This window comes from Eleutherodactylus coqui, chromosome 7 (genome assembly GCF_035609145.1).
Source record: "Eleutherodactylus coqui strain aEleCoq1 chromosome 7, aEleCoq1.hap1, whole genome shotgun sequence".
Classification (NCBI taxonomy): Eukaryota; Metazoa; Chordata; class Amphibia; order Anura; family Eleutherodactylidae; genus Eleutherodactylus; species Eleutherodactylus coqui.
This window is the reverse complement of record NC_089843.1, coordinates 185,051,795-185,123,883: the sequence shown is the minus strand read 5'-3', so window position 1 is coordinate 185,123,883 and position 72,089 is coordinate 185,051,795. Positions and strand designations below refer to the sequence as shown.

Here is a 72,089-nt window from a genome sequence, read left to right as displayed (position 1 = left end):
CTGGGGCATGCAGTGTGGGCCGAAGCCCACCTGAATTAAACATGACATTATTACCTCAGCTGTGATGGGCCATGCAATGGGATATATTTATGTACCGCCGGTGGCTTCCTGGCACCCACCCATGCTGTGGGTACACACGGCATTCCCATTGCGGAGTTGGGGATTCCCAGTTGTACCTGCCTGTGACTATTTATAAAAAACCGCGGTCTGACTGGGGCATGCAGACACCTTGACAGAATGAATAGTGTGTGGCACATAGGTTCCCCATTGCTATGCCCACGTGTGCAGCTCCAGATGGAGGTGGCACAGGATTGGATTTCTCATTGCTTCTGTACAGCATTGTGGGCTATCGCCCCGCCCCTTTTGAAGAGGGTCGCTGCCTAGCCGTGCCAACCCTCTGCAGTGTGTGCCTGCGGTTCCTCCTCATGGCAGACGCACTTATAAATAGACATGAGGGTGGCGTGGCATGAGGGCAGCTGAAGGCTGGGCAGGGACAGTTTGGTGTGCGCTGTGGACACTGGGTCGTGGGGGGGGTGGTTGGTCAGCATGTAACCCAGGAGAAGTGGCAGCGGAGTGTCATGCAGGCAGTGATTGTGCTTTGTTGGAGGTAGTGTGGTGCTTAGCTAAGGTATCCATTGTTAATGAGGGCTTTTCAGAAGTAAAAGTTGTTGGGGGGGGGGCCCACTCTTGCCGCTATTATGGCTTAATAGTGGGACCTGTGAACTTGAGATGTAGCCCAACATGTAGCCCCTCGCCTGCCCTATCCGTTGCTGTGTCGTTCCCATCACTTTCTTGAATTGCCCAGATTTTCACAAATGAAAACCTTAGCGAGCATCGGCGATATACAAAAATGCTCGGGTCGCCCATTGACTTCAATGGGGTTCGTTACTCGAAACGAACCCTCGAGCATCGCGAAAAGTTCGTCTCGAGTAACGAGCACCCGAGCATTTTGGTGCTCGCTCATCTCTAGTTGTTACCATGCGGCGATTGCTGGTCCTTCGGGGGCAGCGGTGTGCGGGATCCTACGGTCGGGGCGCGTCCCCATGCCTTGTTGTCCGGCTGCCAGGGGCACGAGTGCCTGGACGGCATGGGTGGAACGGTGCTGGTGGCGCGCGGCGCCGTGCGTGCGTGCACCTGTGAGTGCAGCTGCCATGCACAAGCTCCCTTTTGGCTGTTTTGTTGGGAGTTGGCTGTCTCCCTCTCTCCGCCCCATGGGCGGAGGCTTTTGTTTAAAGGTCGGGCAGAGACTTGCAATCACTGCCAGTTATTGTTTTCCCTCAGTGTGCTAGCTAGTCTGCCTCTGTTGGTCTTCTGCTTCTTTCATCTTGTCTGCTATACTTTGCTATTATCCACCAGGTTTTTCCATCTGCCTCAGTTCTGCTTAGTATTGTTCGAGTTGGTTATTTACATCTGCCTTTTCTGTCAGTATTCTACCCTTTCCATCCAGGTACGCCAGCGTCCCTTTTTCGGTCCCTAGTGAGATTAGAGACCGCCGCCCAGTTGCCTGCCTGGGGTTAGCCAGGAGTGGAGGCAAGTAGGCAGGGACAGGGGTTGTGGGTGAGATCTAGGGCACATGGGCTGGCGTATCAAGGGTAGTATACCATAACAATGGTATATTTGTAACAATAGAATATATTGTTTCGTCATTAAACTTAGGTTTTAGTTTCAAAAGTATTTATTGAATGAAATTAAGTGTAAATGCAGACAATAGCTAAGTAAAAACTATCTTCCATTGGCAAAACAAGTGACTGCATAGATGATAACATGCAGAACGTAAGCATATAGAGTTATAAAATGGTAGTTAAAGTAGTTAGAAATTAAGTAGCGCTATTGTAGTAGGACATATATGCTACATAAGTAACAATCAGCAGTTGGGGGAAAGGCGGAGAGAGAGAGAACCCCAAAGAAAAAGAAAAAAGCTCGGGACCCGGCGGCCAACATACAAAAATGCTCGAGTCTCCCATTGTAGTCAATGGGGTTCATTACTCGAGTAGAGCTCTTAAATTTTACGAAAAGCTCGACTCGAATAACGAGGACCCGAGCATTTGGGTGCTCACTCATCTCTAATACTCACCTCTCCCCTGCTGCTGTGTAAATATTTCCAGCGGGGAGTCTCCTTGTCACTGAACACTGTGACAGCACTGTCACAGTGTTCAGTGACAAGGGGACTCCCCGCGGGGAGTAAAGAATCCCCTGCCACAGCTGTGACATCTGTGGTAGAGGATCGTGATGTCGGCACCCCTACAGTAATTGTCAGCTAAGGGCTTTAAATATAAGCCCTTCCCTGAAAATCATTCCTATCTGGTATAAAAAAAATAAAAAATACTCACCTCTCCGCCACTGCTGGAGCTCAGTTGCATCAAGCAGCTTGGGTCCCTTCACTGCACTGAATCTCTTTCAGCAGGCGGGGATTTAAAATTCCCACCCGCTGAAAGGGCTGTATCTGATTGGCTGAGCACTCAGCCAATCACAGGCAGCACTCAGCCATTCATTAAATGACAGCTGAGTGCTGCCTGTGATTGGTCACAGCCTTCAGCCAATCACACGCAGTGCTTGGCCATTCATTGAATTCAATGAATGGCCAAGCACTGCCTGTGATTGGCTGAGGGCTGTGACCAATCACAGGCAGCACTCAGCTGTCATTCAGTGAATGGCTGAGTGCTGCTTGTGATTGGCTGAAAGTGATTAAGGGTTGTGACAGGACCCAAACTGCTAGACACGCCTGAGCCCCAGCAGAGAGGTGAGTATTTATTTATTTTTATTTTTAACACCAGATAGGAATGCTTTTCAGGGAAGGGCTTACATTTAACCCCTTCCCGCTCCATGGCGTAACGGTATGTCATGGAGCGGCGGGGTATGTATGAAAAGAGGTTGCGTGGCAACCTCTCTTCATACAGTGCGGGCGTCAGCTGTTTATGACAGCTGACACCCGCGGGCAATAGCCGCAATCGGCCGTTCGGCCGATCGCGGCTATTAACCATGTAAATGCTGCTGTCAATTCTGATAGCGGCATTTAAATCCCCCGGTCCCACACGGCCCCCCCGCAGTGAGATCGGGGAAGCCGTGCAGGTGTCATGGAAGCCGGGGGCCTAATGAAAGGCCCCAGGGCTGCCTTACCAGACTGCCTATCAAGCCATCCCCGTGGGGTGGCTTGATAGACTGCCTGTTAAATTCCAGTATGATAGCATTACATCATACTGCAGGAGCGATCAAAGCATCGCATGTTAAAGTCCCCCAGGGGGACTTCAAAGTAAGGTAAAAAAAAATCAATAACGTTTTTTAAATTGTAAAAAAAAAAAAAGTTATAAAAGTTTAGACCTTTTGCCATATCCATTATTAAAAAATCTAAATTATAAAATAAAAATATGTATTTGGTATCGCCGCGTCCATAGAAGTCCAATCTATCAAAGTAGTGCATTATTTGTCCCACACGGTGAACGTCGTCTGAAAAAAAAAATAAAGAACGCCAGAAATGCACTTTTTTAGTTACCCTGTCTCCCAGAAAAAACGTAATAAAAAGCGATCAAAAAGTTGTATATACTCCAAATTGATACTATCTGCAACTACAGGACATCCCGCAAAAAATGAGCTTTTGTCCAACTACATTGACAAAAAAATAAAAAAGTTATTGTGCACACAAAATGACCGCAGCAAATAATTGAAAAAAATTAAATGTCTTTGAAAAATAAAATGAGTAGTATAGTATGAAAAAACCTATACAAGTTTGGTATTGTAGTAATTGTACCAACCCATAGAATAAAGTTATCATGTCGCTTTTGTTGCCGTTTGTGCCCCATAGAAACAGGACGCACTAAAAGATGGCGAAATGTCGTTTTTTTTTTTCATTTTACTCCCCTTAGAAATTTTTCAAAGTTTTTCAGTACATTATATGGTACTTTAAATAGCACCATTGAAAAATGCAACTCGACCCGCAAAAAACAAGCCCTCATACAGCGACGTCGATGGATAAATAAAGGAGTTACGAATTTTTTGAAGGGGGGAGGAAAAAACGAAAATGGAAAAAGAAAAAGGGGCCGCGTCATTAAGGGGTTAAAGCCCTTCCCTGAAAATCACTGCAGGGGTGTCGGGATCGCGATCCTCTGCCGCAGCTGTCACAGCTGTGACAGCTGTGGCAGAGGATTCTTTACTCCCCGTGGGGATGAAGAAATCCTCTGCCACAGCTGTGGTAGGGGATTCTTTATCCCCCACTGGGAGTCCCCTTGTCACTGAACACTGTGACAGTGCTGTCACAGTGTTCAGTGACAAGGGCACTCCCCACGGGGAATGTACACAGCAGCAGGGGAGAGGTGAGTATATATATGGTTTGTTTTTTTTACACAAACCAGGGCTGATTTTCAGGGAAGGGCTTATATTTCAAGCCCTTCCCTGAAAATCACTTCAGAGGTTGCTGGCATCCTATTGCATCCAATCCGGCCACTGGCAGCAACCGCGGCCCCATTGAAAGCGATACTGCACGGACCTGCATTCACGTGTGTTTGTGCACATACGTGGGTGCCTGGTTTTGTGCACACCTATGTACGCACACACACATGCATGCGTGAATGCACCATAATACAAAGTGGAGGATTTCCATTTATGAGCAATGTGGATGCAAGTGACCACTAAAATAAATTGTCACAGTTTATACTGTGCATTTCTAAGATGTAGAGAGAAGGTAAACTGCAGGAATGGTAGGGATTTTTCGATCCCAGTACTCTGCTTATAAGTCGACTGATGTCTCGCCATAAACAACGAACTATCAGGACCACCAAATGTGCAGTGTGGCTCCTAGCATTCCACGTTGTTGAAAACAATAAGGAGAGGTCATAGGACAGAATCTATCAACTATGGTGGGCACCATGTATATCCAAAGCTCTAAGTGAGCTTTCTGTTAAACAGACTTTACAGCTGTTTTTGAAACCATCATACAAGTCTGGTACCAAGTATTATTAGGAAGGTTAATGATTAGATTACATTCTCAATTAGTCATAAAAGCTAGTTTAGGATTGGGGGGACTCATTAAGAAGACTATAGATATATGACAATATTCCTCTATTTCAGGCATTATATAAACAGTAACGTTCAAATGCCATGAGTGCCAAAATTGATTTAAGAAGCTATAGTCCTTAAACATGGTTTTATACAGTAGATGTATTATATTTCTATGTATTCTAGAATGACTACTGGCCCATATGAATTTAACAATAAACTGCTGCATATTTTTAAGTACTGTAGAGGTCCCAGGGATAGGGGAGAGGGGGAATGGAAGAGGTATAAAATATGAAGGAGAGTGACCACCTTAATAGAGCTCTTTCTCCCTAACCACGAGATATTGAAGGTGGTCCAAGTGTTAAGATTTCAGATGGGTTGTAAGAATAAGGGAGTATAATTCTATTTTACAGCTGTGTCCAATATTTTAGTTAGCTTGATTCCTAGCTATGGAAGATAATGGTCCTGATTTTAAAATTCAAAATTAAGATTTATCCATTTCTGTGTATAATGGGGCATATTCTAGTATCAGACTTCTGATTTGCTAATATTTACTTGAAGGTCTGAAAATAACCCAAATCAATCGAATAGATCCATAAGATTGGGGAAAGAGTTGAGAGATTTAATGGGGGTAAGTATAATGTCATCAACAAATAAACCAGCTTTATATTCCTTCCCACCAATATAAATCCAATAATAATAGGGTTATTCCTAATTGAAGTGGGTAATGGCGCTACAGCTAGAAAAAAAATAATGCTAGGGAGAGCAGGCAACCCTAGCATATACCAGGCATGATATTGGACATATACCATGCAAGATATTGGCGATCAGGCAGAGGAGAGTTCTATCGAAGCTGTAGGAGCAGCTAATAGGACCATAAGTAGCATAAGGAATACAAATAACAACCATATTGTATGGTAACGAATGCAAGAAGTCTGATCAGTAAAGTGGGTGAGCTTCAAGCGAGAAGACCTGAAGAAAACTACAGTAGGAATAACGGAAACATGGCTTTATGATAAGTGCTATAGGACAGTTAATTTACAGGGTTACAATCTCTTCAGAAGAGACTGTGGAAACCAGAAAGGGGGGAGGTATGTCTGTATGTTAAATCCTACCAAATGCTGAGGCCACAAGAAGATATAGGTGAAGCAGATGAATACGTGAAATCTCTGTGTGTAGAAATATAGGGAGGGAAAACTAACAAAATCCTGATAGGGGTTTTCTATGGGCCAACAAAATAACAGTAAAAAATGAAAAATTCTTACTAAGACAAATAGAAAAGGTGTAAAACCGCAATGAAGTAGTTATTATGGGTGACTTAAGTTATACTTTAATATGGGAAGATAAAACCTACAAATCTCACAAGGAAGATAAGTTCTAGAGAACAACTAAAGGTAACTACCTTACCCAACTTATACGGGAGCCAACTAGAGGGAGGGCCATTTTGGACTTATTATTGACCAACAGACGAGACAGAATCATGGGGGTGTAGGTTGAGGGACACTTGGGAAATAGTGACCACAATATAATCAATTTCCAGTTGTCATTCAATAGGAAGTCTTATCAGGGAGCAACAAGAAAACGGAACTTTACTAAGACAAATTTTGATCAGCTCAGAATTACTCTTGGCAACATTAAACGGGACAATGTCCTTAAAAACGATAGTGCAGGCGACAAATGAGAGAAGTTTAAAAACATCCTATTGCCCTCATGTGAGCAGTTCATACTCTTCAAAAATAAAAGAACTATAAGTAGAAGGAAGCCAATATGGCTCAACAAGACTGTAACGTGGCAATAAGTGAAAAAAAAAAAGTGCTTAAATTATTAAAACTAGAAGACAGTGTAGAAGTGCTAAAAACATACAGGGAAAAAAAACAAATGATGTAAGGGAAAGATCATAACTGCCAAAGAGGAGGCAAAAAAACTGATTGCCAATGACAGCAAAATAACCGTAAACTACTTTTCAATTATATAAATGGTAAAAGGATCTGCACTGAAAGTACTGGCCCTTTAACAAATAGTGAAAGAGAAACCATATAATATGATGGGGGGAAGGCAAATTTATTAAATAGTTTTTTTCTCAAGTATATTCACGAAGGAAAAAGAAATGTCACGCGAGATGCAGGGGAGTAAGGTAAACCCCCCACCAAGTATCACCTGCCTAACGCAACAGGAAGTTCAGAGTTGATTAAAAAAGATTAAAATCAACAAATTCGCTGGGCCCAGATAGAATACACCCAAGGGTTCTAAGGGAATTAAGAGACATGACAGACAGGCCGCTATTTCTAAAAGGACTCAATGACATTCGTAATTGGTAAACAGTATTAAAACATTGTCTTCAGTGAACTTAGTTGCTAACATTCGGCTTGTTGGCGAACCAATTAATATATGGTTGGCCTAAGTCTGCTAGAGGAGGAGTTCCTAGTAGCATAGTATGTTAGGCTGAAAAGAAATAGTTGTTCATCTAGTTCAGCCTATTAACCCCCAATGTTGATCCAGAGGAAGGCAAAAAAAAACAATAAGGTAGAAGCCAATTTTCCTCATTTAAGGGGAAAAAATTCCTTGATGACTCCAATCTGGCAATCAGAATAATCCCACTATAACATGTAATAATGTAACGCTCAAGAAAGGCGTCCAGGCCCCTCTTGTATTTTTTTATTGAATTCGCCATCACCATGTCCTCGGGCAAAGAGTTCCATAGTCTTACTGCTCTTACAGTAAAGAACTCCCTTCTACATTGGTGTAGAAAGCTTCTTTCTTCTAGACGTAGACGGCGGGTTACAGTCTTTGGTATAAATAGATGATGGGAAAGATCTCTGTACTGACCGCTGATATATTTATACATAGTATTTAGAGCGCCCCCATGTTACAGTACTGGGTATAAAAATATGATGGGAGAGATCTCTGTACGGACCTTTGATATATTTACGGATAGTTATTAGGTCTCTGGTTGCCCGCCCCCAGTCCCTAGTTTAAACCCTCATCCAACCTTCTAGACATCTTCTCCCCCAGTACAGCAACACCTTCCCCATTGAGATGCAACCCATCCCTATGGTACAACGTGCAGTCCACAGCAAAGTCAGCCGAGTTCTCCAGGAACCTAAACCCCCTCCTTCCTACACCAACTTTTGAGCCACTTGTTTACCTCCCTAATCTTTCTCTGCCTTTCAGGTGTGGCACGTGGTACAGGTAGTATTTCAGAAATTACTACTTTGGAGGTCCTTGTCCTAAGCTTGCATTCTAGTTCCCTGAAATCATTTTTAAGGACCTTCCACCTACTCCTAAGTTTGTCATGTGCAACATGCTGGATCTTCAGCAATGTGCAGTTTGAAGGACAGGTCAAAATTAAGGGATACCCTCAGGAGGTAGACTTGTGAGATTTGGAAGTGTGGAGTTAATTGTGATTGATTCTTTTGGTAAGAGGATTGAGTGACATGAAAGTCATGGGATTCTATGAGCCATCCCAGGCCAAAGGTCTAGTTGGAGAAAACCAGGGGGCCCAGGCTTGAGGGATATGCTATGAAAGTAAGACAGAACTTCTCCACGTATAATGCTGAGAATTGTCCACTCCTTCTATGTAATCTCTGAAAAGCTTCCCAAGTAGCGCAAAGTACATAAATTGCAATGTTGTAGATCCAACATTATTTTGACCAGTGGTGAACTGTCTCGAGATATTGCTCTTTCATTACGCTAAGACATAATATATGGTTTCTCCAAACCCAAAAAAATGTACAGGATAAATTTAACCTCACGGACCAATCTTTGTGAGGTGTTTGTGTTAACTATGCTGAAGGCAAGTAATTGTTACTGTCTGCTGCTGAGTCTTGGTCTACTGAGGGCTGAATATCTGCACACCGCTTCAGTTTATAAATCCAGTCATTTAGAGATGGTCCATCATCAGTCAGATGTCTGTCAGTTAGGACATGCATTAGACACCCTAAAGGCTCCTTCACATGGGAAAATTGGCGCACGTAAAATTTGCGTGTGTGTAATACGTAGAGAATATAAACCATAGTTTTCAATGGCTTTGCTCCCATTTCCGTATTTTGCACACACATTTTGGTCGCACAAAAAAAAAAAATGCAACATGCTCTATCTTTCTGCGCATTTGTGCACTAAAGGTCCCCATAGAAGTCAATTGGGGGTATGCATATACAAGCGCAATACACAAGATGCGTAATATGCTGTATGCTGTAACTAAACTGGAAAAAGAACACATCTGAAACTAATTAAACATTTCAAGTGGTATATCTTGTTGGCCTTGTGCAAATTAACATGCCCTGTGGGCGTAAAAGGTAGTGTGACATAGGCCAATACATGCACAACAAAGCATTGTTCTGCAAAGACACAGTCCTGAGGCTTGCGCAAATATACATATGCTGATGTGAAAGAGTTCTAATGCTGGCTTCACATGAGCATACGTGCATTTACGCGTGCATTTGCACTACAGATTTGCGTGATGGATGTTGCATTTTTGCGTTCACCTGTGCATGTTTTACTGTATTTTTTGCACACACAGGTTGTGCAAAACCATTGATTTCAATAGTAATTAATTTCAATTAGTTTAGTATGTGCTATGTCCAAGCGCAATATGCACGAAAATAGAACATGCTGCTTATTTTTTTTCCGTGAACGAAATGCACACATAAAATATGCTCATGTGAATGAAACCATTGAAATTAAACTGTTCTATTCACTGTGTATTGTGTGTACAAATTTTACATGCACAATACATTCGTATGAATAAGCCCTAAGTGTATGTTCATGTGTAGCGGACACGCTGCAGTTTTTCCTTTTGGAGTTGATGGTGGAAAGTTCACATCATATTGCCGTACCAGCAGGGTGGAGGAGATTTTTTGCTGCAGAGAAATCTTTGCGCAGAAACTGACATTTGAAGGGGATTTTAAATCTGCAGGATGTCAATGCTTTCTGCAAATTTTCACCGTGGATTTCACCATTTGCAATGCTTTGGGTGAAATCCACAGAAAATTTGCAACAAAATTTGCAAATAAAAAATGCGGATTTTGCCACAGACTTCCCTCTACATTCCACTGTGGACTTTTACAGTCCACTCTGTTACATGTGGACATAGCCTAATGCCAGCATCAGGGGTTAAACACACGGGCACATGCACAAGTACACTCGCCACAACGGAGCATATTTGAGCATAAACCTGTGAAACGTTTTTGCTTTTTCTTACCATTTAAATTTCGCACTATTGCGGACGGTAAAAAAAAAAGCTGAATAATAGGTACTGCCCTATCTTTTCTCGCATGTATAAAAACTAGTGTGAATCACGCAAGTTAAAACAAAACCGTTGAAATCAATATTTTCGTTTCATCACATTTGCCCGCAAAACCTGACAAGATCACGGTCAGGGATTTAAGCCTTAAAATACATGATAGGTTCCATTTATGCTAGTACATGCTCAATACAAAGAGAATAGAACCCACTGATTTCAATGGTCTTGTTCCCATGCGCATTTCGGATGCGCAAAAGACAATTCAGTGTGCTCTATTTTGTCTGCTGAAGCCCTAAGGGTCATTATACAAAGACAGATACATTGCTATGGCTTGCAACACTTGCGTATATATGTTACAATACTTCTGTGTATTTTTTGTGCAGACAATCACTTGTCTTTCCTTCTCTCATTCTGTACTATTAGGCCAGGCTAACACAAGTATATTTTGTAGTATGTGGGCTGCGAGATATACGCGTTCGACATGCAACCAGTAAGCAAGGATATTGAGTACGGTCTGCGGGCCGCCCATCATCATATACCATCTTAGCGTATATGCACGTGTAAAACGCAGCAATATAGAGATGTCTCTTACGTGTGTAATATATGTAATTCATGTGAGTGGGAATGAGGCCGCCTAGATGATATTGCAAAACCCATGCTTATAACACACAATTACCAAATGCTGGTATGAGACAGATGCTATTTGTACAGGAGGACATGGTAAGGTAAGGTCCCCTGGTGCAAGCACCGAGTCATGACTGACTCCTTGGGTAATTTCACATTGTGACAATTTCTATGCAGACTGTTTTTGTGGGGTGGCCTGGCTTTGCCCAGTCATCTTTTTACCCTCCAGCAAGCTGGGTACTCATTTTACCGACCTCGGAAGGATAGAAGGCTGAGTCAACCTTGAGACGGCTACCTGACCCACGCGGGGATTGAACTTGCAACCTTCAGGTTGGGAGCGAGAGTTTAGTACTGCATTTCTGCTGCTTTAACACTCTGCGCAAATTATCATTCATTGTGCGACATCAAGCAATGATTGGCTAGGACTGGAAGTGAAATTATTCCCCTCGCAGCTAAAAGGCCCTTCAAGGGAACCTTCCAAATTGAACAACTCATGAATCAATGCATTGGAAGTGTGTTTTGACATGTCGATAGAAAGTTATGGGATCTGCTGACATATACCTCATGTGTATTGGTAGCTTAAGGAGGATGACCCCTTTTGGCTATATCCACTTTGTTAGAAATGTACTCTGACACTACGCTGGTCACAGATGGCTCTACTGTTGGGACCTACGATCATCAGCTGCAGTCTATGCAGAATCTGGCTGCAAGAGTTTAGTTTCCCTACATTACACAGATCCCAACTAAATCATTGGGCTGCCTGAGTAATACATGGCTATTCCAGGTTTCTCGAGATTCGGACCCACTCTTTGTTTCCATGCCCCTCTCTGCATAATAGATGAGGATCCTGAACAGGCGACTATCAACTCAGAATTTCCTAATAGGGAATTTGAAAATAGCGATTTTTAAGACAGACGTAGCCTTCCAGTTAAAGGGAAACTGTCAGCTCAAATTTCCTGGCTAAACTGCAGCCATAATATTATAAAGTAGGAGGAGCTGAGAAGATAATATATAGTTTTATGGGGAAAGAATCAGTATAATTTGTATTTTAGCCATTTATATCTCTGCTCTTTCTGAGCTGAACAGTCCAATGGGCGGAGCTATCAGTGATTGGCAGCTGTGTATGACTGCACATACAGGGCAGGTAGCCAATCACCGATAGTTCCGCCCATTGGACTATTCAGGTTGAAAAGAGTAGAGATATAAATCGATAAAATACAAGTTATACTGAATCTTGAAAAATAAAACTATATATTAATCTGCTCAGCTGCTCCTGCTCTATAACTCAATGTCTGCAATTAATGTAAGTTTATGTCCTGGCTGGGGGGCACTTGACGCAGCAGGACATAAACTTCTTACCTGTGGGTGGTGCAGGCTCAATGGGAACAGCAAACCCTGCTGTTAACTCCCTACATGTCACAAAATATATATCACAGCATGAAAAAGGATTCACATCCCAAAGGGCCAATGGGTTGCCATGGCAGACACTGTTTTTCCTGCCTGCCATGGCTGATGATCGCTATTGTAATAATAAAGCATTGCAGTGCAGTAGTTGTGCAATGCATTATTCTACCGATCATAGCTTTTAGGGTTCAAGTTCCCTACAGGGACATAAAAAAAAAATTGTGTAAAAAAAGAAAAAGTTAAAAAAATATTAAAAAGTAAAACCCTTTTTTGTGCACTTTCCCCTTTTTGTATAAAAAAAATAAAAAATGAAAAAATCCCACTTATTTGCTATCATCATCTCTGTAATGACCTGTACTATAAATTAAACACACTATTTATCATGCAGGGCAAAATCATTTAAGAAAAACCCTATACAAATGAAAGCAAAATGCATATTCTTTTAATTTTGCCTCCCCAAAAAAACGCAATAAAAGTGAACAAAAAGGGCCGTATGTATCCTAAAATGGTACCAGTAAAAACTACAGTTCGCCATGCAAAAATCAAGGCCTCCCACGTCCATGGGAAAATTAAAAAATAGTGTCAAAGTGGAAAAACCTAAACAAAATTAATTTTGGTATTGTCATAATCATACCAGCCTGCAGAAATAATGTATCATGTTCATGTAGTTTTTCAATACATACAAAAATGGCACAGTTTGCCACCAAAAACAAGCCATCATACGGCCGTGTCGATGGAAAAGTAAAAAACGTTATAGCTTTTGAAATGTGGAAATTAAAATCCCCCCAAAATCATTGCATCCTTATGACTAAAATGTTAATGTTCAACAGGATCCTGTCCCTTTAAAAACAATAATGAAGATCTACACTTCTTAAATGAGATTGTAAGTATGTGTTGTAAAACTGCACACTACAAGGAAAACTGAGCCTATGTACAATTAAAGTAATGAGACCGTGTGAAACGCTTTGCATGCATGAAAGTTCACCTCAACTAATTACATCATAAAGTTTTATCTTCTTTCTCTCCTGATTGGCTGTTTTGTTCATTTAAAATGGTTTAAATCGAAGTCTTGGCAGAGAATGGGTATTTTTTATTCATAACAGCAGTGACTGGACAGGTCTTTACAGAATAGAGAAGGAATCTGAAAACTGTGCTGTAAGTTGACAACTTAAGGTTATATCCTGTATTGAGGAAATATTAAAGGGGTTTAAAGCAGAAGCTGTCAAGATACATCGAGGTCAGAGCGGAAGCACTGCTCCAACCCCTGTGTAGCGGCCAGTGCTTGTAATTACAAGCACATCTCCCATTGATTTCAATTAGAGCTGCACCTGCAATTACAAGCGCTGGCCACTACACAAGGTCAGAGCAGTGCTTCTGCTCCAACCTTCATTTATTTTGGCAGCCGCTGCCTGGTAAGCCCCTTTAAGTAGGACTGGTTTTACATGTGAGCTTCATATTATTTATATATAAATTGCATCATCTGAATATTCTGTAGGTATGGGGATGGATTCTGTAGTGTGGAGCGCCGTTGACCAATTCTGACCTGTTTCTAATATGGTTTTAGAAAACAGATTTCGGTTGTATTTACACATCGCTGCATCACAGTTTTGTTGCAGAATTTCCAATGTAGGATTTGCACCAAAATTCTAGCTATGCCGGGGATTTTTTAAAATCTGCCCTTGCTCTGTCTTGGAAAGAGGGTGCTTTTCACTGTAGATGCAATGTAATGAGTAAAATCCACAGTGGAAATCCACAATATAGTCATTCCATTTTGATCTCATTGTCACAAATGTCTATGATATGTACACATGCACTTACCTTTATCTTTCCTCCAAGAACAGATCATTCCCATGTCACTATGTAAGAAATCACGGAGACATTTTTTTTCTAAGTTGCTACCTCTGAGGTCTATCTGGTTATTTCTACTTGCATATTTTGTATGAGGTCTAAAATCTGTATACTGCAATGTGCAAATTAAAGTCAGTAAAAAGAGTCTTGGGCGCATAAAAATGCATTGTGCTTTATTACATGACTTGGTTGTATTCAGATTCATGAAAAATACCCAGACTGGCACGTACAGCTATGTACTATCCAAAGAAAACTTCTAGATTTGCAGTGGCAGCTCTTCCTGTCATATGATTCATAACTCATAATAGCCTGGTAGATTTTCAGAGAACGATATATAACATTTTCTAATTACGTGTTTCTTCACATAGATACCTCAAGAGAAAAATGGAAGAACTGGCATTGGTTCTGTGTATGATAGGAACTGTTCTTACCTATCCAGTAAGTACATCTGTTAATATTACCTATCTGTCTGTCATCTATCCACTCATTGTCAAAAAATAATCAAGCACCTTGAAGGAGTTGTCAGAATTGAATGAAACTTGAAGAATCATTTATTGCTCTAGTACCCTGTTGGGCTGCCTCTAGCTTGGATGCAAGATGTGATACAGGAGGGCATGTAGGCATACAGGTTCTGTATAGTATCCTGCGTTATATTGCTTCACATTTGCTGTAACTGAGGCTCTAGATCAGTGATGGCGAACCTTTTAGAGACCAAGTGCCCAAACTGCAACCCAAAACCCACTTATTTATCACAAAGTGCCAACATGTCAGGGGGCGGGGCTTATCACTACGTATGATTTTACCCCTGTCGTTCTAAAAAGGACAGGGCCGCTTCAAAATAGACAGCGTGCAGATTTTTACTGCTTTTTGGATGCGGAAATGCTGCAGAATTTGCCACAGAAATTTCCACTGAGGACATTCTGCAGCATTTCTACCACATGTAAACATACCCCAGTGGTAATAGTGACGCCCCCATGGTGGCCTCAGCATTAACAGTGACCCCCCACAGCGGCCCCAGTGGTAATAGTGACATCCCACAGCGGCCCTCAGTAGTAATAGTGACATCCCCCAGCAGTAATAGTGACATCCCACAGTGGCCCCAATAGTAATAGTAACATCCCACAGCGACTGCAGCAGTAATTGTACCCCCCTGAGACCCATATACTTACCCCCTGCTCCTCCTCGAAGCGCCAAAGCTCCTCTGCTTGGCGCTGCTAGCAGCACTGATCCCAGGTGCACACTGTGACGTCAGTGTGCTGCCGGACATCTCCTCCTCTGCTGTCGCAGAACCTTAGAGGAGATGTCAGGGGAGGGGGGAGGAGGGTCTTGGCTGCACACTGAAATCGCTAGCAGCTGAGTGAATACCGGCAGGGGAGCTGGTAATTTACTAATGTGGTGAGCGGCCAATGGCAGCGAGGGCCAGCAGGGAGGGCTCTGCGTGCCACCTCTGGCACGCGTGCCATAGGATTGCCACCACTGCTCTAGATTATGCAAACTCGTAGGCTGTGAAAGGTGGCATCCCAGATTGCCCCATACATGTTCTATTGGTGATAAATCTGGTGACCAGGCACAGAAGTGTGGCAATGTTGTGGAGACATTCCTAAGACATTCTTGTTGTGTGCAGCTCAGCATTATCCTGCTGGAAAATGTGCCTTGGGAGCCGCCATGAGAGGTACACATGTGGCTGCAGGATGTCCTGAACATATCGCTGAGCTGTCATTGTCCCTTGTACCACTACTAGGGGTGACTGACTGTCATATGCGATGGCCCCCCTAGACCATCACACCAGCAGGGGGCAGTGTGCCGCTCCACAGCAAAGGCAGGATTGAGGCGCTTACCCCTAGACATGAACACAGCCGTCGACAGCACCCAAACTAAACCTGGATTTGTCCCTGAAGACAACCTGGTTCCACTTCAAAGTAATCAAGTTTCATCTTTCACAACACCACTGCAAACAGAGGTGACATTGGGTGGGTGTTAGAAGCAGTACATGTAGTGGGTGCCATGAGATCAAATGTCCTTTAGCCAAGTGCCTGGAAAAGGTTCTGATAAACACAGGGCCTGTAATGATGGTGACACTTGTCTCTGGATGGCAGACATTGAAACAGTTGGAGCTGCCCGTGCTTGCCAGACGATCAGATGATCCTCTTTGCTGGTGGTTTGTTGAGGGTGTCCTGAGCCCGGTCACCTTGTGTGCGTACCCTCACGCATCCACTGGTCCCAACGCCTCCTAATTGTTTGATCAGATGGTGGGCAATTTGTCGATACGACCATCAAGCTTCCCGTAGTCCAATAATGCGCCCCTCTCAGACTGGGCAAAATCTCTTTGATTGTGTCTTAAATGTGTCTAGTGGTCAATAAGTTCTACAAAAAGCGGAAAAAGAGGTCCACTACACAGATGTAGCCTCTGAGAGCTTTTTTATAGCCCAAGGGTGGAACCACTTTTAGGGCCTCAGGTGGCAAAACAGTTCATCTAATCACGCCACAACTCTAATAGTTTACACATCTACCCGACATGTAACTGCATGCTGAGTTTTGCAGTAAAAGACAACTCCTTCTAGGTACAAAGAGTGTATATATATATATATATATATATATATATATAAATACTGGGTTGATATTGCAGGCTGAGCCCTATTGAATTGAGTGAGACTCCGCCCGCAGTACCAACCCAGGCCACTATGCATTGTATGGAGCTATCTGATTCCTGCAGCAAAACAGCTAGAAGTGGGACAACCCCTTTAATGTGACCTGTACAGGATACACACTGAGCATCATATGCTGTACAACTCAGCATGCAATAGTGTATCTTCATACATAATGTCAGTTGTGCTGTGAGAACTTAGGTGGAGGTACAGTTTAAAAGAGAAAGGTACAATATCAATAGGTAATATCTATATTAATGTACATAATACATTACATTTGCTTTTTATGTACCTTTCAGAAAACTATTGCTTATGTAGTTCCAAAAAGGGGTTGTCACATGAAATTAAGTTATTCCGATCCACAGCACTGGGGTTAACTAATTGACCGTTGGGAGTCTCAAGCGGTCAGATCTCCACCAATCAGATAGTTATCTACTGTCTATCTTTTGGATAGGGGATAACTTTTAAAGAGAATGTCCAAACTCTAATATAATGGGATAGAAGACTCCAAAAAGGTTTGCACCAACAAAAGGTTATACTAACTGTATACTCAAAGTTTGAATTGCTAAAATGTTCTCAGCTCCAGTGGTTCTTGTTTATTTCAGTGCCATAATGATATCCCCTGACCCCACATCCATTGCAATATTGGAGTAAACAATAGCCAGCAGGAGGACTAATGCTAATGCTAATCTTGTGATTATCTCTTGCCCCATTTTATTATAGCACGCAATTAGTTGTGCAACTCAGAAAGTGAAGCCACTAGTACCGTTGCACTGATATAGACATTATATTTATAGACTACATCTTTGAAATTGCTCCTTATTGAGGTTAGATTTTTCTGTGGCCTCTTTTTAAAGTACCGGCCCTCTAGAACAGTGTTCCCCAACTCCAGTCCTCAGGGACCGCCACCAGGTCATGTTTTCAGGATTTCCTCAGTGTTGCACAGGTGATGTAATTATTGTCAGTGCCTCAGACATTGCCACAGGTGTTCTTATTATAGGATATCCTGAAACCATGATCTGTTGGTGGTCCCTGAGGACTGGAGTTGGGGACCCCTGCTCTAGAAGACATCTTTCCCAACTTTGGGTGGTTGTCTCAGAGGTTTCATTGTAGTTAGACTAATTAGTACAATGCAGTATAAGGGCTACTTCAAATGAGCGTATTGTATTTCGGCCGCATATTTCCTATATATGTTGGCTTTATTGAACTTGTAATTACGCAGTGATCACTGTGTATTTACATGTGCAAAAAAAATGCAAGAAGGTGCAGGAGATTTCTGTATCATGCATATTCACTGCATATTTTTACAGCTCCCATAAACTTTCACGAGTTCTTTCGGTCTATAATATGGACCAAAATAGGCCATGCTGAGATTTTCTTGTAGATGCGTGAAAAACACATATTTGAATACACCAATGCAAGTCCATGGGGTTGCACCACTGCGTATTATGTGCATAATATGCAAACAAAATGCGCTCATGTGAGTGAGCCCTAATAACTATGATTTACCACATGACAATTCTTTTATTCTTGATTTTTCCGAATCCAAAATACCAGGTAAAAATACTTGTAAGAGCCAGAAATTCAGTTATATTAATAGCATTTATCTTTCCTCAGATGTACCCTCCATCAGCGGGAACACATGGAATAGCCAGTATGAGTCTAGAGGTAAGTTCATTCAAAGCACTTAAACAGTCACTAACTTTTCAAACAACTTAAGGCCCATTTACACGCAACGATTATCGCTCAAATTCGTTCAAGCGATGGCTTTTGAACGATAATCGTTGCATGTAAACGCTTTCATCTTTCACTCTACGGCTAAATGATGATTTTTAGGTGAGTATAAAATCCATCGTTCAGCTGGAGAGAGATAGCAGGGACCACATGCTGTGTTCTCCATGGGAGCATGATTACATTGTGCCCACTAGTACTTTATGCAAAATTATGACTAGAACTGTCAATCTTTCAATCATTTGAAAGATTGTCTTTGCATGTAAATAAGCCTTTACTCTTATTTAACAACCAATGGGATAACTAGCAAAAGTGCAAATTATGGTATTTACTTAAAATAATACATAGTAACATAGTAACATAGTATGTAAGGCCGAATGAAGACATTGTCCATCTAGTCCAGCCTGTCTATCCTACTGTGTTGATCCAGAGGAAGGCAAAAAAAACCAAGGCCAGAAGTCAATTAGCCCTTTTGGGGGAAAAATTCCTTCCCGACTCCCTAATGGCAATCAGACTGTTCCCTGGATCAACCCCTAACAACTAATGTTTTTGTAATGAAAACCCCTCTAAAGTGTTGGCAATTAGGGACCTCCCTCCAAATGGACTATCCACTGCTTGATGTTATATGAAGTCTGTCTCTAGTAACAGAGATAATAAGGCGGAACATAGGAAGTGGAGCAGGGTGATGACTGATGCTGCCCATCAGAGCCTATGGAGAAGGCAAGGGAGCGGGAAGTAGGGAGAGACATTTGTACAGACATACCTACTGAAGCTAATGGAAAGAGATTTACTGTCCCACAGTTACTGATATCACATCTACACTGCTCAGTACTTCTCTCGTGTCCTCCGTGGTGCTGTTGTTTCTCTATGGGCTTTATAGAAAGTTATGGAGCAGAATCTGCTGTTTTCTCAATTTGCAAAGTATGGAGATGTCATACAGCTAGTCTACATGCACTCAGGTCAAGGACAACTGAAAATTAGAGATAGAGCCTGCAGAGGGGAAAAATCGTGACAAATGCATATAATGTCCAAAAATAGTGTTATTTCTCAAGGACACGTTAGCTTATTCTGAAAAGTCACCTGGAGGATCAGATATGCTTTAAGAGATACTGTAAGTATGCAATGTAATGAAAAGTAATAAAATGCCCTCTACTATGAGCACTAAGATCATGTTCATACTCTGCAGAAAAAATGCATCCAGCCATTAGCCAGGCATTGCTCTTCAACCCTGCCTTCCCAGTTGGGCTACCTTAAGAATTAGTAAACTAGTCAATATGCTACAGTACATCATTGGCCCTGTGTCTAGCAACTAAAGTAGAAGGCAGCCTTGCTGAGGAAGAACTTTTAAGGAGTAATTATAGGGCAGCTGCCACAGTAGTATCAATACCACCTGACAGTAATGGGCAGGGTAATCTGTGGCTGGCACTTCTGTGGCTGGCACTATAGAAGATATCTATGGTAGGCACTCTGGGTGGCATCTGGTGTTGGGGTTCTGGAAATCTCAGTGGCTGTGTGCATTGTAGCTGTTCTGAATTGCATTCATTAGTTTGTTGTATCTTCTTGCCATATATGTATGAAATAATAGTGAATATTGTCATTTTCTTGTAAGACACTGCAACGGCAACAACAGCAACAGGCTGCTAACAAGCTCACCGCTTCGCCTCAGGTAAGAATCCCATTTCTACTTGTAAAAATGTAAACAGAACAAAACACAGTATACAATGTTAGGGTGGCTACACACGAGCGTTTTTTTGCGCGTACATAGGTGCGCACCTATGTATGTGCAAAAACACACATGAATGCAGGTCCGTGCAGTGTTTTCAATGGAGCCATGGCTGCTGCCAGCGTCTTCATTAATCACAAATTCTCTGCTGGCCCTCTGCATTCTTTTTCAGGGAAGGGCTTTACATATAAGCCCTTCCCTGAAAAAGAAACATTTTATTGTAAAAAAAAATATAAAAAATACTTACCTCTCCGCCGCTGCCGTGACACCCCGCGGGGATGAAGAACACATCTGCCGCATGTGGCAGATGTTTCCTTCATCCCCGCTAGTTAAAAGAATTCCCTGCTGCTACATCTGCCACATCTTTAATTCTCTTCCGCAGCTGTCACACATGTGAAAAATCAAGTAAAAGTACTGTAAAAACAAAACAAAAAAAAACATACTTACCTCCCTTCGGCTGCCGGGCTCAGCCGTGTCTTCTCCTGGCTGTCCTCGGCTCTCTAGTGCTGAAAGAGCTGTTTGTGATTGGCTGACGTGCTCAGCCAATCACAGACAGCTCTGGCCAAATGAGCAGTGCAGAGCTGGGGACAGCGTGAGGAGTTACAGCTGAGCCCCAGCAGCTGAGGGGCTTCAGCCAATCACAATCAGAGCTACCAGCAGGCGGGGATTTTAAATCCACGGCTGCTGATAGCTCAAAACTAGAGAGCTGGGGACAGCGCCAGAAGTCGCAGCTGAGACCCGGCAACTAAAGGAAGGTGAGTATGCATTTTTTTGATTTTTTTTACACTACTTTTATTGGATTTTCAGGGAAGGGCTTATGTTTAAAGCCCTTCCCAGAAATCCAATGACTGGGATGCCAGTGGACCATTGTTTTCAATGGAGCCACCGGCAGTAGCCGCGGCTCTATTGAAAACAATGCGTGCATTCCCTATGGTACACGCATGTCCTATCTTTGCAGACACGCACCTGCAAAGTACGGACATGTGAACACACCATAGGGAATGCATTGTGGCTTATAGATGCGTGTTTTTGTGCGCGCATATGCACGCACAAAAACAAGCTAGTGTGAAGCCACCCTTAGTGAATAAAGCTGATCGAAAATAAAGTTATTATGAAGATTAGTAAAATTAATACATATAGCAGCGAGTGTGATACTAAAAGGGAATCTGGCGCTGAATTTTCTGCACGGACTCCACTTCTGAAACCTTGGCAAAAATCCATGGCTAAGCTCTATATTTCTGCCATGCATTTTGACGTAAACCTGCACGCAGTTGTAATTTGCTTGTGGAATTTAAGACACGATTCCTCGCTGATCTGTGTGAAGAAGTGCAGAGCTCTGTGATGCTTCAGAACTGTTATTTTACCAAGAATACAAGTATTTACTAAAACAGACGTGTCAGGAGAGCCGGAAGCTTCTCTTTAAAACAGTTTCAGCATGTGAAGATGATAGAGTTAATTTGCTTACCCGAAATTTCCATTTCCTGTAGTCGATAGGTAGAGCAAGCACAAATGGGTTTATTCCCATGGGTACAACCAGAAACAGGTTAATAAGTAGTAATTAACTAATTAATCAATAAGCTCACTCTTTAGAACAAGGCAGAGGACCTAAGGCCCTTTTACACACAATGATGATCGCTCACAATTTGCTTAAAAGCCATCTTTTGAGTGATACTCGTTGTGTGTAAATGTGTTCCCATCGTGTACTTACCATGCACTTTTCGTCCATTGCTGACTTCAGGTCTGCATGAAATCCTCATCCCTCAGGACAATAAGATAAGACAGACCGCACGCTGAGTTCTCCGCGGGCAGCGCTGATAACATTCTATAACAGCTGTTAACAGCTTCTGTCCCACTGGAGAACAATAGCGATGTAGTTAGAGAACAGAGGACCCGCTGTTCTCTAAATACATGCAAATGAAGTACTAAAGGGCCAATTATCCCATTATTACTTATGCAAAATGATTGTTCAGAACTGTCAGTTTCTGACAAATTTTGAGCTATCAGGTAAGCAGATTTTCTCTTTCCTGATCATCCTATGGCAGCACAAGCACGAATAGTATCTGTTAAGCAGTGAAATTCCTTCAATAAGTGGGATAGCAGACACTGTTTCCTGCACTCTTTTCCAAAGTTTTAGCTGTCTGTTAAGAGTTTGTCTAGCCTATAGTGTGGAAGAAGACAACCATGTAGTAACTTGGCAGGTTTGGTCTAATGGTACATGTCCAACTTCAGTCCAGCATGTAGTTAATATGCTCTTATATGCATGTGGTAAGGTAGAGGTTATATCATATTTCAATTGTCACCCTAATTCACATTGTGAGGGTGGCTTTTCTTGCCTTTTGTCCTCTATTGGGACCTTGGTGTTGTAGTAACAGTGCCTTTGAGTCTCTAAATAACTGAGTCCTATGGACATACAGTAAGACTGTTCTATTCACATCAAGAGTATGCCACTTTTCTTGTTCTCCATCCTGGAAAGGGTACAAGTAAGTAAATTTCCTGCTTGATGTGTTTCTCTGAAGGTTATGAATTTTAGCGCGGCTGTCCATTGGCCCAAATGGCTCTTTGTTAAAAGGAGATCACAGTTAGATCCCATGCAGAAGCCTGGAATGCAGGAACTACGTTTTTCAGGACTCTTAAGAAAGTTGTAACAATGTGATTGTTAGAGACTTTCCCCTGTAACTGCACAATACTGGCTATAAACTGCTTTTTAAGTCTTTATTTTCTTTAAGTCATTAAGTAAAAATTACAGGATAGTGGTTAGAGGATCTAGAGAGAAGTTGTTCTGTCCACACCATGTTCTCAAGAGACCCTAGACTATTATATACCTTGATGGTAGAGGGGTATCCAACATAGTAGCGATTACTTACTTAGGGAAACCTAATTCTTATAGATTTTTGTATTCTGCTTCCAGGCTGTGAGATACAGCGTGGGAAGATGTGGATGCAGAATGCCCTTCTGGGACAACAGATTCACCCTAGGTTGAAATCTCCAGTAGTTGCCCTCGATAGCACCCATGCCAGAGAGAACCATTTGTCCCTGCTTGGCTTCTATTACTGAGTCGTTTATTTACCACTTGTATGACAATGGAGGCTGAAATATAGATCTGTATACACTTTCTATAGTAATGGAGCCTGGTTGTCACTGGTGTATAATAAGGGTTTCATCGATGTGAAATGACACTCCTTTACAAAGATATGTCAATGGTGTTATCTGAAGTATTGTATTAGCATACAGAACCAGAATACAGGTATTATAATATTATGGCATACTATCTCGCTTTTTTCTTTTTAGTTTTCAAGATTTGGCTATAATGACCCGTACTCGACTCTGTGGCTACATGGTCTGTTACCGCCACATACCGCATTTCCTTGGCTACATCAAAGACCACAAATGCCAGATAACCAACAGGTATTCTGTTGTTTAACTCACATAATGTCCTGCTTAAAGGGGTTGTCCCACAAAAGCAAGTGGGGTTATACACTTCTGTATGGCCATATTAATGCACTTTGTAATGTACATTGTGCATTAATTATGAGCCATACAGAAGTTATTCACTTACCTGTTCCGTTGCTAGCGTCCCCGTCTCCATGGTGCCGTCTAATTTCAGCGTCTAATCGCCCGATTAGACGCGCTTGCGCAGTCCGGTCTTCTCCCTTCCGAATGGGGCCGCTCGTGCCGGAGAGCTGCTCCTTGTAGCTCCGCCCCGTCACGTGTGCCGATTCCAGCCAATCAGGAGGCTGGAATCGGCAATGGAGCGCACAGAGCCCACGGTGCACCATGGGAGAAGACCCGCGGTGCATCGTGGGTGAAGATCCCGGCGGCCATCTTACTAAGGTAAGTAAGAGGTCGCGGGAGCGCGGGGATTCGGGTAAGTACTGGACGTTTTTTTTTTTTACCCCTGCATCGGGTTTGTCTTGCGCCGAACGGGGGGGCTATTGAAAAAAAAAAAAAACGTTTCGGTGCGGGACAACCCCTTTAAGAAAGTTTTGGATAGCTTTAGCCACTTCTGATTCTTTTATGTCTTCCCTATAATTATATGATGTTTTGATGTGCTAAAAAATAGAAGAACATTTCAGCAGCACACAGCATTTCAGAATCTATAATCCCCAATCATGTGTTAGAAGGTCAATAGTACATGATATGAGGATGATTAAATGGGTTCTCTAATCACAGATAATCCATATATAATACCCATGTAATAAGGGAACTGCTGCAGCGATCAGCTAACATAGTAACATAGTAACATAGTATGTAAGGCCGAATGAAGACATTGTCCATCTAGTCCAGCCTGTCTATCCTACTGTGTTGATCCAGGGGAAGGCAAAAAACCCCAAGGCCAGAAGTCAATTAGCCCTTTTGGGGAAAAAATTCCTTCCCGACTCCCTAATGGCAATCAGACTGTTCCCTGGATCAACCCCTAATAGTTCCTACCTGCCTATTAACCTAAAATTTATATCCTGTAATATCCTTCTTCAGAAAGACATCAAGTCCCCTTTTAAACTCCTCTATGGATTTTGCCATCACCACTTCCTCCGGTAGAGAGTTCCACAGTCTAACTGCTCTTACAGTAAAGAACCCCTTTCTGTGTTGGTGATGAAACCTACTTTCCTCTAATCGTAGCGGATGTCCTCTTGTTACCGTCGCAGTCCTGGGTGTAAACAGATCACGGGAGAGATCCTTGTGTTGTCCCCTCATGTACTTATACATGGTTATTTGGTCGCCTCTTAACCTTCTTTTTTCTAGAGTAAATAGTCCCAATTTGGACAGCCTCTCTGGGTATTCCAGTCCCGTCATTCCATGTATTAGTTTAGTCGCTCTTCTTTGAACCCCCTCAAGCACTGTGACATCTTTCCTGAGCACCGGTGTCCAGAATTGTACGCAGTATTCCATGTGAGGTCTGACAAGTGCCTTATATAATGGAAGGATAATGTTCTCGTCCTTCGCCCCTATACCTCTTTTGATGCACCCCAACACTTTATTTGCCTTTGCAGCGGCTGACTGGCATTGGTTACTCCAGTTTAGTCTATTATCCACTAATACCCCCAGATCCTTTTCCATATCACTTTTCCCTAGTGGTACCCCATTAAGTGAATATTTGTGACATCCGTTCCTCTTGCCCATGTGCATAGTCTTACATTTTTCAACATTGAACTTCATTTGCCATTTTTCTGCCCAAGCCCCCAGCTTATCCAGGTCCGTTTGTAGCCGCACATTGTCCTCCGTTGCATTAATTATATTGTATAATTTTGTGTCATCTGCAAATATTGATATTTTGCTGTGCAGCCCCTCTATCAGGTCATTGATAAATATGTTGAACAGAGTGGGGCTTAATACTGAACCCTGTGGCACCCCGCTAGCGACTGTGGTCCAATCAGAGTACGAACCATTTATTACCACCCTCTGCTTTCTATCGTTGAGCCAATTTTTTACCCACTTACACACGTTTTCGCCCAGTCCGAGCTGCCTCATTTTGTATATTAGCCTATTATGTGGCACGGTGTCAAAGGCTTTAGAGAAGTCCAGATATACAAGATCAATAGATTCTCCCTGGTCCAGCTTAGAGCTTACTTCATCGTAGAAACTGATCAGATTTGTCTGACATGAGCGACCCTTCATGAATCCATGCTGGTGAGGAGTTATTCCCTTAATCTCCTTGAGGTACTCATCGATGGCGTCTCTCAGAATCCCCTCGAAAATTTTTCCCGTTACTGAAGTGAGACTTACTGGCCTGTAGTTACCAGGCTCACTTTTGCTCCCTTTTTTGTAAATTGGAACCACGTTGGCAATGCGCCAGTCCAATGGTACTACTCCGGTCTTGATAGTGTCTAGAAATATTAGGTATAGCGGCCTAGCTATCTCGTCACTTAGTTCCTTTAGTATCCTTGGGTGTAATCCATCTGGGCCCGGTGATTTATCAATCTTAGTTTTCTTTAGACGCTTCCGCACCTCCTCCTGCGTTAGGTATGAGATATTTTGTGAGGAGTTCGTTTTATTCCCCTGCATCTCGTGTGGCATTTCCTTTTCTTTGGTGAACACACTTGAGAAGAAACTGTTTATTAGATTTGCTTTCCCTTCGTCATCATCAATGATTTCTCCTGCATTGTTTTTTAAAGGGCCAGCGCTCTCCCTGCAAATCCTTTTGCTGTTTATGTAGTTGAAAAATAGCTTCGGGTTGTTTCTGCTCTCTTTTGCGATCCGTCTTTCTGCTTCCTCCTTGGCAGTTTTAATCGTATCTTTGCATATTTTGTTTTTTTCCCTGTATGATTTTAGCGCTTCTTCGCTGCCTTGTTGCTTTAGTAGTTTGAACGCTTTCTTCTTTTCGTTTATTGCCCCTCGTACCGTCTTGTCGAACCACATTGGTTTCCTTTTAGCTGAGTTTCTTTTATTTTTAAAGGGAATGGACTGCTCACATGAGGCGATTAGGATCCTTTTGAACTTTTCCCATTTTTCCTCCGTACTGATATTTTTGAGGATGTTGTCCCAATTAATGTTACCGATAGTAGTTCTAAGCTCATCAAATTTTGCTTTACTAAAGTTTAGTTTCTTTGTCACTCCCTGATAAGGCTTCCTATTGATTGACAGCTGGAAGTTGATTATATTGTGGTCGCTGTTCCCCAAGTGCCCCTCAACCTGCACCCCCTTTATACGTTCCGGTTTGTTAGTTAGCACTAGGTCCAGAATGGCTCTCCCTCTTGTTGGTTCCTGCACAAGTTGGTTCAGGTAATTGTCTTTAATTACTCTCAAGAACTTATCACCCCTGTGAGATTTGCAGGTTTCGTTCTCCCATGTTATATCTGGGTAATTAAAGTCCCCCATGATAATTACTTCGTTTCGTTTTGATACCTCTTCTATCTGCCTTAGTAGTAAGTCTTCAGTTTCTTCTGTTGCTTTTGGTGGTCGATAGAAGACCCCTATCAGGATTTTGTTATTTTTTCCTCCCTGTATTTCTACCCACAGAGATTCCACCTGTTCGTCTCCTACCCCTATATCCTCCCGTAGCCTCGGCTTCAAGTTCGATTTGACGTACAGACATACCCCTCCCCCTTTCTGGTTCCTTCGGTCTCTTCTGAAGAGATTGTACCCCTGCAAATTCACCGCCCAATCGCACTTATCATCAAGCCATGTTTCAGTAATTCCGACCATATCATAACTTTCATCAGTCATTCTTGCTTCAAGCTCGCCCACTTTACCGATCAGACTTCGTGCATTCGTGATCATACAATTTATTTCATTTTTTTTGTTTTTTAAATTTGTTTTGTTGCTAGCTGGGTCTTGTTATAAAGAAATTGCTATTGCGTGAACACTTTTAACTTTAGTGTTACATGGTGCCAATATGTAGCAGCTCTCTGCTATAGCTAATAAAAGGGGTCTCCAACTGATGTCCATATACTCTAATAAGACATATAAACAGGTTGTCTTGATGGGACAACCTCTTCAAGGAATCAAGAAAGAAAGGTGAAGAAGAAGGAGAAAGCCAATAGTTGTAGTATTCTAACCAAATTAATTTCTAAACCTGTGAACTTTCTAAGGCCACTTTCACATCTGTGCTGTAGGTTCCATCGCAGATTCGGCACAAAATACAGAAAAAAAGACTTGCATGCAGGACTTTATCATCCAGGAAAATGCCGGACAGCTGAGCGTAAACCCAATGGACCCAATTATAGTCAGTTGTGCCAGTTTGGTACTGTTTGGTTCCATAATAAGGTGGACTTGTTCGGACAGGGGATTCCCTTTTACTGCCCCCATAATGGAGCAGGAAAACTGAACCCCCAATGCAGATGTGAAAGCAGCCTAAGCATGGTAAACATTTTACATGGATCTTGAACCCTAATATCAAATAATTATATATATACTGAAGCATTTTTTGAGCTAAAGCATTTCTAAGAATGTACTTAAAGGGGTTGCCCAAAATATTTTTTGGCCATCTAATAGAGTCCTCCATTGCGCACAGCAATATTTTAAATACGCCAGTGCATCTCTTCTTCACTTTTTTAGCAGTATGTCACATGACCTATGAGGTCATAGCGAATACCTGGTCCATTGATGTCCCATATACAGATCACACAAGCTAAGAGCTTTGCTTATGGGACATCACTGATGACATTCCAGCTTGTTCAAGCATCCAGGAGGACTTTGGCTGCTGTCATTACATGAGCATACAAGCATGTCACCGCTGCAGCCAATGCAAACAGAGCCTGTAATGAAGGACAGCGTGGTGACAGGGAAGCAGCGAGCCCTTAGGAGAGGAGTAAAGCTGTTTATATCTTACAACAACCCACCCAGTGCCACCAATGATTATATAAAAAATTAAAAAATATTACATTATACTCACTTCTCCTTAGACCCCTGAAGCGGAGCTGAGAGGCTCACACTGCACAAGCGCTGGCTTCCAGGTAGATGGCCAGGCGGAAGCATGTGAATGCTTCAGCCACTCAGAGACCACAGCGTCACTGTTGGCACTCCTGGCATAATAGCTCATATGATGGGTGCCATGATGCCAGGAGTTTAGGGGCATGACGTTGCAGCTTTGATTGGCCCCAGCCATCGTGTTTTTCCACCCAGCCAAGGCAGTGTGAGCTGCTCAGCTCTGTTTCGGAGGTCCAAGGAGACGCAAATATGATCATTTTTTTTATTTTATAAAGGGCCAAGCTGATAGAAAGGTTTTATAATCATGATAAAACCCCTTTAAGGTCCTACCAATATCTATACAAGAAGTGAATAAAATGGTCAATAGCAGTGGTCAAAATGGTCAAAATCAATATTATCTTTATTGTGACGTGAGTTGTGTTTCTAAGTCACAAAAGAATGATGAACTAATTATTCATGTTATGTTGCCTGTATTATCATCAGTTCTTTCTGCTTATTCTGCAGTTTGAGTATGCTCTGCCCATACACCCCCCACCCTTGCCTGGTGTAGTTGATCCAGCTAAATCAGTCCAAGATCCACAAGTTGGCAAACAAAAACAGCCAACTACTGAGCAACTCCTGCAACCTTTGTTACCTCTAGGATACCCAAACCAACCAGATCCAACTCTGATTCCTCCAAAGGGCGGTCCAGCTGATGGTCAAATCCAAACGGTAGCATTGTTTATGGTAATCATTACCACTGCAAAATTTTAGCATACTGTTTTATTAAATGTATCTTTCTAAGCACTTACAAATCTGTGAAACACGCAAGACTAGATATTATACCGATAAGCTCTAAATTTCCTCGTAGTATTAGACCGGTTGCACATCTGTGTCAGAACCTCCGGCTGAAGGTTACGTAACAGATCATGCTGAAACCACCAGAAGAAAAAGCGCTGCATACAGCGCTTCTTCTTCCATCCAAAAGCCGGGCGCCTGGGCAGAAAGCAGACGGACCCCATTTTAGTCAGTGGAATCTGTCTGACGCTGTTCAGTTTCGTCCATAGACAGAGCCATTTGGCTGCAGGGATTCCCCTTTCCTGCTCACCAAATGGAGCAGGAAAGCTAAATCCCCAACGCAGGTCTGAAACCGTCCTTATAGGCATATTGTCTAAAGCATATGTCTACAATAGCGCCACGGTCAGCTTTGAGTGAAGGCCGGGAGCCACATTCACCTCAAAAATGGAGAAGAGCAATTTTTATCTTAGAGCTACACTGTGAGTTTAGGAATGACACACATGGCTAAAGATCGCACTATGGCCCTGCTACATTATATCCTAATATAAGCAATCCCGGTTACCACAACCTGACAATTGCAAGAAATGCAGATCTGACAGATTTCTTGTGACTCCAGAAGATCAAAGATAGTAGCAGCATCAGGTGGTGAATTAAAAGAAAATCAACTTTTATTCCTCCATAGTGTAAAATACAGGCAACGTTTCGACTGTAGGAAGTCTTTCTTTGATCTTCTGGATACTACACCGGGACTGGAGGTCCATGGTCCCATGAGTAGCTTTGCATTATTGAAATACCTCTGCATTAACGTGCATTCCTTGGAGCATCTACCTTTGAAATACTTAGATTTCTTGTGACTGTCTGGTCATGAAACTTTTGACTCGCAACGTGACCACATGGACTTACTTTAGGTTGCGAAGCAGCAGGGCCATGATGCACCCAAAATCACAGTGTAGTCATAACTTAAATGTGGAGTAACAAGGAACTAAAAAATTGCAAACATTTGCTGATAAATATGTTACTAGTATTATGACATCCAAATTGGGACTTTTTAGTCGTTAGGATAAGTCTAGAATATTGTCAATTGTCAATACAGATGGTCATGACTCCAATAGTGAGCCAAATGTGGCTCTCAAGCAACTGGTTGGCTAGTACTGGTTTAACATATGATGACTTGTGGAATGAATAGGCGCAAAACTTTTTAATAATTAAATTTTTTTGATGCGACAACTGGGAAAATGAGGATTATTTAAAATTTTACCTTTTTTAAAAATTTTTAAGTAATAATTAAAAAGTCTTTTCTTTGCTTATTTTTTCTTTTTTAAGTCCCCTTCGCGGACTTGAACTTGTGATCATTTGATCGCTTATACAGCACTTATACCATACAGTATAATGCAATACTATGTATTGCATTATACTGTTTTTTCACAGGCTTCCTACTAAAGATGTGCCGCATAAGGCCCGAGGCTGCCCTGACGCCCGGATGGCAACCCTACAATCTTATAGCAGCAAAGCCAATTGGAACATGTAAGTCCCGATTAAATGGCGCAGTCGGAATTGACAGCGGTATTTATTTAAAGGGTTATCAGCCATGATCGGACTATTGAAATGATCTCTAATCGTGGCTGTTGCAGGCAGGTGTCGGCTATCAGAGATAGCTGACACGCAGTATGTATAGAGTGGGCCTGGCTCTTGAGTCTGCTCCATACATAGCACATACAGAACATATGCAGCTAGAACACATATAACTGTATGGCTCACGGGAAGTGGTTAAAAAAACAACACATTTTATTTATACATGTATGTTCCAAAAAGTGAGTTGCATTTAAAATCTCTATAATTTGGTAGTCATTTTTCCATAGTGACAGTATAGTAAAAACAAAAAATTCAGCCGGTCAGATTATCCTTAAAGCTTCAGTTTCCTAAAATGTCACTTATTACCCTATTACAATACCTTTCTACATGTTTCACTATTATTTGTGATGTTAGTTTTTTGAATTGATGGAAAAGGCATTTTACTTCTACATATTGTTCTATCTTTAGTACCAGACAATAATGAACAAACTACTGCAACAAGGAGCAGCCGATCATGTGCCCGACCCCGCAGCAGTACCACCCATGCAACAACACGTAAGTCTAAGCCATACATTATAAAGTCCATCAAGGAGATGTTATAAGCAGCTTGTAGAATAGGTCCCTTCCAACCATTCTAGGATTCTATGAGCATTAGTCATGGTTTAATTCCTGGATGTGGGGAGTTCAATAATTAAGGGGAATGTCTCATTATAAGCAATCCCTTTAATGTAGGAGCCCCTGCAGTGATCAGCTGATGAGGTGACGCAGCTCCCAAGATGACTAGGTCCACCAAGACAAATCTCCGCTTGTTAGCACCTCTCTGCTGAAGCTCACAGAGGGGACCAAAGCACCTAACCCTTCTCTTTGACATTCATATACCTTAGTAAAGCACATTAAAGGGATTGACAAAATGAGACAAACTCTTTAAAGGAGATGTCCCGCGCCGAAACGGTTTTTTTTTTTTTTAAACCCCCCCCCCCGTTCGGCGCGAGACAACCCCGATGCAGGGGTTAAAAAAACCACCCGCACAGCGCTTACCTGAATCCCGGCGGTCCGGTGACTTCAATACTTACCGCTGAAGATGGCCGCCGGGATCCTCTATCTTCGTGGACCGCAGCTCTTCTGTGCGGTCCACTGCCGATTCCAGCCTCCTGATTGGCTGGAATCGGCACGTGACGGGGCGGAGCTACACGGAGCTACACGGAGCCCCATAGAGAACAGCAGAAGACCCGGACTGCGCAAGCGCGGCTAATTTGGCCATCGGAGGCCAAAAATTAGTCGGCACCATGGAGACCAGGACGCTAGCAACGGAGCAGGTAAGTAAAAAACTTTTTATAACTTCTGTATGGCTCATAATTAATGCACAATGTATATTACAAAGTGCATTATTATGGCCATACAGAAGTGTATAACCCCACTTGCTGCCTCGGGACATCTCCTTTAAGCATTGAAGAAATTGCTATCCAGCATCTAAGAAAACATCAGAAACTAGGGGGCAGTTTGCTTTCCAAAATGCTCTCTGCTTTCCTCTAAGCTGCTAAGAAAAAAATCATTATTATAGATCAATCCTACCTAAATGCAAAAATACAAGGATACAATACGAGAATTCGCTTATAGCAGAAGCAACACATCTCAGAGAGACAGCTTCTACATTTATAAGTAGTACTAAAAGGACAAAACCTCTAGGTACCATTAAAACTCCCCTTCTTCAGCCTTTTAGATTGTGTCACATTCTGCAGCTGCTTTCTTCTCCCTTCCCTCTCCATAGACTTCAATGGGCAGCTTGTACCCTGAACCCTCAGTGAGCTGATGCATCTCAAGATGAATTTTAGCAGTAATTCAAAGTCAATGATCAGTGTAGGAGGCAGGGAAAGGAAAAGCCGTAGCCCAAAAGTAGAGAAAGCGGCATAATAATATAATATTCATTTGTTATATGTCAAAGTTTTCTTATATTGCAATATTGATTTATGCAAAGTTTGTAAAAACAACAGTGCTTCTTTAAAACATTTCTATCATTTTAGCCGTATCCTGGGGTTTACTTTATGAATTATGGAGCTGGACCTAATGTAAGTCAAATGCTTTATTCTTATACAGTATATAGCAGCACAAAAAAGTTAGTGAATAGTGAACCTTTTGGAAACACCTGGATTTCTGCATTGATTAATAATAAAATGTGGTCTGATGGTTAGCTAAGCAACAATTATAGGCAAATACCACCTAACTAAACACTGAGGAAGAATTTTGGACCATTGGAATTTTGTAACTTTCAGCCACGGTCCTGCTGCAACCACAGGATGGAGCTTTCCTCCGATCCTAGTGACTTAACCCTTTAGATGAAACTATAAATACGGCAACTAGAGGGTTTGGAGAGGGAGAGGACTCCTTCTTACAGGTAATCGACACTTCCACAAACTGAACACGGGGTGCTGATGCTTTCCATGACAATCGAATGTCAAATCATGACCTCTGGATCAGTGGCGTAGCAAGGTCAGGTGGTACCCGGGCAGAAATGTATTTGTCTCCCCCCCCTGCCCAAAGAAGAAAAGACAAGATACTTACAGTTGCAGGTGTAATTTTCTGATTTATTTACTTAACATTGTAAATCATAAACACTTAAGTCCTTTGTCTCCTAACTTTGTACTCCGAAAATTTTGAAACGCATCACAACATCAATTCCTTTCGCTACTTTGTTTTCAATTGCCAAGATAGCTAAGCCAGAGAGCCGAGCCTGACTCATGGTGGACCTAAGAGCTCTTGATTAATTCTAGTTTTGAAAAACTCCTCTCACAAAATGCTACTAAAACACATAACATTAACACAAAGTCTAAAGTGATAGTCACAGCTTACCTCCACCCCCTCCCTGCACAGGTCACAGTGCATGGTGGAAGAGTCTCCCGTAGAAATTATTAGGTCAGCTTCTGTCCACTGTGTGAAAGGCCCATGAGTTCTGCAGTAAAGCATCTCTCTAAATGCTGTGAACTGCAGTAAAGACAAGATGGCCGCCCCATAGTCGTGTACAGACAATAGAATAAAAAGAAAATGTATAATGAGGAAAAAAAAATAAGAAAAAAAAGAAAGAAATGGAATGTTTCCTTATCTGGTTTTTCTTAGTGAAAAGAATACAGATGATACATTTCCTATAAGGCTTCCCTGAACCATCAATTTTTGGGTGATTCCCCCCCTCAAAAAAAAATAGATTTTAAAAATGTCAACTGTTTTTTTAACCGACACAAGAGTTTTTCACAGGTGTTTTCTGGGTGGTGATTGTTTGTTTACTTATGTTTAGCATGCATTTTTTTCTGCCATTATTCATGGAGAAGTCTAAGCAAAAACATCTAAAAAAAAAAAGCCAAAAATTAGACACTGACCCAAAAAAATGCAAGTGAAAAATGCACTATTTGTATCATGTTTACTGTTTCCCTGCTTACTTGTAGCTAAGCCCTCGATCCTCTGCTGTGGCTGTGACAGCCGAGGTGGGATTCGCTCCATCCCTGCAGTGATGCCAGGCTGTTCTCACATGAAAACTCCTTGCATCCAAAGGGAGTTCACATGGTGGGGAGCGCGATATCGGGCCGTAATTTACATATCGCGCTTGCCCTTGTGAAGGAGCCCTAACCTGGGTATCTCCAGTATATTATTATGTACGTACAGCTGCTGTATATAGTGATATTCCAGGTTACACCAGCATGCTCCATATCACTATATAAGGAGATGTCTAGCTTATACCACCTGTACATATATAATTATATACAGAAGATACCCAGGTTACCCCAGCATGCTCTATATCACTATATATATAGCAGATATACATCCCCTGTATATAGTGATGCTGATATAACCTGGATATGTCCAGTACATAATTATATGTATAGCTGGTATAACGTATACCACCTAAACATACAAGATTACATGCAGTACATGGTACATATCTTGTTGTACCGCATTTACTACTCCTCTGCTCTTATCCTTGGATCCCGACACTGTCACTGCAGAGCCGGCCGTACATCCATCCTGATCCCCACACATTGCACACACAGCTCCGATACATCCATCCTGATCCCCAGACATCGCACACACAACTCTACTACATCCATCCTATTTCCCAGACATCACACACACACAGCTCCGCTCTATCCTGATCCACAGACATCACACACACAACTCTACTACATCCATCCTGATCCCAAGACATCACACACACAGCCCTACTACATCCATCCTGATCCCCAGACATCACACAAAAAGCTACGCTACATCCATCCTGATCCTCACACATAACACACACAGCTCCGCTACATCCATCCTGATCCCCACACATCCCACACACAGCTCTATTACATCCATCCTGACCCCCAGACATCACAGACACAGCTCTGCTACATCCATCCTGATCCCCAGACATTTAACATACAGCTTTGCTACATTCATCCTGATCCCCACAGCTCCACTCACTCACTCAATCCATCCATCCTGACCCCCAGACATCACACACACAACTCCGCTACATCCATCCTGATCCCCAGATATCACACACACAGCTCAGCTACATCCATCCTGATTCCCAGACATCACACACACACAGCTCCACTACATCCATCCTCATGCCCAGACATCACACACACACAGCTCCACTACATCCATCCTCATGCCCAGACATCACACACACATCTCCGCTCCATCTATGCTTCTCCCCACACATAACACACAGCTCCGCTACATCCATCCTGATCCCCAGACATCACACACACAACTCTACTACATCCAAACTTATCCCCACATATCACACACACAGCTCTGCTACATCAATCCTGATCCCCACAAATCACACACACAGCTCTACTACATCCATCCTGATCCCCACACATCACACACACAGCTGCGCTACATCCATCCTGATCCCCACACATCACACACACAGCACCGCTACATCCATCCTGACCCCCAGACATCACACACACAGCTCTGCTCCATCCATCCTGATCCTCACAGCTCCACTCACTTAATCCTTCAATCCTTCAATCCATCCTGACCCCTAGAGCTCCACTCACTCACTCCATCCATCCATCCATCCATCCTGACCCCCACAGCTCCAACACACACAGAACACAGTAGAGTCCTACATTTACTGATCTCCCCTGTGGTCATGTGATCCATGACTCCTCCCACACAAGGTATCACATGACATGACATCATCAGAGGTCCTGGAAGTTGCCAGCTTTGCAGGTCTGTATGTCCCTTCATGACAGGGCTGGCGGGTGGAGGGTTAACCGGCGCTAGGGGACAGTGCAGGCTCTGTGAGGGGCTTATGGCAGACTCCAATAGTAGCTTCTCCACCTGCCGCTGCCAAGTAGTTGCACGCCAGGACCACAGCTAACTAGCTGAGCTGTCACCCCCTCACTGATAGCACCAGGGACCGACCGCCCCCCCCCCCCCAGCACCCACCTTCTTATGCCTTCGCTCTGGATCTGCGATGTATAGTGGACTGTGAAAGTCAGTGTCAACAGTGAGAGGTCATACTGTAAGTGATGATGTGACATAAGTGGTCTAGTGTTTTATCTAACTGATCAAAGGATCGCATCTTCGAGTTCTTGTGTGAGACAAACAAATGTGGTGTACAAAAGAAATAGTAAAAAATATTTTTATGTGTAAACCTCTCCACAAATAATTTAAAAAATTACAATTTTCCAATAAAATGCAATTAGCTATTTTGCATGGTATGATTGTCTGTCTTACTAGCAGGAAGTCTGAAAATTGCACATATTTCAAAAAGGTCTATAAATTTAGGATTTTTTTAAAAATAAAAAATGCACCAACCAAAACTTACCTTCAAAGTGCAATGTGTCATGAAATAAAACATTCTGATCATCACTTACACATCAGATTTGAACTATGGGGCCTGGTCCAGAAGGCCAAAATTATCTGCAGGGGAAAGGGGTTAAAGTCAGGACTCTAACTTGGCCATTCAAAAAAAAACAAGTCTTCTTCTCTGTGTGCTTGTGTGTGTGTAAAATGTTTTGATCTCAATGATCTGAGGCAAACTTGAGATGGGCCAAAATGTTTTCTTTGGACAGCAGCAATTTCTTTTGTTGTGTACTTTCATGAACACCTTTTTTATTTATGGATTTTTTAATATTGGACATATGAATAGTTTGTGGAGTCTTTTGCTCTTACTTTTGGGTTCTTTCTCACCTCTTTCAGTACTGCCCATTGTGCACTTAGAATGATCCTAACAGGACACCCACTAGTAGGGAAGGTACAACAATCCTGAATGTTCTAACCCGCCACTGATGTACACCTAGGTCTTTAGCAGGGCTTGTGTAGCCTATTCCAGTTTGATGCATCATTATGACATGTCTTCTCAGGTTTTCTGAAAGTTGTTTGCATCGAGGCATGGTTTACACTGACTACTCTTTCTGGAGAAGGACAGATTTGTCAATAACCAGGCTTTGTGTGCCTTTACTTGACAAAGCATCTGTCAAACCCAAACTTTCAATCTCATCTTCTTAAAGGGGTTGTCTCGCGAAAGCAAGTGGGGTTCAGCACTTCTGTATGGCCATATTAATGCACTTTGTAATATACATCGTGCATTAAATATGAGCCATACAGAAGTTATTCACTTACTGACTCCGTTGCTGGCGTCCCCATCTCCATGGCTCCGTCTAACTTCAGCGTCTAATTGCCCGATTAGACGCGCTTGCGCAGAAGGGTCTTCTGCCTTCGGCTCGGCAGCAGCGGCGTTCTGGCTCCGCCCCCTTGTACGCGTCATCGCGTAGCTCCGCCCCCGTCACGTGTGCCGATTCCAGCCAATCAGGAGGCTGGAATCGGCACACGTCATGGGGCGGAGCTACGCGATGATGCGTACAAGGGGCGGAGCCAGAACGCCGCTGCTGCCGAGCCGAAGGCAGAAGACCCTTCTGCGCAAGCGCGTCTAATCGGGCGATTAGACGCTGAAGTTAGACGGAGCCATGGAGACGGGGACGCCAGCGCAGGGAAGGTAAGTATATAACTTCTGTATGGCTCATATTTAATGCACGATGTATATTACAAAGTGCATTAATATGGCCATACAGAAGTGCTTAACCCCACTTGCTTTCGCGAGACAACCCCTTTAAGGGCACTTTTACACAAGACAATTTGTCAGATGCCCCAAGGTTGTCCCAGCGATAATTGTTCCTGTGCTTTGACACAGGAACGATCAGTGCTAGTGAATGGAGGTGGAACGGGCCAATCCGTCTAGCTTTTTACACAGGCTGATCTGTCGTTCAGTTTTATGCATGCAGAAACTGAATGACAAGGATGAAGCAAACAAAATCTTGTTCGTTGTTCAGTCGAGGCATGCATTTGAACTGAATGCTAATTATTCAGATTCCTGCTGGATGTGGGAATCTAAACGATTTATCAGCCCTTGTAAAAGAGAGCTAACTGAAACATGTTTTGCCAATTAGCTCTCTTTTAAACAGATATTTAATTGCTGTCACATGTGTGCGGCACAGTAGCACCACACCCAGCATTGACACAGGGCGGCCTTGACACGGAAACGCTGGAAGCACACATGATATAATGCTAACACAGACTACACCACTCCAGGCATAGATAGATGGAAAAATCTGTTCCTTACAACTCAGGGGAATGGGGAACCCCTGCCTATAAGCGAGGTAGGTGTCCTGGTAAGGACGACCCCACGGTATTCACCTAGAACCTGACTTTTCTTGATAAGGTACCTGGAGAGATGCACAAAACACAACAAAGAAACAGTGTAAAGACTAACAAAAGCAAAAGAAAAGAAAACCAATGCTTAACTGACAATGGGATGCTTTCACCCAGGATAGAGGCTCCAACCAGCTGCAACTATTCTTCTAACTGAACTGAATCAACAGCAAGGGAGAAAGGGAGGGGTAGGAATATAAAGACCTCCACATCTGATGATAGGTAGCACAGAAGGAACCACACCCAAAAACATTTCTAACAGGTATGACTCTCAGATAGCATTCCAGTATGCATCATCCAAATAAATAGCAGCCAGCAGCCCCTGCACAATGCGTTTTAACCTATGCTCTTCATAGTGGCAGGGTGACATGTCTGTTCCTGTATCGTGGCCACCATGCCACGAAGCCGTCACACCGAACAAGCCACAACAATTGCTATTCCTGCACTCAATGCTCAATAAAAGACATGGACAGTAAAACTGTGTGTTATTTAGTTAGATTGTGTTTGTCTACTGGAATACAAGCAGAAATCCAGGCAAGGGCTCACTTACTGCATCTTTTATTGATTACATTTATTTATTTAAATAGTGTTGTAAAGTATTACATTGAGTATTTACATTGATATGCAACTGAAGTCCATGAGTCTGATTGGATCAATCACAATTTATCTAGCTGCAGCCTGCTATGCTATTTTTCATTTTGAAAACTAAGTCTATACGGGCAAGTCAAGCTGTACAGTATGCTTATCAGCTGTTCTGCTGGTGGGGCAGACAGCTGAGAACAGCTGATACAATGTTATCAGCTGTAATCAGCTTTCCCCCAGCAGAACACAGTGTGCGGTCCTGCTTATCAGCTGTTCTGCCAAACTGTGGTTTTCAAGCAGAAGCTAAAACGGTTGTTCGGCAGAAAACTGAAAGATGGGCACATTTACATGCACCAATTATCGCTCAAAAGATGACTTTTGAGCGAATTTTGAGCGGTAATTGTTGTGTCTAAATGGGCCTTTACATGTTATCTCAAACTCAGATTAAAATTAACAGTCGGGCTGCTTGTCGTGATCGGCCAGTAAGTAAAATTGGGCACATGTTTGCAGATTTTGATTGGGTAAGCTGGGTCAGGTTTTGCTTTCCATATTGCATGCTGAACAACAGTGGTTGTGTCTGTTCAATTAAAGTGGCTCAGTGGTGGAGAGGAGGAGAACAATAAACACAAAGTGTGATGTGTGGTTGTATTGCCATGCAATTTGGATGTACTAGGGACCTTCATGAGGCCACATTAGGAACCTGATTTTTACTCCCATTGTTAATAGAAATCGGGATCAGGTCATACCAATTTCTGATTATTTTTGGAAAATAAGGCCAATCACTCCAGACCCGATTATTTCAATAATCGCTCATCACTAATTAACAGATCTGTTTTACACCATCACATCTATGTTACAATCCAATGATGTGGCTTTAAAGGGCTCTGTCACTACAAAACAGCTGTTTGGTAAGCTGATGGGGTATCAGAAGATGCATTTTTTACATTTACTTGCTCCCCCATTTCAACAGTGTCCCCCGTGAAGTCTGTGTATGGTCTGAAAATCTGACTTTTCAGACTGCTGTGAATGTGCTCTTTCATAGACATCTATGTGTCTGCGAGTCAGAGCAATCTGTAGTCAGGTTTTCAGACCGCATAACGGCAAACAGCATGGGAACCTGGGAGAGGATGAATATATTGAGTGTATCCCGCAGCTCACCATCAACTCACCAAGCAACACCATAACTTAGTTTTGTGGTGCTGTCCCATGTTGCCAGAGTCCCTTTAAGGGATACATTTGAATCACTAACACTTGCTTACTCCCTCTTGCTTTAAACAAAACCATACAGCATGATAAACAATTTAGGAAGCATAAACATATATACCGTAGTAGTTTAGTTAGTCCAATCATATTCGAAATGGATATCTTCTAGTATAAGAAACAAGTGATTGATTTCGAGATCAATGTGATTATATTGCTTTTTCTTACAGGGAGCACCAGCCAGGCTCGGAGTCATGAGTTCGGAGGAAATGCAGGTACAAAACGTTTAAGATAGATTGTTCTAGCAGCATTTGCTGGGAAATAGTAACATAGTAACATTGTATGTGGGGAGACGGAAAACCCCTCAGAAATTCCGCAATGGTTTGGGGGGTTTTGTTTTCTACGGTGCTCACGATTTGGTAAAAATAACCTGATAACTTTCTGATCAGCATGATTACTGCGATACCAGGTTTATAAAGATTTTTTTATTTTTTACTACATTTGCACAATAAAAACACATTTTTAAAGAAAAACAAAAACCATCGCTGCATTCTAAGACCCATAGTATTTTTATTTTTCCAGAAATGGAGTGCTGTGAGGTCTTGCTTTTTTATGCAGGAAGAGTTGAAATTTTTATTGATACTATTTTGAGGTACATGTGACTTTTGGATTGTTTTTTATTGCATGTTTTCTGAGGCAAACAAAATAAATAGAAATTCTGTCATTAATTTTTTTAACTATTTTTACGACATTCACCTTTTGTGATCAATAATAAAATATTTTCATTGTCTGGGTTGTTACGAACGCGGCAATAATTGTTATGTTTTGCTTTTTTTAAAATCTCCGTTGGTATTTTATTGATGTAAAAAGGGGTTTTGTAGGGAAAAAATGCATTTTTTAATCTGGATTTTTTTCTTTAAAATAAACTTTATTGAACTTTTTTTTTACTCTAGTTTTTAGTCAATCAAGGAGACTTGAAGATGCGATATTTTGATCACCAGGATAATACATTATATTACTTATGTAGAGCATTCTACTAAGCCTATGACAGCAGCCTGTTAAACTCCATGGCAGGCAGGGTCTAATAGGCTGAGTTACATGGCAGACATGGAGGCCTCTGTCAGACTTCCAGCTGCCATGGGAACACATTGGTACTTTGTGATTGCTTTGCAGAGTGCTGAAAGTGACAGAGCCACTTCACTCAATCGTCTGCATACATGCTGCAGTTGTTATTGGTTGTGGTATGGAAGGGGTTAAACTGTCGGGATCTGAGGTTTCTCTGCATCTGGCAGTTAGAGCAGAAGCCTGGCTGTCAGTCATCCAAGTCATTGCCTTATAAGATGTGCAAGTTTAAAGCACATCAGTAAAGTCTCCATCACTGGGGCAGAAATAGTCCGAAATAGTATAACCCTTTCACTGACTAGACTATTTAAAATATAACTTTTATTCAAAGCTTCTATTCTTGAGGGTATTAGGATTATGCACCCCCTATAATGATTTGGAAAAGGGGATTTTCCTGTTAATACCAGAAATAAGTCTTTCCTACTCCTTTTTGGATTTATTTACTCTGTACAGTGGTTGTCTGCGAAATTACGGATTGGTTGCAATCTTGTACAGATTTGACTTAGGTGTTTTTGTTTTGTCTTGTGTACCCCATAATTCATTCTAAATAAGCTTTGAATAAAAGTTATATTTTAAATAGTCTAGTCAGTGAAAACATTAGTAAAGTCAGTACAAAGGCGTATTGGCAGTCACTAAGGGGTTAAAATGTTGTTGGAGCAAATTAAAGAGATAAAATAAAGCTTTTTGGTGCCCATAATGGCTTGTTCACATTCACATTATTGTTTCTGTTATCCTGCTCTGTTATGGAAGCAGAGAAAGGGAAATCTCAGGCTGAATGGATCCGTCTTAGGGCTCCTTTCCACTGGCGAGGTAATCGCACATTTTCAGTGCGATGCGAGAGTGCGAGCTCTCGCAGGAATGTCCCACACATGTTATTCTATGACAGCCTTTCCACTAGGGATGTTTAAGGGCAAGCTGCGATGCGAGGATTAAAAATCGCAGCAGGAGGATTGTTTCAGCGTTTTGCATTTTTCTGTCGCCCATACATTGCAATGGCAAAACAGAATCTTGCATCGCAATGCAAAAGTTTGCAATTTTGCAGCGTTGCGATGCGATTTTAACATTGCGATTTTATCGCATAGATATCGCTATCGCCAGTGGAAAGGAGCCCTTAGGGTGACTACCCACTACAGTTTTTTTTCACTGCGAAATTCGCTGCGTTTTTTTTCTGCAGGGGTCTATGGGGCTTGTAATGTTAAAATCGCGATCGCGCAAAATCGCGATTTTGCAGTAAATTGTGATTTTGCGCGATCGCGGTTTTAACATTACAAGTCCCATAGACCCCTGCAGAAAAAAAAAACGCTGCGAATTTTGCAGTGAAAAAAAACTGTAGAGGGTAGTCACCCTTAGGTTAAAATCACGATCGCGCAAAATCGCAATTTCGCGGTGAATAGCGATTTTGTGCGATCACACTTTTAACATTACAAGTCCCATAGACCCCTGCAGAAAAAAAACGCTGCGAATTTCACAGTGAAAAAAAACTGTAGTGGGTGGCTCAAAACTGTTGGTGGAACCAAATGGCTCAAAACTGTTATTTTGGAACTAATGTGTATTAGAGTGAGATTATGTAATGTATGTAACAGGAAAATATGAATGATATTTTCCTTACGGATGCTAATTGCATTGTTTTGTATATTCTAGGGCGGACGGGTTGGGGCTGCACATGCCTTGAATTCCCTGTATACAGGTCTGCTAGGGCCTGGATTTGGAAGATCACTGCAGAACCCAGCCATGGCAGGCGACTTTACTATAGAAGATGACACTTTTGGGGCAGGAATAAATCCAGCAGGCCAAGGAGCGGCAAAGAACCCAGCTGAGAATCCTTCAATTCTAGGGTCCAATCCTTCAGTTCTAGGGTCCAATCCTTCTATACCTGGGTTAGAGGGGCTTCCACCAAGTCAAGGGGATCCTATGTTATTTCCCAACATCAATCAGCCTAACATGGCATTTAATCCATTAGGACAAAGCAAGTTCCCCACTGCCGTTACTCCAGCCTATACCCCCAAAGTAACGCTTGATGTTGCTCCAGGATTTGGTCCATATGGTATGGATGAAACCTTTAGTTTTGGTGTTCAAAGAGAAATCCCCCCTAATGTAGACATAACCCACACAAACAATGTCATAGATTCCCCCATAATGCATAATGACTACCATCTACAGCACCACTACTTCCAGGAGCCATAATTTAATACAAAACATAATGAAAAGAAACACTCCAGACAAAACTGATGCACTTTGTAATATCAGCTGTAGGGTCTTAGCAGGCGACGTTTGACTCAGGGATTCAGAAAACGGCAAAGAGAGAATCTCTGTGTCATGCACTGGCCCTCCGGACACTGGAGATGCTTATTTACTATTCAAAATAGGACAGCTTTCTGGCACTAATTACGCAATGTGTTTTAGACAGTTTCAGACAGTTCTTCTGACTTGTCCAAAAAAGGACATGGCCTAAATTTCACCAGAAATTGTATAAAATTGCTGCAAATTGCACCAAAATTTTGGCACAATTTTTGGCAGAAACTAAGCCAAGTAATAGTTAGTCTAAACTGTGACGAGGTAGTCTTAAAATTCAACAGATTTATTCATTTGGCAAAGCTACTGAGATAAAGCAGCCACATTTTAAGACTGTCTAGTCTAAGTTTGCACTGTCTAACTTTCAGACAGCATTGGTAAATAAGCCCCAGTGTATCTGTGCTGCCTGGAGAGTTCCTTTAATAGTTAGTAAAAACTTTTAAGCTGCTTCATACTATTAATATACGCAATAACTCATTAGTATTAATCTGTTAATTTAAACTCCTTTTCATAAAATATTCTGCAAACAATAAAATGGTATAGTGTGTATAACCTCAGGACTAACAAAGGTACACTGAGCATAGATGAAAGAAGTTGAGTGAACAGATAATACTCTATAGAGAGCGATGGTAGAGACACTGTTCCTTAATGTACATAAACAACTATTTAGCAAGCGGTCAAGCAATAAAAATACAAAGCTTTATTAGAAAGATAAAATAATTAAAAAACAACAAGCCATAAATACCACCACATGGTGACCTATGCAATGTTTCAGATGATGTGTCCTCATTCGTAGGGCTACAATTAAAGACACATTGTCCAAAATGTGTCAACTGTCATCATGTGGCAGTGTTTTTTCAGTGCTTTTTTTTAAATAAAGCTTTACATTTTCATTGCCTGGCATCACACTGGATAGTTGTTTTTGTACATGTGTGGTTACCAGTGAGTGGAGCTGAATAATTGTGTGTTTTGAATAGCAGTAGGTTCCTGTTGTAGCCAGTGTTTTGACTTTGACTGCTCCTTTAATGCATGTAGGGTACAAGTCTTCTACAAGTCTTTGTGAATCGGCAGTAGAGGTATATAACCAAAGAAAGTATCGAATACAGTCCATACAAGTCAGCAGATAAATGTGCTGTACTCACCAATCTTCTTTCGGCTGCTTTCTCATTGAGTCTTCTGTGTACATCCAATATTTCCATAGGGGGATTTATGATAGCAACCTCTATTATTGACAGATACCAATTAGTGTTATTTGTCACCTATAGGCTATCATTGTAAAAAATTATACACAGCACGCTATATGTTTTTCTACTGGATTTCCTTGCGTGAAATAGTGTGGACTGCTGCACTACTCCATGAAATAAAAAATAGAAAACCCGGTCTCTGTTGAGTAAATGTAGATCCATAGATCTGTTTACCATATGCACCATGAGCTTCTCCGATGCGTAACGTATTTACTCAGACTGGGATGCCTGGCACCCACCAGTAAGATTAATTCTGGGGGCCAATCGTACAGCTAAGGAAGTCAGGCCAAGGATAGGAGGATAGTAGCCAGTCTCCCAATGTGCCTAGATATCATTATATGGATGTGTATTCTGGTTGACATGGTGCCTATCTGTATGCATTGCACTGAGTGTACTGTGCCATGTGCCAAGAGTCACTCATAGCTCAGAGCCCATCGGGGATCTATGTGTTCACCTGTTGGCCAGTCTGAGCCTGTTTACACTGCAGACACAATGGAGGAGAGAGGAGAAGAGTAAAGTTCCTAATGGCCTTGTGAACACAGCCTAAATTTGTTGGTCTATAGGTCATGCCCACTTAATGAGCTTTCATATTAACAATCACTGATAAATATTGCTTTTATAGTTTGCTTCACCTTAGACATTAGAATTTTTGCGGAGCCAAACAATTTACTGACAATGAAAGGTCATTGGAAACAGGAAGGCTTTTGTCTAAGGACTATAATTATGGTAAACACAGGTCAGGCAAAATGCATATTATTGGAAGATAAGCAGTGCTACTGTGAATCTGATCCAACGCTACACTTAGAAATCTGGTCCATTGACTAGAAAGTCTTTTCATAAGGCTGATATCATGAACTCATACCACGTAAATGTGCCAGACAATTGTAACTGATACATATATCTCTGTGTATGTAATGCTCAAAGCCAAAGTCATACGGATAGGAGTGCAGAGCTTGCCACACGCAGTCCTTATACTCTAAGGTTATGTTCACACCGCGGATTCCATGTCTGATTTCTCCATGCAGTTTCCACCACAAAATCCACGGTAGAAATCCACTGCTAAGCCATGGATTTTTGCTGTGGATCTGCCCTTGCACTTTTTTAATGTTCCTAAGTCCAAATCTGAGTGCAAAAAAAGATCTGTACCATATAAACGGATTTTGCAGCAAATCTGAACTGAAATCCATGCAGAATCCGCATGGATTTCATAGAATCCATGTTAAAACTCACAGTGTGAACAGGGCCTCAAGAGGCCCAAAACATCTGTTTGCCCTATATGGGTAGACCAGTCCCCATAGATAGGGGATCTTTACAGATTTTGCATTGGGGTCTGAAAGCTTCAAATTCCGCCTTTGCTCTGAACAATTGCACAACTGAGAATCCTTCTAAGTAAAGGCAAATAAATACTAGTGGATTACATGTGAAAAACAACATTGCACAGGAATTCTCCATTGTGGATTTCTCTGCATATTTCATGCGATTTTTTTTCCCTCATGGCATCTTTTATGTTCTCCCTTATCCACTTCTATAAAACTCCTACCTACCTGTTTTTATATCTGTTGATGGTAAAGTTACTGTAGTGATCACCTGTGCGGATGATGCAGGTAACAAAAAAATTGACTAAATAGAATTTGAACAACTTCACAGAGGTGTTGGAATCAAGGACATAACATTGATTGGATTATTATACATTTTCTTGCTTACTTGTGTGAATCCCTTCTTAGGAATATGATGTACTGTATAATACAATATGTAGTGTACTGTGTTTAACTTAATATATTGTATTACTGTGTTTTATTGGGATTGCACTGCTTATCAATAAATACTTTGTGGCATATATTGTGTTTGGTAATTTTTTTGTGCTCTTTATATTAGTTAATATAAAAAAAGCAGTGTCCCTTTTTAGTTCATTAAAGTACCTTTGAATATGTATCGCAGAGAGAGTGCAGGAGACTTTTGAACATAGGGTTCTGTAGTCTGCACAAAGACAGCAAGTCAGATCACCATGGTTTTGCAGCCCTCACTGAGAGTAGCATAGGGTAGTGCCTGTCAAAACGATTGCAGTGATATGTCTATTGTACGTATCTGTGCAGCAGTTTTGGAGAAACTTGCAGTTTATTAGTATCAGCCAGTCACAGAAGTAGTCCTGCATATTCATGAGTTACAGTGTAGCCACACCCACCCCACCCTCCAGCCAATGATTGGCAGCTCTCTGTCTATGCACAGTAATAGGCAGACAGCAGTTAATCACTGACTGGATGGTGGGGTGGGTGTAGCTAGCTGCAGCTCATGAATATCCAGGACTACGTTAAGTAGTCATCTATGCATGTGCTGATACTGATAAAATGCAAGTTTCTCCAAAGCTACTGCACAGATACGCACAGCAAACATATCACTGTGATCAGTGTGACAGGCACTACCTTGTGCTGCCATCAGAGATGAGTGCAAAAGGGTGGTGACCAAGTCTCTTTAAATAAACATGCAAAATACTTGAATTTGCTATTGAGAAAGAGATCATGAGCTCCTGCAGGTGTTTGCCATATATAGTAGTAGCCAACTGCACAGAAAAACAAAAGTCCAGCTAAAACAAGAAGCCAAACACGTTCAAATCTGGGAACAAACAGCCTGCATGCACCTGATACCCTGGGGGAGAGTCAACAGTAGAGAAGATTATAGATCGTAGTCCAAGTAACAGCATACAATGTAAATCAGCTGCTTCTAAGACTAGCAGGAAACTGACACTTATTAAGGCCCCTTTCATATGTGCGCTGCGGGCTTCGTTCCAAGTTTTCTGCACAGAACATAAATTCCCAGAGGAAATAGGACAGCATGTCGCACTGTTTGATCAGGGATATTTTCTGGTGGCGTCCCGGAAGTTGGATGGACCCTATTATGGCCCAATATTTTTATTGTTCGGCTCCAAGGACGAAGCTGGGTAACAGAAATACAAGTAGGATAGGGACCTAAGAAGTATGAAGTCATAGGACAGAGATATAATATTACCACTCTGTAAAGCATTGGTGTGGTCTCATCTGGTATATGCAGCTCAGCTCTAGACAATAGTTCATAGCAAAAATGCCCTTGAATTGGGAACGGTGCAAAGAAGAGCAAGAAAGGGGCATGTGGGATCTTACTTATCAGCAAAGGTTAAAAGAACTTCATTTATTTATTTTACACTGAACGATTATCATTCAAAAACATAGCTCAAATAGGGTTAATGAATGATGTAATCGTTGAGTGCAAACGCAGCCGATGATCTGACGAACAATAAGTCATTTGCTTCTTGTTCATTGTTCATTTTATGCAGGAATACAAAACCATTAGAGACGCACAACGGGTCCCAAAATGAAAGGAGTAGTCGGTGGTTTTCCGAACATAGATTTTGCTTGAAGACATTTTAGGCCCCATAGCACACTTGTAGAGTTCTTGAGCGCCCAAAACAGTAGAGAACCCCCACAAATGACCCCATTTTGAAAACTAGACCCCTTAACGAATTTATCTAGGGGTGTACTACCTATTTTGATGCCACAGTTTTTGAATGAATTCAAGCAAAGCAAAAGGAAAAAATTGTAATTTACATTTTTTGGGCAATTCTGTCACTTTAAAAACAGCTTTTTTTGTACAGCACACATGTGAATGAAGACTTGCACCCCACAATGGATACCACTGTTTATGCTGTTTTCAGAAATATACCCATTGTGGTCCTAATCTTATGTCTGGATGCACAACGGGGCCCAAAATGAAAGGAGCAGTCGGTGGCTTTTAGAACATAAATTTTGCTTGAAGGCCTTTTATGCCCCATAGCACACTTGTAGAGTTCTTGAGCGCCCAAAACAATAGAGAACCCCCACAAATGACCTCATTTTGAAAACTAGACCCCTTAACACGTTCATCTAGGGGTGTACTGTGTATTTTAACTGAACAATTTTTGAATAGATCTAAGCAAAGCAGTAGGAAAAAATTACGATTTTCATTTTTTTGGGCAATTGCGTCAATTTAAAAACAGGTTTTTTTTGTACAGCACATATATAAATGAAGACTTTCACCCCAAAATAGATACCCCTGTTTGTCCCGTATTCAGAAACATACCCATTGTGGCCCTAATCTACTTACAGGACACATGGCTATGCCTAAAATGAAAGGAACACCCGTTGGATTTCAGGGTACAACTGAATAAATTCCAGGTCCCATCGCCAACTTATAGAGCCATTGGGCGGCCAAAACGATAAGGAAACCCCTCAAATGACCCCATTTTGAAAACTAGACCCCTTAACGAAATCATCTAGGGGTGTACTGCGTATTTTGACCCCACAATATTTGAATGAATCTAAGCAAAGCAGTAGGAAAAAATTACGATTTTCAATTTTTTTGGCAATTTTTTCAATTTAAAAACAGGTTTTTTTGTACAGCGTACATAGGAATGAAGACCGTCACTCCAAAATGGATACCCCCGTTTGTCCCGTGTTCAGAAACATACCCAATGTGGCCCTAATCTACTTACAGGACACATGGCTATGCCTAAAATGAAAGGAACACCCGTTGGATTTCAGGGTACAACTGAATAAATTCCAGGTCCCATCGCCAACTTATAGAGCCATTGGGCGGCCAAAACGATAAGGAAACCCCTCAAATGACCCCATTTTGAAAACTAGACCCCTTAACGAATTCATCTAGGGGTGTACTGCGTATTTTGACCCCACAATATTTGAATGAATCTAAGCAAAGCAGTAGGAAAAAATTACGATTTTCAATTTTTTTGGCAATTTTTTCAATTTAAAAACAGGTTTTTTTGTACAGCGTACATAGGAATGAAGACCGTCACTCCAAAATGGATACCCCCGTTTGTCCCGTGTTCAGAAACATACCCAATGTGGCCCTAATCTACTTACAGAGCCCATGGCAAGGCCTATAATGGAGGGAACACCCGTTGGATTGCAGGGCACAACTGAATAAATTCCAGGCCCCGTTGCTCATTTGTACGGAATAAAAATTGACTCCCTAAAAATATCCCCCCCCCCCACACGCCCTTTTCCGCGTTCCCCAAATCTTAGATAAAAGTAATAATGTGAACTGTGTGGTATTTCCGAAGACAGGGGTAATTACGGAGGCTGGTTGGAATGGGCACATGGGGCAATAAAACCGGGTATCCCCCCTCCTCTCATGCTTTTTGGGGGTATTTTGTGACCTCAGTAGTGAGTATGGGGTGTAAAAAGTAGCGTTTCGTGAGTCTCCGTAAGCTTGATGAGGTGCGGCGGTCTCACACAGAAGACGCTCAACAAGCTGCTCCTGGAACTGCATGAAGGCGAGCGTTCCCGGGGCTTCTTGTAAATTGCGTATTACAGGTAGCGGTCTGAATAACGCCGGGCTCACGCAGCTGTAGGCGGAATCCACTTGCGGAGGCCCGCAGCGGATCCCAGCTGTGAGCCCAGCTGTGACCCTGCGTACGGCCGTGTAATGTACTGCACATAACTGCCTACTCACACAGGCGGTCATTCGCAGTACAATTTTTTGTTTTTTGGTTTGTATTTCCTGCACCGTCGCTTAGCGATGACACGGGTACCTGCAGCCCGTGCACAACGTAGTTGTATATTTGCGACCATGGAGCACAATAGGCTCTATGCTGCGGATATCCGCGGTAAAATAGAACCTGCTGCGTTCTCTTTTCTGCGAGTGGATTACACAATTCCAACCCACTAATGTGCGCGGAATTGTGTAATCCAATGCGATTGATCTGTGTATTACCGCGGATCAGACGCATGCGAAATTCGTAATTCCTATCCGGTCATGTGAGACCGACCTATGTTAGATCGCTACCTTTTTATCACGTGACCGGGGGCCACCCGTCACGGCTCCAGGCTCTCGGCAACCATCGTTCGCTGGGAGCAGGAGGATTTTAAATTTCCTGGGCTCCCCGACTCCTGCGTATGTGTCCGGCATATTGCCGGCGGTCGCGTGTGCAGAATCCGGGTAAGTTCACGGAGGAGGATCGCGTCAGGGTGCAAATACGAAGGCCTCCGGTAAAAAATTTCATCTCCTCTCACCGATCGCATTGGTGAGGGGAGTTGAAACTAACTTTTTTTAAAACTTTTAAGTGATCGCCATTATTCATTGGATAACGGCGAACACGTGATCAGGAACCGTTCACCGCGGCCCCCCGTGAAATCTCAAGGCTCTCGGTTAAGTTTTGTAGCCAACAGCAGGGAGATTTTAAGTTATCCTGGCAATCCACGGTTTTTGCGCATGCGTCTGCCGCTTTGGCGACGTCCGCGTGCGCAGAAGCTGTGGTAAGGTCCGCGGATAAAAAAAGTGTAAAAAAGTAATTTAAAAAAAGTGTAAAAAAGTTTAAAAAAAAGTTTGAAGATGTAAAAAAAAGGTTTAAAACGCTTACATTTCATCCTCCCTCACGGATATGATCCGTGAGGGGAGATAAAATGTAAGTGTTTTAAACTTAAAAAAATTAGGCAATGGATTATGCTTTCTGTGATTTATTATATGCATTTATGTGATTGCGGGATCCATTGCACATGACACCTATGAGTGAGCCCGAGTAAGGTAGTACACACTTTGGAATTGGATTGTTTTGTGACTGAGATATCAGAGTCCAGAGAACTGTAAGCAGAACTGTAAAAGTTATTGTTTTTGAAAAGTGGAGATGAAAATCCTAAAAAATTATTGTGTCCTAATGGCCAAAATAGGCCATGTCCTTTACCCCTTATGCCTCATGTCCACGGGGAAAAGAACAATTAAAATCCGCAGCGGATCACCCGCACACGGATCTGCGCCCCATAGGGATGCATTGACCACCCGTGAGTAGATAAATACTCGCGGATGGTCAATAAAAGTGAATTTAAAAATTTCTGGAGCATGAAAAAAAATGGACATACTCCATTTAGGTGCGGCTGATTGCAGTTATTGCCCGCGGGTGTCAGCTGTAATAAACAGTTGACGCCCGCGCTGTATGCAAAGAGGTCACCCCGTGATCTCTCTTCATACATACCCCGACACTGCATGACATAAATGTACGTCCTGGAGCGTTAAGGAGTTAAAGGGGTTTTGTCATTAGAAAAAAAAATTCTATAATCCCCTCTTCCTCCACAGGCAGTCTACTTACCACATCTTCTTCTCACTGATCTGGATTCTCTTCTTCTTGCTATGAAGCCTGTATTCCTCACATTCTTCTTCCTGCAGGCCAGTGACGGTCCCGTCCCTGTGACATAGTGTTCACTGGCTAGAAAGGAATGCTGATCGATTGCAGAGACAGCACGCATGAGCAGTCTCTGCAATAGCTCAGCACTCCCTCCTAGGCTGTGAACTAGTGATGTAATGTACATTGTTGGGCAGGAAGGAGATGGCTGGCAATGTACGAATCCTCACAGGATAGAGAGGAATCAGCCAGCTTGAGGTAAGGTGCCCCATCCCCCCCCGGACTGCAAGTAGACTGAGAGGGGAGGAATAGGGGAGTATAGAATTTTTGTTTTTTTAATGACAGAACCGCTTTAAGTGCTAAAGGTGGCTTCCCACGAACGTGTTTTTGTGCGTTCATAGGTGCGTACATAGGTGCGCACCCATATACATGCAAAAACACTCGTGAATGCAGGTCCATGCATTGCCTTCAATGGAGCCGCGGCTGCTGCCGGCAGCTCCATTAAAGGCAATGCCGGCACCCCTGAATTGTTTTTCAGGGAAGGGCTTTACATATAAGCCCTTCCTTGAAAAAACAGAATTTTAGTGTAAAAAAAAAGTAATAATAATAATGCACGCATTGTCTTCAATGGAGTTGCGGCTGCTGCCAGCGGCTTTATTGAAGACAATGGTCTGCCATCACCTCGAATTGTTTTTCAGGGAAGAGCTTTACATATAAAGAAAAAAAAACAAACTTACCTGCCCGCCACTGCCGTGTCCCCCGCGGGAATGAAGAACACATCTGCCACATGCGGCAAATGTTTCCTTTATCCCCACGTGGAAAAAGAATTCCCTGCTGCACCTGCCTCATCTGTGACAGATACAGCAACAGAATTCTAAATCCCTGCGGGGATGAAGAACACATCTGCCGCATGCCGCAGATGTTTTCTTCATCCCCGCAGAGAATAAAGAATTCCCTGCTGCACCTGCCACATCTGTGACAGATGCAGCAAAGGAAGTCTTCATCCCTGCAGGGAATAAAGAATTCCCTACCACAGCTGTCACAGATGACAGCTGCAGTAGCAGATCAAGCTGCCGGCACCCAGTAATTGTTTTTCAGGGAAGGGCTTTACATATAAGCCCTTCCTTAAAAAACAAAAAAAAGGGGATAAAAATTTAAAAAAATCTATATTCACTTTTCTTCAGCTGCCAAGGCTCAGCCGCGTCCAGCCGACTCTTCTCCTGCACTGCTGTGAGGAGTATTCAGTAGGCGGGGATTTAAAATCCCCTCCTGCTAAATGGGCTGCCTCTGATTGGCTGAGCACTGTGACCAATCAGAGGCAGCTCTCAGCTATTGAACGAGAGCTGAGAGCTGCCTCTGATTGGTCGCTGCGCTCAGCCAATCAGAGGCAGCACTCACCAATTTATTAATTCTTTTTTTTTTTACACGCTCGTCTAAAGCCACCATAAAATCTTTCCATGGCTATCCATAAAGAACCTAGTTGTACCTCCAGTGTGTTACAATGTCTCAGTAGCTTACGAGACTGAAACTCACAGGAGTGAAGACATGATGATGGGTCCCAAGTGTCCCTGAATGGATGAATGAAGCGGTGATCATGCATGTAGAATACTGCTGCATTTATTTCTATGAGAAAGTTGAGTAAGAGGAAATCCAGCCGTCCAACTGAAATAAATGGAGTGGTAATGTGCGTACAGAGCCGCCTCTAAATGCATTTGGGGCCACTCAGGACCCCTGTTCTCATGATTGGTGGGGTCCCAGCGATTGGTCCCCAACTGCTGACACACTCCACGGGATAGGGTATAAACTCTTCATGGGACAACCCCTTTAAAACAGGTTGCAGCTCAGAAAACAGCACAAGAAAAGCAATGCCTTTACAAAGCCAGTCTCTTATGATAGTGTATATCCCATATGATGATATTTATAGGGAGACGAAAGAATCATCTAATTAAATAAAGAACCTTTTTGGAAGCTCCTTGCAATCCAGTCTCCATATACAGATACCATTGCCAGCACTTTCCATTAAGCCTTAAATGTTGACTATGAGCATCATGTGTATAAAGGCCAAATGGCACTATAATTTGCACAAGTAATTAACAGTATTATGTGATTTGATCCTGTTTTGAGGATCAGCATAATCCTATCGTGTAGACATATAATTACTATCTACATCTTCAGACGATCTACAGACTTCAAAGCAGAACAGTTTTTACGTCAGAACACTTATTCCTTTAGTAGGACATTTAACTCAAGTGCCACTAACAACAAACGAAACATGTCTCAAACACACCTGTATACATTCAGGAGTCTTAATAAAATTCAAAGTAATGATCCGCGCCACCAAGAAATAAGTAATGGAAAGGTTATGTTATACTCTTCCCACTGGAGGTTGGAGTTGCCCTTGTTCCATTCCAGGAGATCGGGAGTTACGTAGTTTACGTGTCTCCTTCTCCACATTTACGGAGTTTACGTTCATTATTAGCGTACATTTACGCCGGAACACCTTCTCCGTTAGTTCATTCATGACACTCTGATACCGCGCCAGAGCGACACGGCATGGAAGCGCGCGCGAACTACTGGGAACTCCCACCTCCGGAGAGGTAAGATTTGCTATATAATGTGGGATTGTTTGCATGTTATCTATACTTGATAAAGGCGTTTTTATAGAACGCTGAAACGCGTTGTAAAGATCATTGCTGCAGAGCTATTCCTTGCAGCAAATTTTGTACTTTTATTCTTGGAATTAAAAACCAGCGAATTATATGTTCAATTACTGTCCGTCACGACAGTTTATATTCATTCTTTCCCCTTAAGAGAAACCCCGATAGCAGCGCGGAAAGATTTTTTGTCTCAGGAGTCTTAATACATATATACTCTTCAGCCACATCGCACTGACGTGCTGTTATTGTCTGGTTAAGCCTCTTCTGTTCTTCTTCATGATTTTCTCAGCTTTCCTAATGATAATGAAGATTTCAGTACTTCTATGTAACTTTAGATCTCTAGTAAAGCCTTTGGTGCCATACCTTTTTACGACTTATTTGGTTGAAGGCCTTCTTTATAGGGGTGTAACTATAGGGGATGAAGGGGATGCGGTTGCACCTGGACCCCCGACCCTTATGGGGCCCATAAGGCCTCTCTTCTCCATATAGGGAGCCCAGTACTATTAATAAAGAATTATAGTTGGGGCCCTGTAATAGTTTTTGCATTGGGGCCCAGAGGCTTCCAGTTACGCCTCTGATTGTGTGTTATTTGGACTCTAAATTGAGCTGCAATCACAATTCTTCAAAATTAAAGGATAAAATCTCCCAGCATCTCTTGCTAATTTAAAGCAGTTATCCAGGGAAAATCAATTTTTATAAATCTGCTCAGCAGGCTGAAAAAACTTAAAAGATGTTATACTAACTTTACCCATTTCCTTGTCACTCCTGTTTAGTGTCTGGCTCTCTATTAGGGACATGTTACTGATGCAGCCAATCACCTAAACCAGAGATTAGCAATGGTCACATGTCCAATTGTCGGGACGTCATGGCTGTTGCAACTGGAAGTAAAGAGCAGCAGGGAAAGCCCACACCATCAGGAAGGTAGCAGTGGGGGATTGGGTGCATTGGTATAACTTCTTTTATGGCGAACAGACTTCCAAAAAATCATTTTGCCTGGATAACTCCTTTGATATCTATATAATGTGATGTAGAAGCAACTAATTGTCCCACTGCAATCGGCAGAATTGTGAGCGCAGCTCTGAACTATAAGACACGTCTTATGTAGATTATGGTCATCAATTAAATTATTCCTGATTAGAGATGAGCGAACGTGTTCTTAACGAACACTTACGCACCCGGACAGCGGCTTTTCCGAGGACTTCCGTGTTCGCGCGTAAGTATTCGGGGGGCGCCGGGGGGCGGGGAGAGGCGCGGCGGCGCGGGCGGCAGCAGCGGGGAACAGGGGGGAGCCCTCTCTCTCTCCCTCTCCCCCCCACTCCCCGCCGCAACCCCCCGCGCTGCCACGGCGACCCCCGAACTTTTTTCGCCCGAACACGGAATTCCTCGCGAAGTTCGGTGTCCGGGCGAAAAGGGGCGGAGCCGAACACGTTCGCTCATCTCTATTCCTGATCAAGTTTCTAGGAAAAATAAGAATAGTGATGTCAAAATAACGTCTTTAAAGCTAACAATGAAATTATAATATACAAAGGTGTGCCAAAAAATTGAATTGCATGCTTTATTTCGTGTTTGGTACTAAAAACAGTAAATAAGCTGTAAAATACCTTAGTGAACTGTTAACAATACGGCAAAAAAAACTGAACACGTAATTTAATTTTAATTTAAAAAAGCATTTACAATAGTTCACGAAAGTTTTATTCTGCCCACTTACTGTTTTCAGTTCCAAACACTAAATGCACACCTCTCTGCTTACTTTATTGAAAGAGTGCTGCTTCTGAGCCGCCATTCCTCATTGCTCCCAGTTCCCCTTGTATTATACTACAATGTGACTATAGCGCTCAATCACTGCTACATAGTAATATAGTATGTAAGGATGAAAAAAGACACATGTCCATCCAGTTCAGCCGATTTCCACCCCAATGTTGATCCAGAGTGAGGAAAAAAAAACAATGAGGTACAAGCCAATGTTCCCCATTTAAGGGAAAAAATTCCTTCATGACTCCAATCTGGCAATCGGAATAATCCCTGGATCACCAACCCTTCTGAAGTAATTAGTGATATAACCTGTAATTGTAAGGACTGCCGATCCTGTCACACGGGCTGCTGCTGTGCAGCGCAGGGGAGACCCGATCCTTGTTGTCTCCCCTGGCCGCCGGCCTCCTCCTTGCCGCCGGCCTCCTCCTTGCCGCCGGGTTGCTAGGGACATGGTGGGTGTTGCCCCGCGCTGCATCCTCGGTACCATGGCAACCCGGCATGCATCTCCTTCCCTGCCTCTGGCAGGGCTGGGGGCGGGTTCCCCAGTGCTGCTGGGTGCACTCAGCTGCTGTCAGACTCCCCACCCAAATCAGCTGCTGGGGCGGGAGCTCTGACAGCATTTAAACCTGCTTGTGTCTGCATTCCAGTGCCATTGTTAGTTTGCTTTTCCTGCTACACCAGCGTACTTCCTGCTGAGACTCCTGACTTTTGGCTCCCTGACTTTAGACATGACTTTGCCTTTTGCTTGACCCTCTTGTACTGTGTACCCTCTCGTTGCTGACCCGGATAGTCTGACTCTCCTTGCTGTTGTTTGTTCCAGTGTCTGTCTGTTTGTTAGTCCCAGTGTTCCCCTTCCCTAGTGAGTGTAGGGACCATCGCCTAGTTGTCGCCCTGGGGCCTAGCCCAGAGGTGCAAGTAGGTAGGGACAGGGGTTGTGGGTATTTGCAGGGACCTCCAGTTTCCCAGACCCTGAGTCCTGACAGTAACACTGTCCGAAAGGAAGTCAGATCCCTACATCTGGCCAGCAACCTTGAACCCCTTTATGGAAGCCGTGGCGGCCTTAGCTAACCAGGTCCAGGTTCTGACGGACCTAACTTCTCGCCTGCAGCATCAGGAGCAGCGAGGAGCTTCTAATATTGTGCAGCTCTCTCCCGTTCCTGGTACGGTGTCTGAACCAAGGGCAACCCCCCCCCCCCCCCGACTTCTCCGGGGAGAGAAGTCAGTTTTTTGCATTCAGGGAAGGCTGCAAGCTCTATTTTGGCCTCCAACCCCACACCTCAGGCACTGAATACCAGAAGGTGGGCTTTGTGACAACTCACCTGAGGGGAGGACCCTAAAATTGGGCCTTCCCCTTACTGGCTGACTCTCCCACCCGACAGTCACTAGATGCCTTTTTTGCTGCCTTGGGTCAGCTGTATGACGAACTCAACCATGCTGCCTTCGCAGTCTCTAAACTCCTGGCCTTGCACCAGGGGCGGAGGGTGACTGAGGACTATTGTTCTGAATTTCGCCAACACTGCACAGAGTCTGGGTGGAATGATGCTGCCTTGAAGGATCTGCTTTTGGATGGTCTGTCGTAGAGCCTCAAGGACCTCTTGGTGGCACACCCGGAGCCTAGGACCTTGGAGCAAGCCATGTCCCTGGCTATCAGGGCCGACCGACACTTGAGGGCCAGACGCTCGACTCGGACCAGTCCTGTTCATACGTCTACATCTCCGGTAGTTCCGACGATAACCTCTCCCTCCGCAGAATCCATGGAGCTGAGAACCATGACCCTGAAGTAACGTCGGGAATATCGCCTCAGGATGAACCTCTGTCTCTACTGTGGGGAGCCAGGTCATCGCATCGTGACCTGCGAGAATAAGCCACGGCAGGAAAACCTCTGCTCCTAGGCAGTTGTCGGGAGGATTGTCTAGGAGCTAAGGTACTCCCTGTAAGCTCAAAAGTGTTGTTGCCCTGCACCTTTGATTTCCAGTCTTTCTACCATGCTGGGCATGCGTTTCTTGATTCTGGAGCTGCTGCTAATTTTGTTAACTTGATTTTGTGGCTAAACTGTCTGGGTATTTTCTCAATTTAGACCCCCCAATTCTGGTCTCTGGTGTCGATTCTACTCCCTTGCAGACTGGTCTTGTAAGTCTGGTTACCCCGGAGTTACAGTTCACTATAGGGGCCTTACATACTGAGCCCTGTACTTTGCTGGTTATGAAGTACCTGTCTGTGAACGTTGTGTTAGGCCTCCCCTGGCCTAACACAACATCCACAGACAGGTTCTTCATAACCAGAACTGGTCAAGTGGGGTTCTCATTGTGCCAGCCATGTGCAGCCATGTGGAGGTGGATATCTCCACCTGCGAAGGAGTTGAACTACCTGACTACCTCTCTGAATTTTCGGAACAGTTATCAGAAGTCTTGCCTCCCCATAGAGAATGGGATTGTAAGATAGAGTTGTTTCCGGGGGCCAAACTTCCTAAAGGCCGCATCTACAATGTTCCGGTTCCGGAGAGGGAGTCTATGAAGGATTATATCCAGGATAGTTTGGCCAGGGGGCACATCCAGCCCTCCAAGTCTCCAGTAGGGGCTGGATTTTTCTTTGTGGAGAAAAAGGACGGGGGGTCTCAGATCCTGTATTCATTACAGGAAGCTAAACAAAATCACTGTCAGAAACCAGTACGCCCTTCCGCTCATTCCTGACCTCCTCAACCAGGTCACCGGTGCCCAGTGGTTCTCTAAACTCAAACTAAGGGGAGCTTACAACTTCATTCGTATTCGGAAGGGGGATGAGTGGAAGATGACATTCAATACGCCTCTCGGTCACTTTGAGTACCTGGTCATGCCTTTTGGGTTGTGTAACGCCCCTGTTATTTTTCAATGGTTCATGAACTCCGTTTTTCAGGATATCCTGGGTGTGTTCATCGTAGTGTACCTAGATGATATTCATATTTTTCCCCCGACTGGGAGACACACAAGGTACATGTGCAAACTGTCCTAACTCGACTCAGGGCTAACCAGCTATTTGCTAAGATTGAAAAAAGTGTCTTTGGGGTGCATAAGATATGCTTTTTAGGGTATGTCATTACTCCATGGGATATCCAGATGGATATGGGAAAGGTGAAAGCCATCACGAAGTGGGCTCAAGCAGTCACTCTAAAGACTCTACAGCGCTTCTTTGAGTTCGCTAATTATCATCGAAAGTTCATTAAGAACTTCTCTGTGGTGGCTAAGCCCTTAACATTTCACCAGGAAAGGAGCGGATGTGAGTACCTGGTCTCCAGATGCACTGATGGCGTTTGCTACCCTGAAGGCTGCCTTTTCCTCCGCGCCAGTTCTTGTCCAACCAGACCTGTCTTGCCTGTTTGTGGTGGGGGTGGATGCCTTCGAGTTTGGAGTAGGGGCAGTACTTTCTCAGGGGTCATCTTAGACCCCTGCGAATCTTGGACCATGCGCTTACTTTTCTAGAAAATTTTCCTCTACAGAACAAAATTACGATATAGGCAATCGTGAGTTACTTGCTATAAAATGGGCATTTGAGGAGTGGAGGCATTTTTTTCACAGACCATAAGAACCTTATATATTTAGATTCTGCTAAGAGGTTGAATGCTTGACAAGCTTGTTAGGCTCTTTTCTTTTCTCGTTTTAACTTTCTGGTTACCTACCGACCCGGTTCGAAGAATGTTAAGGCGGATGCCTAATCTACGAGTTTTGGTACTCCGGAACCTCCTGAGTTGGAGCCTGAGACTATCCTTTCCCCTATGGTCGTTCTCGCAGCTGTCTCCTCTGACCTCTCACCACTAATTCAGGCTGCGCAGCAATCTGCCTCTGAAGCCCTTCCAGAAGGCAAACAGTTTGTTCCTTTACTATTAAGGTTGAAGGTGCTAGAGGAGACGCATACTTCAGTCCTTGCTGGTCACCCCAGTATCCGGGAAACTCAGGAAACTCTACTTCCCTTGCCCATTCTGTCCAGGCCCTGGGCACATCTGTCCATGGACTTCATTAGTGATTTGCCGCCATCACAGGGAAATACGGTCATTTGGGACATTGTAAATCGGTTCTCCAAGATGGCACATTTCGTTCTTCTGAGCAAGTTACCAAATGCCAAACTATTATCTGACATGTTTATTAAGGAGGTGGTGCAGTTGCATGGGGTTCCTGAGGACGTGGTTTCAGATAGAAGTGTACAGTTTGACGTTCGCTTCTGGCGAGCTTTCTGCAGGAAATTGACTATGTTTTGTCCTTTTTGTTGGCTTTTCATCTCGAGTTGAACGGGCAAACTGAGAGGATGAATCAAGAATGAATTCAATACCTGCGACTGTTCGTTTCAGACAATCAACATCTGTGGGTTAACTTTCTACCTCTTGCCGAGTTTGCCATTAACAATCATGTAAATTTGTCTTCTCAGGTGTTGTCGTTCTTTTGTAATTATGATTTCCATCTATTTTCTTTTTCTGCTCCCTCAGTTTCTGACACGCCGTCTGCGGACTCTGCCATTGATAAACTGTGCACAGTTTGGGCCCAGGTTCGTAAGAACCTTCAGGGTTCCCAGGGTAAACTTCTTGGTCAGGCTAATAAAAGACCATTTGTGGTTGGGGAGCAGCGTTACTGGCCTCAAAAAATTTGAGACTGAAGGTCCCATCCCGAAAGCTGGCTCCCCGCTTCATGGGTCAGTTCACCATCTCCCAGGTAGTGAATCCTGTTGCATACAGACTATCTCTTCCGCAGTCGTGGAAGATTCATGACGTCTTCCACAAGGGGCTGCTGAAGAAATACATAACTCCAGTTCTGCCTGCCTAAAGCCTGCCCTCTCCTACACTTGTACAGGGGAAACTGGAGTACGAGGTAGAGCGTTTGATTGATGCCCGGTGTGTGAGAGGCATTTTATAATATCTGGTACATTGGAAGGGTTTTGGCCCTGAGGACCGTACATGGATTCCCGCCTGGGACGTACATGCACCACTTTTGGTTCGTCAGTTCCACAGGGCCTTTCCCCTCAAGCCCACACTGGGCCGTGAGGGTCTAGTGTCCACCCGGAGAAGGGGGGGTACTGTAAGGACCGCCGATCCTGTCACACGGGCTGCTGCTGGGTGGCGCAGGAGAGCCCCGGTCCTTGTCCCCCCCCCCCCCCGGCCACCGGGCTCCTCCTCGCTGCCAGGTTGCTAGGGATGCGGTGGGTGTTGCCCCGCGCCACGTCCTCGGTACCATGGCTACCCGGCATGCGTCTCCTTCCCTTCCTCCTGCAGGGCTGAGGGCGGGTTCCCCAGTGCTGCTGGGTGCACTCAGCTGCTGTCAGACTCCTGACAGTAATATGGTAACACTCAAGAAAGGTGTCCAGTTCCCTCTTAAATTCCTTTATCCAATTCGCCATCACCACGTCCTCAGACAGAGAGTTCCACAGTCCACTGCTCTTACAGTAAAGAACCCTCTTCTATGTCGGTGCAGAAACCTTCTTTCCTCTAGACGTAGAGAGGGCCACCCTGTTACAGTCACAGTCCTGGGTATAAATAGATCGTTCACAATGGCAGGTCTCAGTTGGTCACTAATTTCACATAAAGTCACATGGACATCACTTCAATGCATACAGTGAATAAACCAGAGGAACTAGGATAAACTGGATACAAACTGGTGTTACATTGGTCTACCAAAGGAAATTCTGACAGCCCAGACTCTGTCTGTACAGAATATGTGTCTGTCCACTTTTAGCTGCATCATAATCGTATTGCACACCTAGAACATATCATTAATAAGGTCCAATATATTATTTTTTAATAAAGCCATTAGAAATGGACTCTAGTAGCAAGTGACCAACTGCTGAGCCTTTTCCAAATATGGTTGTCTCTTGCTGGACTTTTGGGGCCCATAATTGCACCAGAGCCTCCATCAGAGGTTCTTCTTCTGCTCTTCTGGTGGGTGAGTCCAACCCTGAGAGCAGGAAAGGTACAGAATCAATAAGGTAAGTATTACAATATTTTTAACTTAGCAGAATTAAGGAACTCATTTGCTGAGCCAACATAAACGAAGTACAAGAAGAGTTTGACATGTAATCTTGCTGAAGGGATTTTTCCTTCTAAGCAAAATTTTCTGACTAGTAATTACCTATAATATAAGATGCACTGTAGAGTCTAAACATATTTGATGAAGGGTTTAATTGTGTTGTTCCTAAAATCCTGATAGTAAACGTCTTGGGTATCTGTGATTGGTCCTGTTCACATCAAACACCTCTTAAATGCTCAAATCACCCAAAGACTGCAGTGATTGATGCACATGCTATGTTCTCCAGCACGGATTTCACATGCTCTTTAAGGTAATGTTCCAACTGATATCTGCATGATACTCTCTTCAATGTACATTAGAGTTACGTTGTATCTATTCCTCTATCACACATTTATTGTCCTTTCTCTTGATTCTACACAGGTTCGCTTTAGGTGCTACCATCAAGAGGAATGAGAAGATCGCAGGAAAAATCGTGTAGCTCCACGAAATAAAGAAGAAAACCAAGAGGAAAAGAGCAAGAAAAATTGTAAGTTATGTGCTAAAGACGGAGACATGGGCAACACAGCTTGTAGAGATTGGAATAATCTGTAGCGATGGTTGTTCAGCTTGGGAATGAGACGCACATTGGGGCCCTTTCACATGGGGTACAATATTCCACCATGATGAAAAATTTGCATCAAAATCTACACGTCTAACATGCAGATTTTGATGCGGAGTTGCAAATTGCAGAACTCTGCAAACAATTCCCTGTCAAAATCTGCAGATCTTGGTGGGGGACTTGACAGCGAAATATTCTGTAGCGTCCTGCAGAATATTCAACACCCTGTAAAAGTACCCTTAGACGTGATGTCATTTATATGTACGCATATCTGTGTGTTCAATTCAAAGAATTGGTTTATAATTTATTCTTGCAAAGGATCAGGGGGCGTCCATAATGTGTGAAGAAAAGGCAATTTAGGCATCTATATAGTAAGGGGTTCTTTACAGTTAATGAGTAATCAAACTATGGCATGCTCTATCGCAATAGTAGCAATGGCAAGGACAATGACAGCATTAAAAAAGGGTTAGATGCTTATCTAATAACAAATGGTATTAAAGGGGTTTTCCAGGTCTTTAAAAAAAAAGTTAAAAAGGTTTAGAATCGATAAAAGTTGAATATCCCGGCTGCTCCTCATCCAGCATTGAAGCCCTTTTGCCCACCACACAGAAATCGGAAGAAGTGGCAGGCAGTCACATACCATTCATTCTGCGTCTGACCGCCTTCTGCTACTTCCTGGTTCCATGTGGTGGGCACAGGGGCTGCAGCATTGAACAGGGAACAGCTAGGATAGAGGAGTATTCAACTTTTATTGATTTTAAACCCTACTATAACTTTTTTTAAAGTCCTGGAAAATCCCCTCAAATTAATACAGCAAATAATGATATATAATGTATTATCAAAAAGGTTAACTTTATATAACTGTCTTTTTTCAACCTACATAGCTATGAATGTATTTATGCATTTTCTTATGATAGCTTACCTTCGTAAAGGAGTTTTGCCACAACTTAAAATTGCTCCACAGTCACTGTGTCCTTCCTGGTTGCTGCTGACCAGGACCTGTAATGGCTACAACCAATCACAGATCACAGCAGTGACCTTCACATGTCCTGATCAGCAGCAACCAGGAAGGACAGAGTGGTGGAGCAGCAATTTTAAGTAATGGGAAACTCCTTTTAAGATAACAAAGGTATTTATTGTATGTATAATAATATTTACTGGCATTACTCAATACTAATATTAGCTCTTTTCGAGGACAGACTGGTGCCATTCCTTTCGTTTCACTCCAACTGTTTTGTATGGAGGTCTAGAACATTAAAACTAAATTATTACTTGTCCTTATGACACAATAGTATGTCTCGTATCATGTTTGGTCTATTGGAGTTTCTCCAGATTGTGGACAAGTGGACTACTGTTTCTGTTCTCATGTCCACTTGTCCGGTCTATTGTGTCTATGGTCCATAAGGCAGAACAGCAAATCTCAGCCAATTATTAGGTTTAGTTACTGGAGTGAAAACTACTGAATATTGGGAATTTTTAAAATTGAAATTTAATTGATGTTCCATAGTGACATGGAAAAAAAAACAAATCAGCAAAATGTTTTAAAAATATATGTTTACCATAAAATGTTAATGTAATCAATAGGTGATTCCCTTTAAGCCATTAACCCCTTCCCGCCACAGGGTGTAAGTGAACGTCCTGGCAGCAGGGTACTTAACGCAACAGGACGTACACTTACACCCTGTGGATCAGAAGAGATCTTGCGCTATCTGGCAGCGGGAGATGGCTGTCACCGACAGCCGGCCTTCCGCTGCAACAGCTTGGGTGCATATCGAGACAACGACCCCAGGTGTTAACCCTTTACAAGCCGCGATTTATGTAGATGTAATCAGATCCCCGCGATGTAAAGGACCAACGGCGTCCTGCTTTGCCATTGCCTATGATCGCTAATGCAAAAGTAAGGCATTGCAGGACAGAAATCCTACAATGCTTTATCATAGCGATCATAGCAGCCAAAGGCGTAACTTAAAGCTCCTGGGCCCAATGCAAAATCTGTAACATGGCCCCCAACTATAATGCTTTATCTATAGTATTGGGCTCCCTATATGGAGAGGAGAGGCCTTATGGGCCCGCTAAGGCTCCTGGGCTGGGGTGCAACCGCATCCCCTGCATCCCCTATAGTTACACCAGTGATAGTAGCTAAGGTACAAAACCTCAACTGGGATATAAAAAGTGTAAAAAGAAGTTAAAAATCGTGAAAAAGGAAAAAAATTGTAAAAAAAACAACTTTTTTTGTGCTTTTACCCCTAATAATATTAAAAACATTTTTTTACATTTATATCCCACATATTTGGTATCGTCATATCCATATTGACTCATACAACAAATTGAACACACTTGTTTTCCTGCATGGCAAAAAGCGTAAAAAAAACTAGAAAACTATGCTTATTATTTTGTTTTGCCTCCCAAAAAACACAAGAAGGGCACTGCTAAGTTCCGCCCTGTTCCACCCCCTCCCATTGCAAATAGTGGTGAAGGGCGGAGAGAGGGCGGGAGCTTAGTGCACTGCTCCTGGCCCGGCCCGCCTCCTCCCACTGCAAAGAGAGACAGCGTATATCGGCCGGGCATGAAAACCCGGCCTATATATGCATATCGGAATAAGCCCTTAAAGTGATCAAAAAAGCTGTATGTACTCCAAAATAGTACCCATTAAAACTACAGCTTGTCGTGCAAAAAACAAGCCCCCACTGAGCTTCATCCATGGACAAATAAAAAAGTTATAGGACTTTGAATGCAAAGATTTAGAAAAAAAATTATTTCCAAAAAAAGGGTTTGTATTGCGAAAAAGTGGAAAAACGTGAAAAGAAAAATAAGAATTTTGGTATCTTTATAATTGTACCAACCCACAGAAGAAGACTATTCTGAAATTTATGCCGCATGATTAACACTGTAAAAAAAAACAATGGCAGAATTGATGTGTTTTCACATCCTGCTATCATAACAAAAAAATAATAAACGTTTTACAGTATAGTCTATGTACCCAAAAATGGCACCAATAAAAACTACAGTTCGCCACACAAAAAAACAAGCCCTCAGATGGCCGTGTCGACAGAAAAATAAAAAAGTTATGGCATTTGAAAATTGGAGATGAAAATCCCCCCCAAATTGTCGTGTTCTTATGCCCAAAATTGGCCGTGTCCTTATGGGGCTAAGGACCAAGCACTGTAAATTTTTCAGCACTTAGTTCTGGGTTTTAATTCCGGCCAATAGTAATAATACCGTGCAGGATTAAAGCTCCTGCAGTCTAGGAAGGGGAAGGCAGAAGTGTTTTTTATCTGCTTTTGTCTTCTCCTGTACAAGCTACATAGTGCTCAATGGGTGCTATATAGAGAATGCAGGAAATGGCACTGCTGTTTCCTGCACGGGACTCAGCTGACATGTGATCGCCTGCGACCACCAGCATGTCAGAGTTGCCGGGTCTTAGCAGATCCCTGATCAGCTCTGACAGTGACTATTGTCACACTAGGAGGATGTTTTTTTCTGTAACTGGGGCTCCTATACAAAACTGTGAAAAAACACAATGTAAATGGTCCCCAGCGGTCTTATTTGATGTCATGGGGGACATGGATGTAAAAAAAAAGTTACAAAAATAAGTAAAAAAATTACCAACCAAAAATATCTATTTTGTAATCCAAGATTATACAAATTATACATCAAAAGTTCGAAACAAAATGACAAACCCATTCCTGAACTTTATTTTAATGTAAATATAACAATTTAAAAAATAAAAAGCTATAAATTTAAAAAGATATTTTTTTGAGGCTTGTACACAGTTTCCCTGATAAAATTAAATAAAAAAAGTTAAATATTTTTAATGAAAAAAAGGTGCTAAATTGTATACCTGTATGTTATGGGGGGGGGGGGGAACACAGCAAAAGTAATTTTGGCAGGCCTGGAAAAGAAATAGACCCGTAAAACCACCACATGTGTGAAATCGCTAAAAAGTGGCTTAGGACCAAAAACCCTGATCCTCAAGGGGTTAAGTGATGTACTTTCAGAAAGAAGTTGAAAAATGCAGCATTGTTCTGACAAGAAATGTAATTAATTAATTGTTAATTACTGTTTACGAATCCCAACACAGAGCCACTTATTTTATTAATGGCAACAAAGTCCTCTGTACTTTGTTCCTACCAAGGCCATACACCATATACATCAACTACAACATCCGTTATTAATATGATGTCGTTTTCTTCCAGTGGTCATTGGGAGATGATGTTCCTTGTGTTCCTATGTCTCTTGCAACCCTCCACTGTTATTCCCGTAAGTCACATAACATCGTAATTACTACTTACGTTCATGCTAATAAACCTTTCTATGAATATATACAGTAACTCGATGTTCTATTTCAGATGCCATTCCCATACAGAGGAAGTAACAGTGAGGAGGTAAGAATATCTCATTCAGTCAGTCACTACATACTGACTTGATGCACAAACTTATCTTGCATCTACAATGCCACCATAACATGTCATATTTATCATATCTAGGGGCCACCTCATGGACCCTTTAATTATCCAAATCTACCGGTAAGAGAAAACACCATATATACCTTAGTATAATGAAAGAAATAATTGGCTGTAACTCTTACATCTTAATATAATTTATTTTAGATGTCTCATGGAGGTCCTATGTTCGGATATGGCCTTCCACATTACGCCCAGATGATTCAGCTACAACAAGCATTGTCACAGCAGCCTTTTCCATGGCAGCCACAGGGCAAAGACCAGAGTGAACAGCATAACCATGAGACCATTGCCCCTCAAATGCCAATATTCCCGTTCAAACCACAGACCCAACCTATACCGGCACAACAGCCACAACATGTAACTAAACAGCCCCTTCAGCTACCTCCTGCACCCAACGCACAGACACCTCCGGTAAGGCTGGAATAAAAAATATTGTTTGTAATATGACTGGTTGTCTAGGTTAAAGACTACTTTTTATATACCCCATTGGGTAATTCTGAGTTAAGGTTCCTTTACACAGTATGACTGTTGGGTGCATTAGCGGCCTACAGCCATACCAGCAGCTATTGCTCTTGTGCTTTGAACAGGAGCAGTAGGTGTTCAAGTGAGGAATGGCCTCCCCGGCCTCCATTTACAGTACACAGGGGTTACTCAAAGATTTAGCGACTCCTGTTTACGTGGCCCAACAGTTGCTGGGTTTTTAGTTCTGCTAAAAAAACAAGTAATTCCAAAAAGTGAGAAACGGCCCCTTGCACAAGGGATGATTGTTGCCCAAATTCGCTGTATCTAGTGATAATTCAGGCAGTAATCTCCCCATGTTAAGATACCTTCAATAGAAGAAGGTCCTCCCCTTAAAGGGGTTGTCCCGCGCCGAAACGGGTTTTTTTTTTTTTAAACCCCCCCCCCCCCCGTTCGGCGCGAGACAACCCCGATGCAGGGGTTAAAAAAACCACCCGCACAGCGCTTACCTGAATCCCGGCGGTCCGGCGTCTTCATACTCACCTGCTGAAGATGGCCGCCGGGATCCTCTGTCTCCATGGACCGCAGGGCTTCTGTGCGGTCCATTGCCGATTCCAGCCTCCTGATTGGCTGGAATCGGCACGTGACGGGGCGGAGCTACACGGAGCTACACGGAGCCCCATTCAGAAAAGAAGAAGACCCGGACTGCGCAAGCGCGGCTAATTTGGCCATCGGAGGGCGAAAATTAGTCGGCACCATGGAGACGAGGACGCCAGCAACGGAGCAGGTAAGTATAAAACTTTTTATAACTTCTGTATGGCTCATAATTAATGCACAATGTACATTACAAAGTGCATTATTATGGCCATGCAGAAGTGTATAGACCCACTTGCTGCCTCGGGACAACCCCTTTAAGTTCCCCATATCTTGGTTGGAGTAGAGAGTGGTTACAAAGAGCATCTTTCTCTCTGCAAGACATATCCTGCATTACACAGACAACCCATTGATTTGAATGGAAACTCTGCAATGCTACAATTCCCCTGTGGAGGTGCTGCAGGGAAATTGAACACTTACTGCCAGATTTCCTCACAGATAACAGCTGAGTTATCTGGGTACCAGCTGGTGGGCACTGTACAATCTACTTATTTTTATTATTATTTTTACTTCTAATAAGTAGGGACTGTCCACACAGGAGATCCCTTCACCAATGAAGTATTTCCCACCTCCAGATGCTTCTATTTGTGCATATTTATCACACTTAAAAAGTTCTTGATCTCTGAATAAATTTCAGAATTGGACAAAAACCCTGCATAAAACACTACGTAGCTTAAAAATTAAGCAATAATAGTGGACATCTGGAAGGTGGAAATGTATTGAAGGCAATAGGCACAGACCAGCATTTACACATGTTTGTGCACGTACGTGGGTGCGCGGTTTTGTGCACCTATATACGCACACGCTCGTGTCAATGCACCCTCAGTTGTTAAAGGGAATCTATCATCACTTCTATGCATAATAAATAGGGATGAGCGAGCACCAAAATGCTCGGGTGCTCGTTACTCGGGACGAAATTTTCGCGATGCTCGAGGGTTCGTTTCGAATAACGAACCCCATTGAAGTCAATGGGCGATCCGAGCATTTTTGCATATCGCCGATGCTCGCTAAGGTTTCCATTTGTGAAAATCTGGGCAATTCAAGAAAGTGATGGGAACGACACAGCAACGGATAGGGCAGGCGAGGGGCTACATGTTGGGCTGCATCTCAAGTTCCCAGGTCCCACTATTAAGCCACAATAGCGGCAAGAGTGGGCCCCCCCCCCCAACAATTTTTACTTCTGAAAAGCCCTCATTAGCAATGCATACCTTAGCTAAGCACCACACTACCTCCAACAAAGTACAATCACTGCCTGCATGACACTCCGCTGCCACTTCTCCTGGGTTACATGCTGCCCAACCCCCCCCCCCCCCCGCACGCGCGCACGACCCAGTGTCCACAGCATACACCAAAGTGTCCCTGCGCAGCCTTCAGCTGCCCTCATGCCACGCCACCCTCATGTCTATTTATAAGTGCATCTGCCATGAGGAGGAACCGCAGGCACACACTGCAGAGGGTTGGCACGGCTAGGCAGCGACCCTCTTTAAAAGGGGCAGGACGATAGCCCACAATGCTGTACAGAAGCAGTGAGAAATATAATCCTGTGCCACCGCCATCAGGAGCTGCACACGTGGGCATAGCAATGGGAAACCTATGTGCCACACACTATTCATTCTGTCAAGGTGTCTGCATGCCCCAGTCAGACCGCGGTTTTTTATAAATAGTCACAGGCAGGTACAACTCCGCAATGGGAAATCCGTGTGCACCCACAGCATGGGTGGCTCCCTGGAACCCACTGGCTGTACATAAATGGATCCCATTGCAGTGCCCTGGACAGCAGAGCTAACGTCAGATTAAATGCAGGTGGGCTTCGGCCCACACTGCATGCCCCAACCTGACCGGGGTTTTTAATTCATAGACACAGGCAGGTACAACTCCCTATTGTGAAGTCCCTGTGGACCGACAGCATGGGTGGGTGCCAGGAAGCCACCGGCGGCACATAAATATATCCCATTACATTGCCCATCACAGCTGAGGTAATGTCATGTTTAATGCAGGTGGGCTTCGGCCCACAATGCATGCCCCAGTCAGACTGGGGTTCTTTAGAAGTGGACACATGCAGTTACAACTCCGTGTGGACCGACAGCATGGGTTGCTCCCTGGAACCCACCAGCGGTACATAAATATATCCCATTGCAGTGCCCAGCACAGCTGAGGTAACGTCAGCTTTAATGCAGGTGGGCAAAAAATTAATTGGATTACACTGTAGGCAAGGGCCCCAAAAAATTGGTGTACCAACAGTACTAATGTACCTCAGAAAAATTGCCCATGCCCAACCAAGAGGGCAGGTGAAACCCATTAATCGCTTTGGTTAATGTGGCTTAATTTGTAACTAGGCCTGGAGGCAGCCCAGTTAAAATAAAAATTGGTTCAGGTGCAAGTTTCAACGCTTTAATGAGCATTGAAACGTATAAAAATTGTTTACAAAAATTATATGACTGAGCCTTGTGGGCCTAAGAAAAATTGCCCGTTCGGCGTGATTACGTCAGGTTTCAGGAGGAGGAGCAGGAGGAGGAGGATGAATATTATACACAGATTGATGAAGCTAAAAGGTCCACGTTTTTGATGGTGATAGAGAACAATGCTTCCATCCGCGGGTGCAGCCTACGTATTGTTTAGGTATCGCTGCTGTCCGCTGGTGGAGAAGAGAAGTCTGGGGAGATCCAGGCTTTGTTCATCTTTAATAGAGATGAGCGAACGTACTCGTCCGAACTTGTCGGTTGACAGGCGGGTACGCTTATCTGTGATGACCCCAGCCGCACTAAACACCCTCTCTGACAAGACGCTAGCCGCAGGACAAGCAAGCACCTCCAGGGCATACAGCGCGAGTTCAGGCCACGTGTCCAGCTTCGACACCCAGTAGTTGTAGGGGCAGAGGCGTCACGGAGGACGGTCGTGCGATCGGCTACGTACTCTCTCACCATCCTTTTACAGTGCTCCCGCCGACTCAGCCTTGACTGGGGAGCGGTGACACAGTCTTGCTGGGGAGCCAGAAAGCTGTCAAAGGCCCTAGAGAGTGTTCCCCTGCTTGTGCTGTACATGCTGCCTGATCTCCGCGCCTCCCCTGCTACCTGGCCCTCAGAACTGCGCCTTCTGCCACTAGCGCTGTCGGATGGGAATTTTACCATCAGCTTGTCCGCCAGGGTCCTGTGGTATAGCATCACTCTCGAACCCCTTTCCTCTTCGGGTATGAGAGTGGAAAGGTTCTCCTTATACCGTGGGTCGAGCAGTGTGTACACCCAGTAATCCGTAGTGGCCAGAATGCGTGTAACGCGAGGGTCACGAGAAAGGCATCCTAACATGAAGTCT

At 43.1% G+C, this 72,089-nt stretch overlaps 1 protein-coding gene across 1 annotated transcript; it reads left to right on the top strand.

Moving 5' to 3' along the window:
• The first annotated feature begins 14,491 nt into the window (after positions 1-14,491).
• Positions 14,492-44,202, top strand: AMBN (ameloblastin). The gene is made up of 9 exons (XM_066574905.1): positions 14,492-14,545; positions 18,370-18,420; positions 20,093-20,149; positions 23,495-23,611; positions 29,075-29,296; positions 31,388-31,474; positions 32,941-32,985; positions 40,639-40,683; positions 43,172-44,202. Exons 1-9 carry the CDS (start codon positions 14,492-14,494, stop codon positions 43,712-43,714), a joined length of 1,221 nt encoding a protein of 406 aa, XP_066431002.1. The 3' UTR covers positions 43,715-44,202.
• The last annotated feature ends 27,887 nt before the right edge of the window (positions 44,203-72,089 follow it).

What these genes read in the sequence shown, in the direction of transcription:
- AMBN (XM_066574905.1), top strand. Translation starts at nt 14,492, where the DNA reads ATGGAAGAACTGGCATTGGTTCTGTGTATGATAGGAACTGTTCTTACC. An exon ending in AGCTCACCGCTTCGCCTCAG is followed by an intron (nt 20,150 to 23,494) that starts GTAAGAATCCCA and finishes TTTTCTTTTTAG; the next exon opens with TTTTCAAGATTTGGCTATAA. An exon ending in AAACGGTAGCATTGTTTATG is followed by an intron (nt 29,297 to 31,387) that starts GTAATCATTACC and finishes TTCTATCTTTAG; the next exon opens with TACCAGACAATAATGAACAA.